The 72089-nt window shown below is 31.2% G+C and overlaps 3 protein-coding genes across 7 annotated transcripts; 1 reads left to right on the top strand and 2 right to left on the bottom strand.

Moving 5' to 3' along the window:
- Nucleotides 1–12694: 12694 nt before the first annotated feature.
- On the top strand, nt 12695–17033 carry LOC139852109 (ERBB-3 BINDING PROTEIN 1). Its single transcript, XM_071841333.1, has 10 exons — nt 12695–12825; nt 12921–13027; nt 13565–13649; nt 13752–13901; nt 13980–14133; nt 15366–15581; nt 15667–15803; nt 15920–16011; nt 16238–16417; nt 16882–17033. The coding sequence occupies exons 2-10, from the start codon at nt 12934–12936 to the stop codon at nt 16932–16934; spliced, it is 1161 nt and encodes a 386-aa protein (XP_071697434.1). The 5' UTR covers nt 12695–12825; nt 12921–12933; the 3' UTR covers nt 16935–17033.
- A 1584-nt stretch (nt 17034–18617) lies between these two features.
- On the bottom strand, nt 18618–29113 carry LOC139851742 (uncharacterized). 5 transcript variants are annotated; one of them, XM_071840901.1, is made up of 25 exons: nt 29003–29113; nt 28734–28896; nt 28166–28275; nt 27806–27878; nt 27635–27696; nt 26961–27102; nt 26661–26870; nt 26501–26567; nt 25995–26397; nt 25416–25563; nt 25180–25340; nt 24989–25088; nt 24649–24723; nt 24417–24551; nt 23996–24085; nt 23587–23763; nt 22182–22286; nt 21791–21949; nt 21555–21599; nt 20883–21101; nt 20039–20145; nt 19885–19941; nt 19574–19634; nt 19194–19480; nt 18618–18970 (listed from the first exon to the last, which is right to left on the bottom strand). In XM_071840901.1, the coding sequence occupies exons 2-24, from the start codon at nt 28872–28874 to the stop codon at nt 19316–19318; spliced, it is 3012 nt and encodes a 1003-aa protein (XP_071697002.1). In that variant the 5' UTR covers nt 28875–28896; nt 29003–29113; the 3' UTR covers nt 18618–18970; nt 19194–19315. The 5 variants fall into 5 exon arrangements, with proteins under 5 accessions (XP_071697002.1, XP_071697003.1, XP_071697004.1 ...); XM_071840902.1 differs by having other exon boundaries at nt 19194–19477; XM_071840903.1 differs by having other exon boundaries at nt 19574–19631.
- Nucleotides 29114–36393: 7280 nt separating this feature from the next.
- LOC139852819 (proteasome subunit alpha type-4) lies at nt 36394–45352 on the bottom strand. The gene is made up of 3 exons (XM_071842157.1): nt 45315–45352; nt 39260–39346; nt 36394–37272 (listed from the first exon to the last, which is right to left on the bottom strand). The coding sequence occupies exon 3, from the start codon at nt 37270–37272 to the stop codon at nt 36523–36525; it is 750 nt and encodes a 249-aa protein (XP_071698258.1). The 5' UTR covers nt 39260–39346; nt 45315–45352; the 3' UTR covers nt 36394–36522.
- Between the last annotated feature and the right edge of the window lie 26737 nt (nt 45353–72089).

The raw sequence follows: 72089 nt of genomic DNA, 5'->3' as shown, positions 1-72089 counted from the left end.
GACGTTCGAAAATCCGGAACCGGGACCAGAGTCAACTCTCAACGCTCGACGCAACGGACTAAAAATTACAAGTCAACTATGCACATAAATATAATATAATATATTTATATTTAAAACCGTCGGCAAGAAAGACTCCAAAAGGGACTAAGCTGTAATTTCAATCTCCGCGACTCGCGGAGTTTGAAGGCCAAAAATGCCGCGAGTCGCGGAGCCCCAAAAGTTGAAAATCCCTATAAAAGCAAACGAATTCTGATCGAAAAAGAACACCAAAAATCCATCCATCTCTCTATCTATATCGTAAAATATATATATATATATATTTATAATTTATATTTTAATTTTAATTATAATTCTAATAATAAGGGTATGTTAGCGAATGTTGTAAGGGTGTAAGTCGAAATTCTGTCCGTGTAACGCTACGCTATTTTTAATCATTGTAAGTTATGTTCAACCTTTTTATATTAATGTCTCGTAGCTAAGTTATTATTATGCTTATTTAAACTGAATTAATCATGATGTTGGGCTAATTACTAAAAATTGGGTAATTGGGCTTTGTACCATAACTAGGGTTTGGATAAAAGAACGACACTTGTGGAAATTAGACTATGGGCTATTAATGGGTTTTATATTAACTAAACAATACCTTGTTAATTTAATATACAAACTTATAATTTGACATATTTATATATAACCACATACGCTTAATCGGACACGATGGGCGGGATATTTATAAGTACGAATAATCGTTCATTTAACCGGACACGGGGATGGATTAATAGTCAATAGACTCATTAAAACAGGGGTGGATTACATTCAAGGGTAATTGGTGTAATTGTTAACAAAGAAGTAAAACCTTGGTTTACACGCAGTCGATAACCTGGTGTATTCATTAAACAAAGTATTAAAACCTTGTTACAATTCGAATCCCCAATTAGTTGGAATATTTGACTTCGGGAATAAGAATAATTTGACGAAGGCTTTCGCTCTTTATATTTATGACTGATGGACTATTATGGACAAATCCGTATGGACATATTAAATAATCCAGGACAAAGGACAATTAACCCATGGGCATAAAACTAAAATCAACACGTCAAACATCATGATTATGGAAGTTTAAATAAGCATAATTCTTTTATTTCATATTTAATTTCCTTTATTTTATATTTAATTGCACTTCTAATTATCGCATTTTTATTGTTATTGTATTTAATTGCACTTTTAATTATCGTACTTTTTAATTATCGCAAGTTTATTTTATCGCACTTTTATTATTCGCAATTTCATTATCATTATTTACTTTACGCTTTAATTTAAGTCTTGTATTTATTTTTATTATTTTACATTTGATTTTAACTGCGACTAAAGTTTTAAAATCGACAAACCGGTCATTAAACGGTAAAAACCCCCCTTTATAATAATAATATTACTTATATATATATTTGTATTTTTATAAAAGTAAACTAATATAGCGTTAAGCTTTGTTTAAAGATTTTCCTGTGGAACGAACCGGACTTACTAAAAACTACACTACTTTACGATTAGGTACACTGCCTATAAGTGTTGTAGCAAGGTTTAAGTATATCCATTCTATAAATAAATAAATATCTTGTGTAAAATTGTATCGTATTTAATAGTGTTTCCTGCTAAAATTAATAACTATTTTATACCACTCTGCTCAACCATAAATTATAAACGATTTACAACGGTTGATTACATCGCGAGGTACTTGACCTCTATATGATACATTTTACAAACATTGCATTCGTTTTTGAAAAGACAATCTTTCATTACATCGAAAGTTGACGGCATGCATACCATTTTATAATAAATCTAACTATAATTGACTTAATAATAATCTTGATGAACTCAACGACTTGAATGCAACATCTTTTGAAATATGTCATGAATGACTCCATGTAATATCTTTAAAATGAGCAAATGCACAGCGGAAGATTTCTTTCGTACCTGAGAATAAACATGCTTTAAAGTGTCAACCAAAAGGTTGGTGAGTTCATTAGTTTAACATAAATAATCATTTCATAATTTTAATAGACCACAAGATTTCATATTTTCATTTCTCATAAACATACGTCCCATGCATAGAGACAAAAATGCATTCATGGATTGAACACCTGGTAACCGACATTCACAATATGCATATAAGAATATCCCCATCATTTCGGGATCCTCCTTCAGACATGATATAAATTTCGAAGTACTAAAGCATCCGATACTTTGGATGGGGCTTGTTGGGCCCGATAAATCTATCTTTAGAGTTCGCGTCAATTAGGGTGTCTGTTCCCTAATTCTTAGATTACCAGACTTAATAAAAAGGGGCATATTCGATTTCGATCATTCAACCATATAATGTAATTTTGATTTCTTGTGTCTATTTCGTAAAACAGTTATAAAAGTTGCGCATGTATTCTCAGCCCAAAAATATAAAGGGTAAAAAGGCAAATGAAACTCACGCATATAAGTATTGTAAAACAGTTAATAAAGCATTTGCATGTATTCTCAGCCCAAAAACGTAAAGAGTAAAAAGGGCAAATGAAACTCACCTAATGTATTTTGTAGTAAAAATACATATGACTATACTGAAATATGCAGGGTCGGCCTCAGATTCACGAACCTATATCAATTATTTATATTAATACACATAATATCAATTAAACAAGTTTATATATTATTATTTTTGTAAAATTCTTACATAAATTTTTAGTATATACTTTGTTTGTATGCATTTTAATTTGTTTATCCAAACAGTAGTTCTATTATACTAAGTTATTATTAGTGAAAATAAATAATGATAATAACATTACTAATATACATATATTTATAATAACCCTATTAATGATAACAACAATGTTATTAATAATAGTATTTGTAAAAATATTAATTTTACTAGTTTATGGTAGTCGTGATATTACTGGTTTAATAATAATAATAATAATAATAATAATAATAATATTAATAATAGTAGTAGTAGTAGTATTAATAATAATAAATAATAATACTACCTTAAAAAGATACCAAATATGTCACAGCCAAGATTCGAACCCGCAACCTCTCGTTTAACAACTCCCTTCCCAACCATTGAACCGTTAATTTGTATCTATTTTAAACTGCCTGATTATTTCTTTATCATATGAAACGTTTTATCATTCTCATTATCATCAAATATCATATCATTCTCCATGATCATCATCATCGTACGTCCATTATCATTATCATTACTTAATCACTATCCTTGCAGTCCATACGCCTGATCTTGGCCCAATAGTACGGCCCAACTAATAAGACAAGTTCACGGCCCAATCACACAATGGAACATAGCCCAGCAGCAACCTTTTATTACTAAAAAGAAAATAAATGTCGTGGCTAAGTTTCGAACCTAGGACCTCTCACTCATCAACTCACCTCCTAATCGTTTGCTCTGCCTTGTTCTTTCTTAATTATATCAAACCTATCATTTATTTAACCTTTACTGTTTTTATCTTCTTCAAAAAAACAAGAGACCCAGAACTATTCACCATTTTTCCTTGCCATATCCTCTTCATCAAACAATCACCTTCGTGTTCATAATCATCGACATCATCATCAACTAATATTGTCATCTTCATTATTTCGGTACAGAAAAAGAAAAATATATATATATATATATATATATATATATATATATATATATATATATATATATATATATATATATATATATATATATATATATATATATATATATATATATATATGGGTTTGATGAATGTCGAGTAAAACAGTTTGCTGGATATCATTACTAACATTATCCTCGTTCATCATTCTTGTTACCATTCTTCTTCATTTCACAGTCTTCATCATTATTCCTCGTTAACAGAAGAAAAAAAAAATGAAGGTTCGATGGTGGTTTGAGGGTGGTATTGAGGTGACCGATGGTGGAGATAGTTATGGTGGTTCAAAGTGGTGAGCTGTAGGTGAACGTTCTTGGAGGTTGACAAAGGTGGTGAGCTGTAAGTAAAATATAAAAAGTTTTAAAATTTGACAAACAACTTCTAAATATATTATTAATAAGCCTAAAATTTATAAAACTCATTTTCGGATCACCGTTTATTTTAAAATCATATAAGTTCATTTTAGATTTGCTTAATATTAATCGGAACATCAAACGAGTATTACAATCATCTAATATTTATTTTTAATATACTTTATTTATATATAGAGATATATTTTAAATAATAATTATTATGATATCTTATTTTTATTTTATTAATTTTTAACAACATAGAATACTTCAAATTATTTTTCGAATTATTATTTATATACACATATACACATATCTATTTACAATTAAATGTTCGTGAATCGGTGAGCACAGTCAAAGGGTAATTGAATATATGAACACTGTTCCAACATTTTTAAGACTCAACATTACAGACTTTGCTTATCGTGTCGGAATCATATAAAGATTAAAATTTAAATTTGGTCAGAAATTCTCGGGTCATCACATAATGAGCGAAAGCATGTATCACATATCGTTCAAAGACCTAAGAAAAACATAGAAATCTGTCAACGAAAATGTTGGTGAAATCATAGGTTTAAGTAAGTAAGTAAGTACAAATGAACCACAAGATTTATAACATTGAAATAATATTAAACCATTCTAAAATTTGTTATCACGAGCACCCAATTATCAAGACTTAACTTTCCATCCATAGAACCCCATCACAATAGTGTTAGAACATACACTGTTTCTCAAAAATATATTTCATCCAATAACGGTAGCGAACCGTCCGAATGAGGGTTTGTCAAACCCATATGGCCATACAACATAAGTTCTCGCTTACACCCGGCAAGTGTAACTAATGATAATCGAATTGAGGATTTTGTTCTAACTCGTATGTAGAATGTTTGTTTTCGTACTTGTGTTCACTTTGTAAAATGAACGTTTGTGTTTTCTCATCCCAAATGTAAGTTTAAAAGAGTAAAGGTGGGACTATGATCTCACCTTAAGTGCACGAGTAATAAAGTACTTCACAAGTAAACGTGTGCAAGGACAATTGCTAGTCTTGACCTAAACAAGTAGGTTGTATCAATAACGGTAAACACGATGGGTGAAAGTTGTTCAATTAGTCCTATGGCTCGTTACGACTCGATTACATATAGCATGTGAATCACGTTGCCAAGTTTCATGCATGATTCAAATATAAAAGCATGTTAGGATGATTTCATAAGTATTCGGTTAAGTTTAAACAAAAGTCAACTTTGGTCAAGTCAAAGTCAACGAAAAAGTCAACACGTCCGGGTCGGGTCCCGATCTATTTTTCTGAGGTTTTTAATCATATATAAGCATGTTAGAACAAGTTATATGTTAATCGGAGGTGCGTAGCATAGTTAGAATTAAACGAAAAATGACCAAACGAAACAGTCCTTGGTAGTTCATCTGGACGGCGTCCAGATTGGCTGGACGTCGTCCAGATGTGAAGAGCTGGACGGCGTCCAGATGTTTGGACGGCGTCCCAACCAGTACCCAGGTCCTGTTTGCTGGAATTTCACAAGTGCACGAACCAAACTTCAAACAATCACAATTTATGATCCGCAAACAATCAAAACATGTATCTTATATCGTCGGAAAGGTATTTTGACGAGGAACACAACTAAACACATTTCATCAATCAAAACATCATTTGCAATATACAAACCAAGTTGAAAACTCGTTAAATGTTCACCATTAATGCTTTTAAGTTCATAAATGCACATTTATGATTCGGGAATTAAATGCATACATATTATACGCCGTTTCGTAGGTAATCATGCATACAATGCTAATATACCCTTACAACTAACCTTGCATAGCATTCAATGCGTTTAAATTCCCTTTTACTTCTATCAAACCCTAACCCAAAATCACAAAAATCAATAATCATGTTAATGAAGTGTTCTTAATCGACCTACACATCAAAATGAAGCTAGTGATGCTAGTAACACATTTAATACATGCACTTTTAACATTTAACAACATTTAAGCAACCAAATCACAAAATCAAACACACCAACTTTCAAGTTCATGCTAGTTACTTAAAATAACAAGATCGAGCATATAAATCACATATTCATGTTAGACTTGAGCCATAGACACTAATTAACACTTTTATAAGTCAAAATTACCAAGAACACAAAATCTAGTGTTTTTAGAAAGTTACCCAAATGCGATGAAATCAGTATGGAATCGAAGAGGAAGATGCAAGGATTCCAAATATGCAATTTGTTTTGTGAAACACTTGCTAGATCGAAAATGGATGATGAATCTTTGAATTGGTGTTTGAGAGAAAAAGTTGAAGTATTGAAAGAGAGAAAGAGTGAATGAATGGAGGAGGTGAGGTTGACCACTTTGACCTAGTCAAAACTTTGGTCATTTGGCAACATTGGTCCCTCAAGTTTAAAGGGGTGCGTGAATTACCTAAACGAGATAATTTAAAAACGCGTATTAATGGAAGGTGTTATAATTATATAACGGACTTTAGAATAAATAAACGGAAAGTAAACGAAAAAATACGAGATGTTACAATATGTATATGCATTTTAACTGAGTCGTTAAGTCATCGTTAGTTGTTACATGTAAGTGTTGTTTTGAAACCTTTAAGTTAACGATTTCGTTAAATGTAATTAATTCCATTATTATTATATCTAATGAGATGTTAAATTATTACATTATAATGATAACATGATGTACTAATATATCTTAATATGATATATAAATATTAAGACGTTATTACAATGATAATCGTTACGTATAGATATCGTTTTTAATTTCTTAAGTTAGTAGTCTTGTTTTATGTATAAGGTTCATTGTTAATATACATAATGAGATACTTATTTATCATAATCTCATGTTAACCATATATATGTCCATATATATATATATATATATATATATATATATATATATATATATATATATATATATATATATATATATATATATATATATATCATCCTATAGTTTTTACAAGTTTTTAACGTTCGTGAATCGCCGGTCAACATGGGTGGTCAATTGTCTATACGAAACTCATTTCAAATAATCAAGTCTTAACAAGTTTGATTGCTTAACATGTTGGAAACATTTAATCATGCAAATATAGTTTTCATTTAATATATATAATCATGGAAAAGTTCGGGTCACTACAATATTCATAAAAACTAATTTGTCATCGTATACTAGCACCAGGACAGTAGTACTATAATCTGTTTGATGGATAGGTTATTGCATTGAAAAAAATTTGGGGTGATTTTTCTATTGATGTGTGACTTGCAAGAAAAACTTGACAGGAGCATTCCTAAACATGACGGGCTTTTTTAGATTAACACAATGTCACATCACTATTTTTTCCTCATTTCCTTTCTATTACTAACTCATCAAATATCACTCCCAAACATCACATCATTCCTCAACCATTCAAAATTACTCTGTAATTAGTTAAACCACATTACAAATCTAAAAGCAAAATGATAATTGAGAATTGCTCTAACAAAAATTTGATAATTGTGTTTACTTCCTTCTTTAATAACAATCTAATCCGAAATGATTGCAAACCGACCTGCCGCATCTTAGGCAGATGTGCTGCATCTGGCACCGAATCTCTTCTTTCTCTTGTACATGTCATGCGTCGAATCAGAGGTATGCGGCGCATCCCAAATCTTTGTAAAAGTTCTTCAGATGGAACACAATGGAATGCGGTGCATCTAAGGAGATGTGCAACATCCAAGCTGAAATGTCCCGTTCTTATTGATTAAAAACGTTCCATATTAATTGATTTCGTTACGAGGTTTTGACCTCTATATGAGATGTTTTTCAAAGACTGCATTCATTTTTAAAACAAACCATAACCTTTATTTCATAGATAAAGGTTTTAAAAAGCTTTACGTAGATTATCAAATAATGATAATCTAAAATATCCTGTTTACACACGACCATTACATAATGGTTTACAATACAAATATGTTACAACAAAATAAGTTTCTTGAATGCAGTTTTTACACAATATCATACAAGCATGGACTCCAAATCTCGTCCTTATTTAAGTATGCGACAGCGGAAGCTCTTAATAATCACCTGAGAATAAACATGCTTAAAACGTCACCAAAAATGTTGGTGAGTTATAGGTTTAACCTATATATATCAAATCATAATAATAGACCGCAAGATTTCATATTTCAATACACATCCCATACATAGAGATAAAAATCATTCATATGGTGAACACCTGGTAACCGACATTAACAAGATGTATATATAAGAATATCCCCATCATTCCGGGACACCCTTCGGATATGATATAAATTTCGAAGTACTAAAGCATCCGGTACTTTGGATGGGGTTTGTTAGGCCCAATAGATCTATCTTTAGGATTCGCGTCAATTAGGGTGTCTGTTCCCTAATTCTTAGATTACCAGACTTAATAAAAAGGGGCATATTCGATTTCGATAATTCAACCATAGAATGTAGTTTCACGTACTTGTGTCTATTTTGTAAATCATTTATAAAACCTGCATGTATTCTCATCCCAAAAATATTAGATTTTAAAAGTGGGACTATAACTCACTTTCACAGATTTTTACTTCGTCGGGAAGTAAGACTTGGCCACTGGTTGATTCACGAACCTATAACAATATATACATATATATCAAAGTATGTTCAAAATATATTTACAACACTTTTAATATATTTTGATGTTTTAAGTTTATTAAGTCAGCTGTCCTCGTTAGTAACCTACAACTAGTTGTCCACAGTTAGATGTACAGAAATAAATCGATAAATATTATCTTGAATCAATCCACGACCCAGTGTATACGTATCTCAGTATTGATCACAACTCAAACTATATATATTTTGGAATCAACCTCAACCCTGTATAGCTAACTCTAACATTCACATATAGAGTGTCTATGGTTGTTCCGAAATATATATAGATGTGTCGACATGATAGGTCGAAACATTGTATACGTGTCTATGGTATCTCAAGATTACATAATATACAATACAAGTTGATTAAGTTATGGTTGGAATAGATTTGTTACCAATTTTCACGTAGCTAAAATGAGAAAAATTATCCAATCTTGTTTTACCCATAACTTCTTCATTTTAAATCCGTTTTGAGTGAATCAAATTGCTATGGTTTCATATTGAACTCTATTTTATGAATCTAAACAGAAAAAGTATAGTTTTATAGTCGGAAAAATAAGTTACAAGTCGTTTTTGTAAAGGTAGTCATTTCAGTCGAAAAAAACGACGTCTAGATGACCATTTTAGAAAACATACTTCCACTTTGAGTTTAATCATAATTTTTGGATATAGTTTCATGTTCATAATAAAAATCATTTTCTCAGAATAACAACTTTTAAATCAAAGTTTATCATAGTTTTTAATTAACTAACCCAAAACAGCCAGCGGTGTTACTACGACGGCGTAAATCCGATTTTACGGTGTTTTTCGTGTTTCCAGGTTTTAAATCATTAAGTTAGCATATCATATAGATATAGAACATGTGTTTAGTTAATTTTAAAATTCAAGTTAGAAGGATTAACTTTTGTTTGCGAACAAGTTTAGAATTAACTAAACTATGTTCTAGTGATTACAAGTTTAAACCTTCGAATAAGATAGCTTTATATGTATGAATTGAATGATGTTATGAACATCATTACTATCTTAAGTTCCTTGGATAAACCTACTGGAAAAGAGAAAAATGGATCTAGCTTCAACGGATCCTTGGATGGCTCGAAGTTCTTGAAGCAGAATCATGACACGAAAACAAGTTCAAGTAAGATCATCACTTGAAATAAGATTGTTATAGTTATAGAAATTGAACCAAAGTTTGAATATGATTATTACCTTGTATTAGAATGATAACCTACTGTAAGAAACAAAGATTTCTTGAGGTTAGATGATCACCTTAAAAGATTGGAAGTGAGCTAGCAAACTTGAAAGTATTCTTGATTTTATGTAACTAGAACTTGTAAAATATATGAAGAACACTTAGAACTTGAAGATAGAACTTGAGAGAGATCAATTAGATGAATAAAATTGAAGAATGAAAGTGGTTGTAGGTGTTTTTGGTCATTGGTGTATGGATTAGATATAAAGGATATGTAATTTTATTTTCATGTAAATAAGTCATGAATGATTACTCATATTTTTGTAATTTTATGAGATATTTCATGCTAGTTGCCAAATGATGGTTCCCACATGTGTTAGGTGACTCACATGGGCTGCTAAGAGCTGATCATTGGAGTGTATATACCAATAGTACGTACATCTAAAAGCTGTGTATTGTACGAGTACGAATACGGGTGCATACGAGTAGAATTGTTGATGAAACTGAACGAGGATGTAATTGTAAGCATTTTTGTTAAGTAGAAGTATTTTGATAAATGTCTTGAAGTCTTTCAAAAGTGTATGAATACATATAAAAACACTACATGTATATACATTTTAACTGAGTCGTTAAGTCATCGTTAGTCGTTACATGTAAATGTTGTTTTGAAACCTTTAGGTTAACGATCTTGTTGAATGTTGTTAACCCATTGTTTATTATAACAAATGAGACATTAAATTGTTATATTATCATGATATTATGATATATAATATATCTCAGTATGATGTATATACAGTTAAATGTCGTTACAACGATAATCGTTACATATATGTCTCGTTTCGAAATCATTAAGTTAGTAGTCTTATTTTTACATATGTATTTCATTGTTAATACACTTAATAATATATTTACTTATCATTTAACATAATTAACCAAGTGTATCAATATCTTAATATGATTCATATGTACCTAGTAAGACGTTGTTATAACGATAATCGTTATATATATCGTTTTCGAGTTTCTTAAATTAATAGTCTCATTTTTATGTATATAACACATTGTTAAAATACCTAATGAGATACATACTTATAATAAAAACATGTTAACTATATATATAACCATATATATGTCATCGTATAGTTTTTACAAGTTTTAACATTCGTGAATCACCGGTCAACTTGGGTGGTCAATTGTCTATATGAAACATATTTCAATTAATCAAGTCTTAACAAGTTTGATTGCTTAACATGTTGGAAACATTTAATCATGTAAATATCAATCTCAATTAATATATATAAACATGGAAAAGTTCGGGTCACTACACAAGCTTAGAAGGTGCATTTGGGACTATTTTAACACTTAGAAATCCGTAACACCTCCTGGAACGAAACTTTCAATGCACATATTATTCGTACGAACTCAACACCAATGTAACCGCAATAATCATAATAATGTAACAATGGAGAAACGTTGGTGTGCCATCCATAACTATTCCTTATCGTTTAGGAAAGCGGCACAACAATTACATGTGCTAACATCGATTATTCTTATGATATAGAATGGGATACACCAGTGAAAGAAGAATCGTGATTTAATCCCCACATGACTTAAGGTAATGAAATGGGACATCCACAGTAAATCCTCAGTTTTAGAATTGCGACACGATACAAGTATCAAGCTCTAACAATATTACTCCGGGTTAAAAGGAGCAAGATGAACAAGATACATTATTTTCAGGATAAAAATGCAAAATAATTAATTTTACCGGTTCAACGGGTAACCGATCATATTTTATTTACATTGACATACATTTTAATATTTTATAACCTACAATTTTATTTTTTAAGGTATATAGCCTACATCAAATAAAACTAAAACTAAATGACCTATTTGTAGCGTTAATAATTAATAAAATTTCACGTACTTTTCATCTCAATATTTTTTTTTTTTTCATTTCGATCTACAAACTTGAAAATAACTATTATTTCAAATCAGTATGTCTCATTCCATTTCTACTAAAGAATAAGAGAATGCAAATATAAATGTTCTAAAACTCTTTTCCATCAACTGATTAATGAAACAAACAATTATACCTTACCTCTTTTTATCAAAGAGTGATTAAAAAAGGTGAAATTGTTCAAAATACACTTTTTTTAAGGCTTCAAACAAAATATATATTTTTTTTAAAAATTGTCTTTTTACACCATTCGGTAGACGGAATTTATGTCTACCACCTTTATCTGTCGTCTACTACCATTTTTACAAAGTAGTAGACAGTAACAACAAGGTAGTAGACAGTGAGAACAAAGCAGTAGACAGCCAATTAAAAGGTAGCTGACCGTCTACTGCCTTGTTGTTATTGTCTACTACCTTGTTGTAGGTGTCGACACCAATAATACATATCAGTCGACACCTACAACAAGGTAGTAGACAGTAACAACAAGGCAGTAGACGGTCAGCTACCTTGTAATTGGCTGTCTACTGCTTTGTTCTCACTGTCTACTACCTTGTTGTTACTGTCTACTACTTTGTCAAAATGGTAGTAGACGACAGATAAAGGTGGTAGACAAAAATCCAGTCTACCGAATGGTGTAAAAAGACAATTTTTTTTTTAAAAAGTATATTTTGTTTGAAGTCTTAAAAAAGTGTATTTTAATCAATTTCCCTTAAAAAAAAAAAAAAAATGCAACAAAGGGACGAGAAAAAAACATACCATTAAGTATTCAAGTCACGGGCCCAATTTTCTTAACCGGGTCACAGTTAGCCCGACTTGCCATCTGACGTGTCATCGAAGAAGTAAACCCTAATAAACTCGGTAACCGAAACACTACTATTTCTCTATATAATACGCACCGCCGACACTCAAACCCTAACGTTTCACACATACTATTTCGACTCCCTTTTCATTCTCATAAAACCCTAATTTCACATCATTCAATCAGCAGCTTAATTTCATGTAACTCCTTTTATTCCAAATTATGAATTTCGTTAATTTTTGTGTTTGTTAATAATACTAATATGTTTACTGATTTTTTTTAAATTAAATTGTAGATATCCGAAGAAAATGTCAGACGATGAAAGAGGGGAAGAGAAGGAGCTGGATCTTTCATCACCAGAAGTTGTAACTAAATATAAATCTGCAGCTGAGATTGTTAACAGTTAATATTTTCTCTCTTTTTTTTTATATATTTATTTAATTATGTGTGATTTTGGGGTACATTTATTTAGGGTTTTTTGTTTTTTATTTATCAATAACTCTGTAACTTACAAATTTCAGATATTTGCGTGATTCATAATTGATCGTGTTACTGGATTGTCAAAAAAGTAATGCTTGCTATTGAGCTTGATATAATAAGGAATTGAAGTGACTTAGTTTTTGTAATTGACTTGGTTTTTTTAATTTTATTATTAGTACATTTTTTGAATTTTTATAAATGTATAAATTGATGATCTCGGACTTTTAGTTTATGTTAAGATTGATTGAATTTGCATCTGTAAGCCATAAAGATAGATTTAAACTAAATTCAGCTGTGCACAAGAGAATATGTGGATCAATGACTCTAGTGTTTGTTTTTCTGCTGCATGTTCATTACAATGATTTGCTTGAATTCTTTATTTTAAATTCTTTATTTGCTTTATGAGTATTAATTAAGGGAGTTTCACTCATAGTAGCTAATTAATTTAAAATTATACAGAGGCCTTGCAGCTGGTTTTGTCAGAATGCAAACCGGAAGCCAAGATTGTTGATATTTGTGAGAAGGGAGATTCTTACATCAGAGAGTAAGTTCATATTATTATGTAATGAATTTAATTGTGTATATGAACGATTTTATAGCCGTTGTTGTCAGGTGTGATATCTCGTTTTTTTTATATAAAATATAGGCAAACTGGGAGTATGTACAAGAATGTTAAAAAGAAGATTGAAAGGGGTGTTGCATTTCCCACATGTTTGTCTGTGAATAACACAGTATGTCATTACTCCCCGCTTGCAAGTGACACGACGGTGTTGAAAGAAGGCGACATTCTGAAAATGTAAGCGTAATATTAGTTATATAGGCTTCTATGATTTTTTTGTTTGATTACTAAGTAATGTTGTCTGTGTGGTTTCAGTGACATGGGGTGTCATATAGACGGTTTCATTGCTGTGGTGGGCCACACTCACGTTCTTCAGCAAGGGCCTGTAACGGGTCGGGCAGCTGATGTCATCACAGCTGCAAATACTGCTGCTGAAGTTGCTTTGAGACTTGTGAAGCCTGGAAAGAAGGTAATTCAGCTTAGCTGTTTTAACTTGCATGTACTTGTTATATATATTTGGATGCTTGATACCTTCTTTGCATTGTTTTTTTTTTGCCATGCATCCTAAATTAGCTTTTGTTGAATAATAAGTAGCTTATAGTTGCTAAAACATAGTGATTTTCATTATTATTATTATTTTTGATTTTATTTATTTCTTCTTTTTGGGTAGAGTTTTGCTGTTAATTGGTACCTTTGTCTCACCCAATAAACATTGTATTTTTTTCGAGGCAACTTTGCCGAGGTTATCACTTTAATGCTGGTTTCCTCTTTTTCCCTGTTGCCTACATCGAACTGCCTTGATCTTGGATTTTTATGTGCAACTATTGTATTGGTTGCTCATGCACCTTGTGAGCACATATCTGTTTTTTTAAATGTGTCTTATATCAGTTAAGTTTATGATGTATGATATTCTCATGAAGGTCATTGGTTTTTGTGATCTACATGTGGTTGAATGTGTATTTTAGAGTCTTAAGATGGGGCAACTTTGCCGAGGTGATCACAATTGATTTCCTCTTTTTCCCTGTTGCCTATATTGATTTTGGCTTGATCTTGGGTGTCATTACATTCACCAATTCAATTGGTTGGTTGTACCCATTTTGAGTCTATATTCCTAAAATATGTTTTCTTGTTTATATTGACTTTGGCTTGATCTCGTATTTCAGTCGGTGTTTCTCAAGAAAAACTCAAACCTCGTTTTAATTTGCGGATGCTTTTAAGAGTGAGTCAGAACATGATGTTTCTAAATGATGTTATATTTATTGGCTATGGAGTTGCTCCTATGATGCTTATTATAGTCATAGTTACACTGATAGAATTTCATGTTCACTTTTTTGTTGTTGGTTTTAATATATTTGCCAAGTTCTGTATATCTGACACATCAAATACTAGTGTCCTTGTTTATATTTCTTTTCTTTTTTTGTAATATATGTCTGCCGATTTCACCTCATTTGTTAATCTGGTCTTGAACCCTCAGTATTACATGCTCAAATACACATCAATTTTAGATGACCAATTTCTAAATGATGAATACTTATTGAAAGCTATGGGAGACTATTCCATATGTTGCTTTTGTCATAGTTACTCTGATGGATGTTTTTTGAACAATCTTTTGTGTTTGCATCTGATTTGTCATTCGGATTCAGGTTTTTTGTTGCTTCATTATTAGTTTTACTAATTTTTGATATCTTTTTGTTGATTCAGAACCAAGAGGTGACAGAAGCCATTCAAAAGGTTGCTGCTGCATACGATTGCAAAATCGTCGAAGGCGTTCTCAGCCATCAATTGAAACAATTCGTGATCGATGGTAATAAAGTTGTTTTGAGTGTCACAAATCCCGAAACCAGAGTCGAAGATGCCGAGTTTGAGGAGAATGAAGTGTATGCAATTGACATTGTTGCGAGCACTGGAGATGGCAAGGTGATTATTACTCATTTAATCTTTTTTTAAGTTCTCTTTTGTTTAGGCCCGAGGCTTATTGAATGTTTTCTTGATGGTTTTGTAGCCACGATTGTTAGATGAAAGACAGACCACAGTTTATAAAAGAGCTGTTGATCAGAGTTATCAGTTGAAAATGAAAGCATCTCGGTTTATTTACAGTGAAATATGTCAAAATTTTCCCATCATGCCATTCTCAGCTAGGTATTGTTTTTGTTTTTTTTATCTTTTTTTTGATGTTTTTCTATTAATGTATGTTTTTATTATGCATTTTGGTATATATACAATTCATTTAAAGTATAAACATGGGTTGGCGACAGGGCTTTGGAGGAGAAACGGGCACGGTTAGGATTGGTTGAATGTGTTAGCCATGATCTTCTGCAACCTTACCCTGTTCTTCATGAAAAGCCTGGTAACAGCAATTTTTTGTAATTTTAATTTAATGTTCTCATTTTAACAAAATTTGATTGTACTTGATAGTTGATACTAGTTGCTACGTTAAAAAAGAATGGCAACAGGCGTTTTGGGTCAATCTTGCTTGATGAATGCCAAATGACCTGTCACACCATCTCCATGTGACATGTTACCTACTGATATTAATGGTTGTGTGATCAATTTATCTGATTTTTGGTTGACAGGTGATTTTGTTGCGCATATAAAGTTCACTGTTCTTCTGATGCCTAATGGGTCTGACCGCATAACCTCACATGCACTTCAAGATTTGCAGCCAACTAAAACAGTTGATGACCCAGAAATCAAAGCATGGTTATCTTTGCCTGTAAAGACAAAAAAGAAAGGTGGAGGCAAGAAGAAGAAAGGTAAAAGTTTAATACTTTATTGGCACATGGTGCATAATGTCTTCTAATGTGTGACCCTTAAAAAACCCCGATGGGAAAACCTGATGCCCGATATATTTGGGCCAGGTTCGGGCCGGGTAAATGGCTCTAGGGCTGGGTATGGGGGTGGATTTTTTATTTAGCGGGTTTCGGTTCGGTGATGGTTTTAGCCATAAACCTGATAACCCGGCCCGTATACCCGGAAAAGACTTTAATACCCGTGGGAAACCTCGTTTACTCGATAGTTCGTAAGTAACTTGGGATCCGAATAACCGTGGAGAAACTGTTTACCTGCTAGTTAGTAATTAAATGGGGATCCAACGGGGTCCGGATTTGGTACAGTTTTTTAAGTGGGTCCGGGTTGGGGATTACCTAAATCTGGCACAAACCCAGCCCGATGCTATCCCTAGACTCGTGACATTGATCTTGTTGTTCAATATTATCAGGAAAGCGTCTTGAGAAAGGTGAAGGTGAGGGTGAACCAATGGAAGAAGTGTGAAATGGTGGGATCACAAGGATAAGGATGATGAGCAGACTGGAAATTTTAATATTTAGTTTGATAGATGTTAAAATCCAATTTTGTTGTCTACCCTTGTATTAGAGTAATGATTATATATGCTCAAGATTTGTTTTTAGAAGCATGTACACATGGTTAACTTTCTTCATATACGTTTGCCTTATAAAAAAAATGGGAAGTAGAAATGGAGTGTTCTATTTTGAAACTTCAATTAGCTGAATGCTGTTATCATGTCCTTCTAACTGCAGTTTTTAAAGTGTTGCTGTCAAAGTGTTAGTACTGGGTTAGAACTGTTTATAGCCGGTTTAGAACTGATATTTTTCAAAATTCAAGAACTGGCGAAACTGGTTCGGTCATAAAAACCAGTTTTGGTTGTACTTCTCTAAAACCCGGTACCATTAAACCACCTACCACCCAAACCATTAAACCACTCAAGGGATCACCCTAAACAATGGCGACAAGATAGAACCGCGACATAATAGAGCTCGTTCATGATCACCCTACTAGCTTATTTTCGTGTAGTGTTTGGCTAGCTTGTTTTAAGTTTTTTTTTATGATTATTAGAGGAGACTCGTTTATATGTAGTATTCGTTTAGTTAGTTGCTTTCTAGGTTCAAGCTCCCTGTTTTTCCCCGTTTGTATTCTTTTTGGAAAACATCCTCGTTTCTATGAGTATTATTATTTTTGTCTGGGAATAAAACCTGCAACACGAAACCAAAACCAGAGAACCCAAGAACACTGCCTTCGAGACTGGCTACCAGAAACTCAGGAATCAAACGCTCAATTATGAAACAAACAAGATAATAAAAATCAACCTAAGAACACTGCCTTCGAGACTGGCTACCAGAAACTGAGGAATCAAACGCTCACTTATGAAACAAACAAGATTAGAAGACAAGCACAAACAACCTACCACTAATCTTAACATCAACCAAGAGGGATAAAATGTATGAAAAGAGAAGCATGACAACAGGAACAATCTGGCCAGATCTGGTGATCCCATCTTCTGGAAAAAGGACAATCAGAGAAGAAAACCAGACGCCGACAAGAACAAACCTACCACTAACCTTAACACCAACCACAGAGTAGTGGTCACCACATACTGGTCGCCTGTGGAAGATTGGCGGAAGAAGAGAGGCAGCGGGAAATTTTGGCTATCGGGAAAAACGAAAAGCCAAGACCCAGATCAGAGAGCTTAACCACCTAAAGCCACTACACCATTACCGTACATGGCATACGGCTCACCACCGTATGCGCCACTTGCGTACGGCGACTGCAGAGAATAAAAACGAATGGAAAATGACCGAAAGTGCCGAAAACAAGGCGAGGGAATAGACACACGTAAACAAGGAAAAACAATGAGGAAGAAAACAATTCTGGCATTAAACCACTTGAAGAGCCGAGACAAAGAAGGATCTATGACGAGTTATTGCAAGTGGTATCCATTTATTTCAATGGTTTACACTGTGTAAAGTTGGTAATCCAACAAATGTCGAATTCAAAAAATAATTGTAAGGTTGGTCATGCCTTCGGATTAGTCCGGGTTTCCGTCAGGACAGTAGTCAAGGGCCGGTTATGCAACTACGAGAGATGAATGCGTGGATGGTTTGATCCCCTCTTGGTGATCCCAAACTGATGTAAAAAAAAAAAAATTAATAACATTTTATACTAATTTTATTCGATCATATGCCACTCGACAAAAGGAAACAAATCTTTTTACCTCACTTCCAAATTTCTCAGATATAAGTAAAGCCAGGGCTTTTACAAATTTGAATGATGAAGCCACAAGTGCAACCAAAATTAAGTGTTACGACTCATTTGCAGTAACATTTAACTAAAACCTAAAGTCAATATGTTGACCATCACATCTTGAAAAAACAGGTATGAAGGACCACAACTATTTACACTGCTTAAGTGCATCTTCAAGAACCACAACACATTGCAAATAAAAGGAATCAGCCCCAAAACTCAACCACAAGAATCTGTAAATTGCCTGTATCCCGAACACCATACACCACCTGTCAAAACAAACATTAAACTTCAGGAATATGCATTTCAAGAGACTATAAAAGATCCTTTTGAATGTATGTAACATCTATTCTATAATACTTGATATTATATTATATTATATTATTTAATATAACGGAATATAGTTTGTATAATCACCACCCGACCCGCTATCACATACGTAAAATCTGGACTTAAAGAAATGATACATTGAGATGCCACATGATATCTTACCTCATGTTTTTCCTTTGTAGAGAACAATGGGCATCTTTTGCCCCAAGTCTGATCTTACTTGGGAAAACGTAAAGAATGTAACCGTATATTTTTTTCATTAATATGAATTGAAAGAATTATTATTAAGTCATTTTAAGAGCCTGCTTTAGTTGGGCAAGTGCGGCAGGATGAATCCTATCCATGGCGGTATTGAAGGCCTCCCCATGTAGACTAGCACATGTTTGAAGGTTGTCCCTCACTGAGTACTCCAACGACATCTGATTTATAGGGTCTGAGATTTTCATCTGCTAACACACGAAATAAATAAATAAATAAATAAATAAAATGATACATTGTCAGAATATAGTATAGATGCTCAAAATAAATAGGTAAAATGATACCTGTCTCCTTTTGAATTCTTTACTTGGAAACTGAGGTCGGCTTGAGCTCATACTATCACTGCTGCAATTTAGTTACAACAATTTAACATTAGTTTATTATGATGTGAATATTATTTTCGTATTCATGTTTTCCTATTTGTTATCAGAGACGGATTATTTATATGAAAAATAGTGAAAATTAGGAAGACTGAAGATGGGGATGTTATACACAGCCGATACCAAATATATTATGATCAAACCCGTTATCCAACTTACCCAATTTGCCACGTCTAGATTCATAGTGGTGTATCTACTCAATTACAAAAACTAACCTGGACTCATCTTCAGTTGTGTCTTCACTGCCACCCAAAATTACACTTGTGCATACACTGCCACAGATAAAGATGAACAATAATTACGTCATTACAAATATCATTATCAAGTTTCTCAAATATTGATCCATGAAATTTATTGTCAGCTATGTACCCCAGTATTTGATCTAATTTATCAAGAACTTGTGGCAACCGTAATGTCAGAATTATAGATAGTGCAAACCCAAATGTCTTTTTCTGAATATAGTTTACATTGTCAACCTGCAACGAATAATGCACAAATGGATAAATTCAAAGCGTGATGGTGTAATTTCGTCAATTTTTGTAGATGCATAACTTCTACTTCACTCCTAATCTTAGTTCTAATTTAAGGAATCAAGATCATGTAGGACTTCAAAATATTAGACTATCACTAGGTTGAAGACGAGCCAATGTCCTTGTTTTTTTTTTATAAAACTTCTTATATATATACTTCTACTTGCACACCTTTAGGACCTAAATCATATGAATCTTCTAGCGATCAGGTCTTTTATTTAACCATAACATAGCCATAATTAACAAAGTTAAATTACCCCTTAAATATAAACACATATAGTAAACAAATCTAAATGTTACAAATCCAAAAAATTTTACACCTTCCAAACAAAACCGGTCCTTGCTGAAATTATTATTGATTAATAAAACTATGACAAGCAAGCAACGATATAATATATTCCTTGACCCCCTAGTTATAGTGATCAAGCTTGAATACCACAAATCCAAAGAACTTCACACATAATACATTTTAAAAAAACTCGTCCACATCAAAATCAAGATTATGATTGATTGACAAAAATTTAAGTCAAGCAACCTAACATATATTTTATTCCCTTCATCCTACAACAAATTATTATCAATTAGACAATGCAGACAGTGTAAAGAAGTGTTCAACTGACAGTCATCAGAGTGTGTATCGAGTACTTAAGTCTATATAATACTATAAGTCTATAAGTACTAACCTTGTCAAGCCATACATCAACCAGACAAAGAAGTATATTTTCTCCAACAGGGAAACCAGCATTTTGAAGGAGCAATAAAAGGGATGATTCCGATGCTAACTGAGCCAGAAAATTGGTATTTGTTACCAAAATCCTTGCCAGAGTGGCAGCTGCGGATGCCTTTACAGCTGTACTGGTGGGGACACTGTCGTCTCCAGTTAAGCAGATAACAATAATTTTCTAGCATATTGTTGAAAAAATAAACTTCCATCAACCTCAAGCCGTAATTTTTATAAAAAAAAAAAAAAAAAAATCTATTCAACTGAAAACACGTCCCAAGAGATGAATAAACGAGAGAATACACATAGGTTGTAAGTTCAAGCCTGCTTATGAACAGGTGGTAGATTCAGGTTATATTTATTTTCTAAAAGGGTACAAGGAAAGGGTCAAAAGTTGCCCAAAAGTATATTTGCGATACGTAAACAACTTAAATATTTATCCCAAATTATCTTTATGAGACACCATTATTATTATATATTTTTATGATCATATTGACACACTAATGTTTATTGAATTTTCTTAGAAGAACATATCTTTGTGATCATAATTGACACCAAGCCAGTTTTAATATTAAACAACGTACTCATCTCACCCATTTTACCACCTCTACTACTACTAGTGTACACAATATACCTGAAGGGTACTGCTTATTAACTGTGGCCCATCAGAAGGAGAACACTGCAACAGCAAAGCAGAAGAGATGTAACTATCAATATAATTTTAACATATGCAAACATTATCATAAGCTAAACCTAAAAGGAGCATTAAATTTTATATTTAAGATACGGAAATTAACTTGTCACAAGTAAAGTTGTAGGTAATATCTAATATTGTAACATATATACCCCAGATCTCTTGTATGAAGATACCTGAATGAGTAGATCAATGACAGGTAGTATTGAATGTAAGCCTCTATCATTAACGTTACCCACAACTGCATCGAAAAGCTTAGCAACAGTTGAAGCATGCAAACTCAGAAACTCACTTCCCCCTAAAATAATGTAGCCTTCGATGATAGACGCAGCAACCTTGAGTTACCAAATTTTGATGGTCAGCTTGCTAATTAACAAAATATATGCTATCTATTAACCAAGGAGGATGATGATGATGATGATGATGTCACATTTATGAAGTGTCATATTTTTAGAAGATTTAAAGAATGTTGTGTTACTACTATATCGTGCAATTGGTAATCTTTGATGATGTCAGCTTGCTAAATGATAAAATATAAGGGATATTAGAACAAGATCTCAATCAAACCTTCAAGTGATCAAAACTTCTTTCCAGTATATCCACCAGAGAAGGGAAGTATCCCAATAGTTGAGGGACCATTGATGGAGCGTTAGAAATTGTAACTTCCCATAGCTGCAACATTCATCAAATTGAAAGTAAATACGAAGCTGCTTATTTACTATAGGTGACAAGACAATCAAATTTGGTAATGGATCGACCCCTTATGTGTCAGGACGAGAGATCTGTTGCCCCGAACACTTGTTTCACTTTAGACTTTTATGATAATACATGTTGAGTAGTTATTATGATTAAAGAAACTATTATCACTATAGAGTTGTAATCATGTGAATCCAACAATTTGCTTGAAATCCAAGGGACCAATCAGAGCGCGACAATCACATGTGATTGACTCCTTTTTTTTCTTCAAAATTTTGTTTTTTCCAATTTTTTGTTTTTTTTTTTTTGTTTTTTTGCTTTTCAAAACATTAAAAAAAAAAAAAAAATTAGCCCGATTTAGAGTTTATGGTTTTGTGTTTAGTCCAACAACAACAACAACAAACCCCAATCCCGCATATGCGAGGTACGGGGGAGGTGAGATGTAGACAATCCTTCCCCTATCCTAGAAAAAAGACAAGTCATTTCTCCACCCGAAGTGAAACACTCCCAAGAGTAGAGAAAGTCATCACTCTCAATGTTCTATGGATAGAGAGATTGCTTCCAAAAGGACCTCCGGCCTATAAGTAGGAAAAATTTTAAAAAATAAAAATAAAAAAAATAAAAAATAAAAAAAAATAAAAAAATAAAAAAAATGAGACGCCATGAAAATGGTAGAATCAAATTTCCATGGGTTTTAAATCCTGCCTAGAATTCAATTTAGGCTCTAAGCGACAGTCAAGTCGCCAATAAATCGACGCTTGCTGTTGACTCGATTAATAGAGCCAAGGTTTTGTGTTTAGTCCCTAAACTCTAAACCGTTCGTGTTAAAAACTCAATCTAAACCCTAAATCTAAACCCTAAACATTAACCCCAATTTCTAAACCTTAATTGCTAAACCATTGGTTTAGGGTTTAGGGTTAAGGAAGTCGATCACATGTGAAACACATTTTGGAGTAGTTTTGACTACATGTGAGAACAAGTGATTGTCGCGCTCTGATTGGTCCCTTAAATTTCAAGCAAATTGTTGGATTCAAATGAATATTTCACTATCACTATAATAATATAAATCTTTCAAAAGAACTCGGGAGTTCGTACGCATTAAGAAAAAAAGGTTGTGGGTGACTGTCACCGTAAACCCATTAAAACCTGACCCTGTATTAGCTTAAGTTTTTTTATTAGACACATTTGAGACAGAACAAAAGCTAATGTGCCCAAAAAGGTAAATCGGTCAGATTAACAACTCCATTGTTGACACGTGAAGTAAACATTTACATACCTGCATGCTATCTTCAAGAAGTTCATCGGGGCTATTCACATCAAGTCCACTTACTAAAATTGGGAGCAACACAGTGTAACACAACGGAGACTTGTAACCAAGAGAAACTACAAAGTTTTTGAGTGCAGTTAAAAGCTGAATCTGTAGAAGACTTTCTCCAGAAGATTCCTCCCATGACTTCAGAAAGCAGTTATTTCAAGTTAGGTAAACCAAGTATTTGGTATTTGGTATTTTGTAATTGGTAATTGGTAATACATATTATATGCTCAACCAAAAAGGTACAAAAAACTGAACCCATAATCTTAAATATATAATCATCCATACATCAGTAGCCTTACCTATCTGGTTCGTTGTTCAGATAATAGTTCGATAGATGGAAAATGACCAATTTAGTAATTTGATTAAATACCTTTTGAAAAAACTGAACCAATTCATTGGCATATGGAATGATGTCACCGACATAGGCAATCAGCATAGAGATTGTGTTTAGAACTTGAACCTGGAAATCAAACCAACAATATACATCAATCAGTTCAAAGTAAGTGATCATAGAAGTAATCAGTTAAAATATATTAACAAGAGCAACCATATCCAGAAAGGATAACATCCATATCCAACAGTTGAAACAAATTATCTTATTTACAGAAACGGACTGCGAGGTATTAATAAGCATCATCAACATTAAATTCATAGTACATATTATTCTTATTGAGATGTCAAACTGTTGAAATGTCAACCCAACCAAAGCACGACCATGTATATTCAATTTGATGCTATGAACTGAAGTACAAAGATCAAATAAAAGATATGTAAAAATTGATTGTATCTACCTTAGAATCAAATTCCTGTACATCCTCGACCAATTTAAAAGACAATTGCCAACAAACAGGGAGAAGATCAGCAAATTCTTGCTGTGAAAAGGCTGCATCTTCAATATGAAAATACAATGCCCGAGATGCTGCCAACTGAATCGCAAAGCAACAGATTCAAGGATTTTAAAGAACAATTAGCATAGTTAAGAAATAATGTGAAATAAAGAAGTTTTAAAGGATTTCACTATACCCTGACACACAAGTCTCTGTCCTGCAACAACTTGATCAGAGCACAATAGACCTGTCGTTTGGTGTCATCTTTAATCTGCAAACACATCAAATACAGAACACAGCAAGTTTCAAATGTAACATACCTGTACTTGAGAGCACATGAACAAAGATATGCAAAAAACTGCTATGATGTCACGAAAGAGGTGACATCATAAACAAAATATAATATGAATGTCGATTTACTTCATCACATAAATCACAATATTTTGAGTCTAACAAGGTACATATGAAAATGATAGGATTTAAACAAAAACAAGAAACACAAAAAAGGTCTCAAACAAAAAGTACAGTTGATTTACCTCGGAAACCCATTGACCAAGAATAAGTGCAACTTTCCTATGTATGATGCGCATGTTGGGATGATCATTTGTGAGTTCTAATGATAAAGCATTATTAAACCTGAAAAAGAAAGTATGCATCTCAAACTAACTCAAGATGTAAAAGCAAAAATATAGAAAACAATACGTGTACAATTGTTAAAAAGGCATACCAATCCTTAAAAGTGAGATAATTTGATAGATCATAATAGACGTATGCTGCTGCACCATAAGAAGCATCCTTTAAAAGCAACCCTGAAGTAATATCAGTTACTGATGGAGGGCAACCATTCATTGCCTCCTGTAAGATTGAAACAACAACAGGACCAAGCAGCTGCAAGTAAAAATTACAAATTTACTACATCTTTCAAGAAAAGTTGAAAATAATCAAAATGTAAACTATACTTACTTGACTATGATTGTAAAACAAAACAGTGTATAATGCTTGAGCACACGGTCTCAGTTTCTCTGACCAAAGAACTGCATCCTGTTCATGGTGAAAAGACTCAGGGTTCTGATGCCACTCCTCCAAATCGCTTGCTGTTAAAATGAAGTACCTGATACGCAAACATACGAGTTTGCACCAGAATTTAAGAAAAATATACTAAATCACTAAAACACATTCAAAACTGTTTCTTTATTGTTATTGTTATATTGTTATAAAATCCATGAAAACTTATGCTAGAGTTCATTCTATACATAAGTAACAACTATCCAACCATCACATGTGTAGGTTGAGTAGCAGGTTCTAGGCAAATGGGTCACTTGTACCCAAAAACTTCCCATAACCTTCAACCTTGCCATGTCACAGTCACCATTGGAAATGGTCTAATAGCTAATTCTTTTTATTTGATTCATATGACCTTTTGAGATTATAATAACCCAATTTGACCCATTCATAAATAAAAGGGCATAAATTGCGACCTCTACATATAACTGCAGAAAACATAAGTAGATAAAACGACACTAAGGATTACTATCCACCTACCTCCTTATTAAAACATTACACAACAGTACAACCCTGTCATTAGGCAAAAGTGAGGTGAGTACGCCTGCAACAGCCCCAGAAATGTTTTTCTTTCTCTGCTCAAAAGTGACTACATTTTCATCTATCACACGTCCAGTCATGATTGGCTTGTATTCCTTGCATTCAAGAACAATTTTTGCCATTGACATACACTGAATTAGAAATTTATCAAATGACACTATCTCTGGTTCAGGATCAGTGATCTTGTTTAAACAGAAATCCATCACTAGTGGAAGAACACACTGATCACCAAATGAGTATGGATGTCTTGTCTGAATGGCCACTAATATCTTCATCACCTTAGTGCATGCCCTTCCTATAAATTCATGAAGTTTTGGATGGTGTTCCCCAAAAGATGAAAAATCTGCAAATCAACAAGCTTTTTTTATATTTGTTGAGCGGGATATAGTGAAAATAACTCGTTATCATTCACTTTACAGTAAACTTTTCAGAATGATGATGCTCACAGTATGGAAGGAGCGATTGGATTGCTTTCAACATCAAAGGGCAAACCGATTTGACTGGTCCAACCTCCTACAACATGATGATTAATATTTAACAAAGAAGTTTTTAGTAAGGTAACTAAATACATAATGCAGCTTAAAAAGATCTTCGTAACATGAGTACCTGTAAAGATTTTTCATCACTTGGATATCCTGAAACAATCAACTGACGTATGATCTTTGAGCACAGAAACCATCTTTCACATGTTAAATACAGTTCATCGTGAGAAGGGTTTAAGTTTGTATTTTGAGCAAGGGAAGCAAAGCCATTAAGTATAATCTGCATATCACTTTGCCATATATGCCAGCTGTAGTCAAAAAACTGGGATGATATCTGCTCAACCAGCAGATAAGCACGCAGTAAGAAATAAGTAAAGAGAATGAAATTGCAACCATTTTTGATATGTAATTATATTATATATACCTCAGCAAAGTTTCTTTGGTCTGAAGCAAGACGTTTGGTAGACAACTCCTTTAATGTTCGGAAGAGAATCATAAAGATCCTATGTGAAGTAAGAACGTCTGCTGACTGAATTCGTTGAGCTAAAACAGAAAAAAGTTCGGACCTGATTGGGTAACCAACTCAGTGAGCCCACCAATATATAAAACAAAGGTAGATACACAACAATTAACATAAAAGACAATACCCAAGAAACATGCAAACCAAAAGATGTTAGAGTATACAGAACACAGTGTTATCAAAGGTTCAGAGCACACAAGCGTGCAAAGGGGTATTGAGGCAGTGGGCCTGATGCACAAGGAACAACAAAAGACACACGCCTCATGAATGTAAGGCATATTATTTTGAAAAGCATTTCAATAGGGTTTAAAGTAGAATAATAGAGTTTATGGTTGTTCTTCTATTATACTTACCCATATAGGATCATTTTGTGCTTTTTAAGTGGCCCATATTTAATTAATATATACCCTAAAACATTACAAAAGTCTACATAGGATTTGGCCATTGTAAAAACCCCGGTTAAGAAGCACATCCGTTCATTCGCGCCTTTAATAGTTATACACCTATACAACAAATAAACAGGGACCTACAAAAGAGTCAATGCAACTAAGGAGTCCATGGTATTATGGGAAGCATACCATTCTTTAGGATAGTCGATACGGGCTATTTTAGAGATTATAACAGCCAATGTCAAAGCAATCTGCAGTTAAAAAGTATAAAATACATAACGTTTGAAAGTTAGACAATATACACGAGATGCCAAAATAAGTTGCAAACTGGTCATCTTGACAAAATAATGTGGTCCCCACCTGATAATTGTCTTCTCTCAAGTGAGACAGCAACTTTTGCCTTAAGTGTGACTTCTCCTCACTGGTAATACCCCTGCAGTTACTTCTTTTATATTAAGATTTACATGGCAAGTATTTTTCAAAAAGAAGATGATAAACGAGCTAGTTTCTGTTAACTGTTCTTATAATATTTGCGAATGAACAGGGAGTATCAATCCTATAAATGAAATATAATGATGATATAAGTTGATACCAAACTTTTTCTTAGACAATAAACTGTTGATAATAACTTGATGTGGTATGCTTTAATGCTCGTAAAACTTAGTTTAACATCATCAATTTCGAGCAAAAACCAATTAGAATAACATATGAACAACTTACGACGAGTCACGTTTGTTCCTCCAGTACCGATTGATACTGTTCTTGAAATACAATGATGCCATCAAACGAACAGCCACTTGAGGCGCCAAATCCTTTGAACTTATCACTTCCTGCACAATAAAGCATATCAACACACATGACAACCTATTATCCACATACTAAATCACCTTTAGTAATCATGAGGGTGGCCCATTGTGCTTCCATATGTACTATGGTTCTAACATGTAAATGTCTCTTAAATTCTACATACTGAAACAACTCCTAGCAAATAATTCATGCATACGTCAATCACTAGTTATTATAACATATGTATAACATCGTATTTTCAATCATACATGGCAACACTTCGTAACAAATATTCGGTAGGAAGGTATGAAAAAGCCCTAAAATTAAATATTTGACAAATTTCATGTTAAAAACTTCAAATACATTTAAACTTTAATATTTAACATGTACAACTACTCATTCAACGAAAAATCTGTAATGCTAAATACACGAACACAATGTAAACGATTATTTACATTTAAAACCCTAGAAATGAAAATAACAAAGTGTAGCAGAATCATACCATGAGACACGAACAAAAGCCTGGCAAGTTTTCAGACTGAGCAAGTGTAGATTCAGCTGGTTTCCGTACAGATTCATCGCCACTAAGTGAATTTGAGAGCAGCGTATACATCGCAGGTAGGTCAGAACCTGACAGTGCCATCGCGCCTGATTCTACAAATTAACTGATTAAACAAATATATAATGAATCAACTAGATGTAATACAGATACAAATACGTATATATATTTTAACAGTAATGGAATTATCTTACGAATGATTGGTTACTTACGTTTAGGGTTTATGATGCAATCTGAAGAAGAATACAGAATCGATTTGGAGATTGGGAGAAATGGAGAGTCAAATGGTTTTGGTTGATTGATGACAAGGGCCGAAAGTGGAAGTAAAATTGGGGGTTATGTTATGTATGTCTTTCTACTGTCACATTCTTCTTTATTCGAAAACCATTTCTACAGGTTTTTAATAATAATTTATTGTTAAATTATAAATTAATAAATTTATAAGATAAAACAAATATAAATTAGTGACATTCATTTGCTCCTTTTATCTTAAGAAAAGATTTTGTTACCCGTGAATTCACGGGTGTTGTGAAGAAATCTATGTTATAATATTAGTGTCATTGACCCGTTAATTAAAATTTATTACTCCGTAAAAAAGATTACAAACATAAATATTGAATCATAGACAATAACTTTGAAAGATAAAACCAATATAACCAAAAGTAAGTGTATAGGTATTTGATGGAACACATAGTACTCAGCATCTTCCATGAAGTTAATGTTGGAACACCGTGTGTACTTTTAAATCCGATTAACGCAGCGGATAGTTGAAATAATAATCAATTATTATTTTATAAACTATTTACAAAATTAAATATTAATATGTTTAAATTTAATAAAACATGCACATGATTAACGATCCCAAAGATCCAGTTATACCATAATAATTGTCATGAATATTAAATCATAAGATGGGTTAACGATATACCTTTCTTGAAGATCCTGATGAACGGAGAGAAACCTACGATCAAAAGTATGACCGTCTCTTTGGATAGTCCACACTACACTTCAAACAACGTCAATTGATGTTAGTCCAAACACAAGTAATAATTAATCAACCTTTGATTAATATTATGAACTCAAAATAATACTCCGTATGAAACAATGTTATTTCTTTTCTTACTTTCTCTCTTTTCTCTTTTCAATTCTCTCGTTAGTTTTTATGAAGGCAAAAGATCATATATATAATATGAAGTAAAGTAAAACGTATCAATCAATCTGAATCACAGATATATTTTCCTTTATAAGACAAACAACTTTTTAAAAAAAAGATATTGAAATAGAAATAAGATACGGAGTATAAATTCATTAAACGATAAAGTCGTATTTCTCAAATACTTTAGGGGTATGTTATGTAACTTATAATTAATAATTTCTATCATGTCGCTTTCATGTGAATAGTAAATTAATTAATTTCGTTTCATTTACCATTTATATGAATAGTAAATGAATTAATTTCGATTTACTATTTTGTTACTTGAGTAATATATATACATCATATCATATATATTTTATTTGACGTCTCGGTGTATATGTGTGTGATCCCGAAGGCTCAAATGAAGTTGACCATATAATTATATGTTGTACCTTGCACATTAATCCTACAGTTAATCCCACAACAACATCCTCCTTCCTTAGCATCATACTTTTAGTAATTACAATCGTTGGAACCATATTAATCCAACAAAGTTAAACATACTAAATTACAACTTAAATACTAAATTACGACTTAAGCTACGATATGAAATTGTGAATATAGCTATGGATTTCCATGCTTAACTGATGTACGCTTGATACCATAGATAATTACATTAAGCATACACAGATAAGCACACCAACACACGTAAATAAATACATAACAAATGATATATGATATTTCTTACTTGTGAAGTACTTTTGAAAAATGTTCAAAAAGAATGATCCATGATCATCATGATACCTAATCAGCCTGTTAAACACATACATTTGGTATGTACTCACCATCATACAATACCAGATAAATGGCAAACATAGTTAATAGGAGGTATCATCTTAAGTAGCCACTACCTTACCAAGTTTAAAATTTTCATGGTCATTAATTCGAGTCTAAAATTGTTATATTTCCAAATAAAATCCGTAAGCAACCTAATGATAGGATATCAATACGTTTAAAAACACACTTCCAGTAACACGGGTTAACGTAATCATGAATATAGTCAAGTGGGTATAGTTTACTTGGAGACTAAGACACCAATAAATTTAGACCATGATATAGCATCCTTATACACACATCATCGTAACAACCAACAAATTGTAATCTTCGTCTACTTATAAAACATGTGATTCGTTTATTACAACTTTGAACCACAAAGAAGCACACATATATATCGTCTTATACCAACTGTATATAGAAGGATACACAATTCGCCTAACAACAATGCATTCATTTAAATAAAATCATAGTATGTAGCAGTTATCATCTCTAGTTTCATTTACGTGCTTAATCAAGCACAAGGAGGTCATAAAAACATGTGTGTTAGTCTCTCACTCACTATTTCACAAACAAAATTTTGTAAGATAAAGAAATCAACAAAAGAACCCATAAATTGTAGTGTTAGGAACTATTTTCCTTCAAATACTGAATGTTTCAGGCATCATTAACACCATTAATTAACTTGAAATACTAACCTTTAAGATGAAATCAGAGGTGAAATGAATCAACCTTAATAATGGCTTAATAAAAACGAAGCCATGAAGATTTTAAAACTCCAAATGGATATGAAAAGGATGAAATTAATAATCATATGAAGTATTATTTTAAAGAGTATCGAGTGCTACTGCCTTCAGCCTTTTCAAATTTATGAGTCACCACAATCTCATTCATTCAGACATTTCATCGAACGCTTAGCATACATATATAACTTAGTTAGTACTAAGTATCACAAAAAAATTCATAACAAATTATATCAAACATAGAAAGTGTTTAGATCATCATCTTTATTGTTTGAAATACCATTTTTCTTCAACTTTCAAACATAAAAGGGCTCCTATTAATGATGTAACAACCCGGAATTTTCCAACGTTTATTATTAATATTTATTATTAATACTTGTGCTTTAATAAATGTATTTTTGTACATTTACTTGTTACCGTATTTAACTTTCCATGGCCCGACTAGTCTTTGTGACACGCGTACTTTTCACGAATAATATTTTTGAATATTATTTACATTCATGACTATTTATTATTAATCATTTTTAATTAACTAAGGTTAGTAGTTAATTACTTGGGCTTTAATTATTTAAATTGCATACTTATTTGGACTTGGACCTTTATTATTGGAAATGGACTTGGAAGCCCACCCTACACTCTTAATGGACTTGTAAGCCCATGTTTTAAGCTAGTATTACATTAAGGTTAACTAGTATTAATTAAACTAATTAGGAGACCAAGTTGTCTCAAGCATGCAAGAGTCTTTTAATCTTATTACCCATTCAAGCTTTCACCACCTTTTCCACACTTGAAAGACAAGCTTTGACTTCCCCTTCTTGGCTACAAGAACCGTCCACCAACACTCCATGGGAGGGAATTCATTTTCAACTTTTTTTTTTACTTACTTACTAGCTTACAACCTCATTTCACACACTTCATTCTTACAACTTCATTTTCTCTCTTTTCTCTCAACTTTCTCTCTAAAATTTGTAAGTAACAAGCTTTAAGTCTCTTTCTTTTTCCTTCACAAAACCGATTATAATCATCATCATTTGTTACTTGTTTGTTGTTAAAAGATCAAGTTATCTAGCTTGTATCTTCATAGATCTTGGTTACTTTCATCTCTTGTTTGAAGAAGAACCAAGAACAAGGATCTAAACTTTTTAGTTTATAATTCTATACTTAAGTGTTTTCAAGATCTAGAGTTCATAAACTTGATGATCTTCTTTATGTTTATGTTTTGTAGACTTGAATTCTTAAAATCTAAACTTTGGTTTGAATCTTCTCAAGTATGAAGCAAATATGAACATAATACTTGTAGCTTTAATTTATTCTTTTATTTCATTTATCTAAAGTTGTAGTGTTGTTAATTTGGTCAAGTATTACTAGTTAATCTTGATCTCATATTTCTTGAAACTACTTTGTAAGTTCAAAAACATGTAAGCAAAACTTTTAATCATAACTTTGTACACCTATGATAGATCTAGACTTTTGGGTCTAGGATCTCCAAGATCTAACTAAGAACTATGTTCTACAAACTTAAGATCTTGTTTATATAAGTTTACTTTCAAGTTTATAGCTTATTATTACTTTTATAACTCATGTATGTGTTGGATCTAAGATCTTGATGCAACTTTGGTTCATCAAACTTCATACAACTCGTAGGGGAGTTGTGCTACATGTCTTAGACTTACACTAGTGTCATGATGGTCAAACTTTGTTAATATCACTTTTAGAGTTCATGTATGTGTTGGATCTAAGACCTTAATGTAACTTTGGTTCATCAAACTTCATACAACTCTTAATTGAGTTGTGCTACATATCTTAGACTTGCACTTGTGTTATGATGGTCAAAACTTGGTAAAGATGATGCAAACACATCAACGAGTTGTACACTTGAAGCTATAAGCATCAAGGATGAGAACCGTGATGAGCATCGAGCACCAAGAACCCACTGGAACACTTAACCTACTGTTTTTCGGGTCTGATCAGAATACCTGGGCTACTGTAAAGTTGATATTCAGTTATTTCGGTTTGAGTAGATGATTTTCCATTTAGACCTCGTCTTAATTCGAGTTACGGTTTAGGATCTATGGCCTCCCGAAAGTCACTACACCCTATTAACGTTGTGCTGAAATTTCTGACCTACTCGCACTTAAACCGTCACCACGGTCAAACGAATACGAGTTTAGTTCTATAAATTGGTCAGTACCTAGGGGACTCATATACGGAGCCATGACCACTGGTCTCGCCTCATTTCAGTTTTTATAGAGGCCGTGGCAACTAGACGAATTCAACCTTTGTTTTAAACCCTATTCTTGAATGAAAACTTACTTTACCCTTTTGACTTAATGATGATTGGTGATAATACTTAAGACCTAATTTACATACATTTAAACCTTTGGGAATGAATTACTGACTTAGTACCTTTTGACTTAGGTTGAGGACTTTCGGACCAACCACTTTGCTTACTTTACCGCGTGCCGACTTTTACTACTTTATCACTGTGAGTTATAGCATCCCTTTTTACTTTAACTATTTTGAGAACTGAGAATACATGCGCATTTTACGTTTTACATACTAGGCACGAGTACTTAAACTTTATATATGTGTGGGTTATACAACGGCATAAACTTTCCCCTTAGCTCGGTAACGTTTAGTCATTGGTCTTTGAACCGGTGAACGCTAATCTTAGATATGGATCCATAGGGTTTGACATCCCCACTCGGGCTAGTAGCGCTAGCATTTAACGGGTGTTTAATACTTCGTAAACATACGCACTCGCCAAGTGTACTTTTAGGGGGTGATAAAATGTTAAGTTAGTTACCAAGTGCCCACGGTTGAACATATACTTTTCATACTGTTTTGAAACGCTGTTGAAGCACTGAAATCTCGTGGCCTACCTTACATTACTGTTATACTTAAACTATAGCTCACCAACATTCGTGTTGACGTTTTTAAGCATGTTTTTCTCAGGTGCTTAAGGTTGCTTGCTTCCGCTGTTGTACTAGTCTTGCTGATTAGCCACCCGCTGCCTTATTAGAGATGTCACCGCATGAAAACATTTTATCTTGCATTCAAACTTTATTACTTTTGAGCTATGATTTGTAACGACCTAAGGGTCACGTACTATTATTACTTGCTTCCGTTCATAGAAGCATACTTTTGGTTGTAAAACATTTGACGTTGGTTATGACGTCACCTTTTATCATGAATGCAAACTTGTTTTGAAACAGCATATAGTATTTGACCTTGTAATGATCCTGTTGTTGATGATTCGTACGCGATGGTTTTGTAAGGGGCATCACAAATGAGATCAATCCCAAAACTAACCCGATTTCCAACTAAAACTAAGAATAATTAGCATATGAGTAACGTTTCATAGTTAAGATCAAATAATGTCAAAACATCGGCTCAAAGTTTAACAAAAAAATTCCAACATATTACTTAATCAATCACGAAATAGAAATACCTTTGGTAGCATGATGGATGTAAATAATATTCTAGTAATAATACTCACATGTGTTCAATATGTTCCAAATAGCTAAGCACAAAAGGTTAACGACATTATAAAGTTAGAATAGGGCACTAAACAAATTTACAATTGAATAAGATTAAGCGGGATGGAACGAATATGCAGCATAAAACATAAATAAGAACAAAGTATATGAAAATTAGGTCAAAGGAATAAAAGATTACCTGAAAGAAATTTAAAATGACGAATGATGAAGCTGAAAGAAGCAGAAGATTAATGACGATTGATGAAGCTAAAAGAAGCAGAAGATTGATGACGAAGATGGAGAAAGAAGAAGGGAAGAAGTTAAAATAAGCGTACATTTTATCTTAATTTTTAAATATTATTACATCATCAAATGCTTGGTACAATTTCTAAAAGCACATGTTACAACTCATAAAAGCACATAATGACATCAGCCTTAACTCGATTTTATTAGATAGAATAGATATATTAGTTTTTATAGAATAGAATTAGATTTAACGTTTTACACTACTCGCGTAATTCCGGGTTATGACACATTAGTTACGGAGTATTATTTCTCGCCTTGATACAGAAGAATTGTTTTGTCGTGAGTAGCATTTCTCGATCATGAAGGATAAATTATTGGTCGTGATTTTCATTACACAACATGTAGTCTAATAACCATACATGAACCCCGATTATATCTTTCAAAACGTCTATACACTAATGATACAACCTTATCTCCAAAGAGCTTTAGTAGTAGTTATGACTAAATATGATACTTGAGTTAAGTGTCAAGTTGACGGTTTTCTCTTGTGACTAAAAAAATATTTATCGCGACGTACATTTCTTTGTCATGATCGGTAGTCGAGACTTACATTTCCTAGTCATGACCGATAACGTCGCGACTTGCATTTTCGAGTCATGATCGAAAAATTGTTGGTTGGAACTTGCAATTTCGAGCCATGATCACGTCATGACCGGGATTGTAACACACAATGCATGAAACAGTAGTTTGCGTCTTATGTTTTGCGAACATTGAGTATTTTTTTCAAGTTTGAGCAAATTTGTTAAAAAGATAAGACATTTTGATTTTTTTTTTTTCTTCCTTTTTTAATACATACAAATCTCGTATCATTTTAAAGAAACATGGATTGATATTGAAATAATGCAAGTTTTGTAACCTTTTATTGTAACAAATTATTACCTACCAAAAATTAAGATCCTGCACTAAATGTTTATTTGGCAAATAATCATGACAGTAGCCATTTCTATATACACAACATTATATGTTTTGACTTGTTACTCAAAAAGATATGCAAGCCAGATGATACTGGCGAATAAAGTACGTTACCAGCATTTGGTTAGCTAAAGGAGACTTGAAATGATATTAGTAAACTACCCATTGCAGATTTAAGGTTTTTAAACGTATGAAATCAAGAACTTATCATTAAGTTTTTTAATGTAACAGAATCAAGATCCAACAATACAACTTAAAAACATAATCCAATACAAGTCTATCACCAACAAACGAAAATCGAATTAAACCACACACCGAACCACTTAAGTTTCTGCAGCAGGCTGAGTGACACCATATTTGACCAACATCTTGCTTAAAGCATCAGGTGTGCAAACCTGGTACTTCACCTTCCCAGTTGACGACAAGAAAACTTCAGCCAATTCAAGTTTATCAGACGTAAGACTAGTACTATCCATTGTCTTGCTAAGAACCTTAAGTGCCAACTGGACAGCCTCTTCTCTGCTGATGTCATCCTTGTAATCCTGTTTCAGCATCGATTGTGCAGCTTGATTGTTTGCACCAATAGCAGCTGCTTTCCACCCACCGTAATTTCCACTCGGGTCACTCATGTAAAGCTGAAAGCCGTAATTTTTATCCCACCCAGCAAATAAAAACGAGACCCCGAAAGGGCGGAGCCCACCAAATTGGGTGTAACCTTGTTTGGTATCACAAAGGGATTGAACTAGTTGCTCGACCGGCATTGGTTCTTGGTAAGAGAAAGTGTAGCGTTGTGCTTGGACACGGGCTGTGTTAATGAGGATGTTGGCGTCTGACATAATACCGGCTACGGCACAGGCGACATGATCGTCGATTTTGTACATTTTTTCGGTTGATGTTGAGGTTTGGAGAAGTTTTGAAGTAACTTTTTTTTCGCCAACTAAGACTACTCCGTCTTTGGAGAGGATTCCGATGGCAGAGCCCGCGTTTCCAATGGCTTCCATTGCGTATTCGACTTGATAGAGACGGCCTTCCGGGGAGAAGATTGTTGTTCGGCTGTCATACCTTCTCGACATCTGTTATAGAGATTGTAAACAAAATGATGTCCCAAATAATGCGTCAGAACTGAAAGCTTATTGAGCAACTAATAAACATAAACAATAAAGCACAAAGACAAACTCATCCACATGCAAATGATGAGCTCAGTTGACAACCGGTCGAAATGGCCTAAAGTGGTACTTAGAATGCATCATACCTTCGAAAACATATTTTTCCAAACTAGATTTATGTTTAAACGAGAAGCAAAAACTTAAACCTATTTGACACACCAATTATTTATAGGATAACTTAAATCTTTAGAGATAAAATATTTCTGGGTCAAACCAACAAGATCCTACTCATTTCGACACTTACCAAAAAGTTACAAATTTTGACCTGCACCAAACCCACATCTAGTTATCAGTAACGGACCAGTTCAAATGTAAATAATGCCCGAATGTCCTAACAAAAGCAGTTTATGAGCTACCCGTGGAACCCAGCATGAATTTCAAGTTTAACGAGAATTATATAAAATAATGGATCAGATTTAGCAGACATTCATAAGTCAAGCTATGAGATATAGAAACAAAGATTCAAAGTATACCAGGATCCCAAACGTCTAAGAGGATAATGAAAAATCATCGGTCATTATAACTAATGATGCCTTAAAACATACAGTAGTAAGGGTATAATGCCTTCATTTAGTGGTAGGTTAACTTCAGTACAGTATCCATGGGTGAACCTACATCCTAGGTTCTACTTGTTTTATATAAAAACATCCTTTTTGTATATTATACTGAACAAAATTCCGTATATGAATCTTATATATTGCCCATCATTTGATTGTATCTAAAATTCACCATCTTGCATAGTTGCATAGCTGTTTCAACTTTAGAGTTTTATAGTTGATAAGACGATGGAGATAATATCATATCTATCATCTCCGAAAAATAACTAGCAGATTACTAAACTATTTCAACACTGGTAGAAATTACTCTTATGGTGCGTTTGTCTACCTCTTAATTGAATGGTTAAGGCGTTCAGAATGCTGAACCATTAGCATTCGGCGCGTTTGTTTCTGACCTCTGAATGATAGATGGTGCTGAATGGTTCAACATTCCATTCAGAGCTGGAATTATTCTTAACCATTAAGCACCTAAATTTAATATAATATTCTCTTAAAAGTATATCAAGAACACTTATTAAACAACTATATTGTACTTTTAATTCATGTCAAAGTTTAATAAGGTGATTTTACATCATTCACATTATTCATTCAAAATGATTATCATCAACTTCATTCAGAACCTCTAAATCATTCAGATTATGAACCATCCAGCGCTAAATCATTTATACAGCCAAGTCCCCTAGTGGTTTTCCATCCATTGAACAAAACTTCATTTTCATTCATTTCCAAATCAAATACTACGCACCTTAATAACATTGCTATCTCTAAAGTCTAAACCCTCCCGAAACCTAAAGCCAGTTATTATACTATGAACAACATAGGCCCAAAACACATATCCACCAACAGCCTTCAATATCAAATTAATCTCCAAATTAAATTCTTTATATAAGATTTCAATTCAGAAGTTAATTCGTACAACATAAGCAACGACAAAATTTCATATAACAATCATATATGCTTAGGTAAAAGTCCTGTAACTTCTAATGACATCATACCAAAATTTCATTTTAATATTTAAATCAATTTTACAGAAAGCACGAAAAACATAATAACCTAACATAAACAACGTGTCATTATTATAATAAAATATCTATAATCAACCGAACGGATACAAACCTAGGGTTTTTATTCCCGAAATCAGTCAAATTAACCTAAACAGAAAGCGAAGTGAAACATAAACAAAAATATTAACCTAACAAATTAATCATGATTTTAGCTTATATATACAATCCGAATTAAATCCAATAAAACAGATTCATAAAAAACTAAACTGACCAGATACTACGTATACATATATGCATATATTGATACAGAAAAATAATAGATTAACAACGGACCTTGTGGATCTGCAAAGTTGAAGTGAGCTGAAAAATGAAATAATTTGGTTCAAGTGATTTGGTAAATTGGTTATTGTATTTCGTCCCTGTTATAATAATAATAATAATAATAATAATAATAATAATAATAATATAGATATGGATAGTCAATTTTGGTGTATACATATAGTCAATTTTGGTACACAAAGTATGTATTTTTATATTGAGATTTTAGGCTATAAATACTCATGAATGCAAGCATTAAACTTGCACCATTTCTCACACTTACAAAGTGTTTCTCTCTTTCTCTCCATTATCATCTTTGTTCTTACACTTCATTATTAGTATTCTAAATCAAGAATCAAATCACTAAAGGTAGTTATAAGCCTACTGAATTATAACATCAAGAATCAAACCACTAAAGGTAGTTATAAGCCTACTGAATTATAACATCAAGAATCAAACCACTAAAGGTAGTTATAAGCCTACTGAATTATAACACGTTATCAGCACGATAATCTTAATACTAAATATGGTTGGCTCTGCCACCAAAATGATATATGGTCGGTTATACCACCAAAATGATATATGGTCGGTTATACCACCAAAATGATATATGGTCGGTTATACCACCAGAATGATATAGGTCGGTTATACCACCTGAAAAAATATATGGTCGACACTGTCGCCAAATTTTCATTTATGTTTACTAATATTTATATTTTTGTTATATAACATTTATTTATGATTGCTTACACATGGTCGACACTGTCACCTACTTATCATTTATGTTATATTAAATTTATGTTTAATGTTTATATACTTATGAATATAAATTGACTCTAATTTATCATGATGTTTGTTTTAATTTTTGATAATAGAAAATGTCGAATCTGGAAAAGCTTAAATTTACTCCTTTAGAATCAACTGGAAACAACTACATGCCATGGGTTATAAAAGTAAAAATGCATCTTAAATCAATGGGCATTCTTAAAACCATAAATGAAAACAACACTTGTTCTGAAAAAGAACAAGCTACGGCATGTTGCTTTATTCATCAACATATTGATGAATGCTTACAAAATAATTATGTGACTGTAGAAGATCCCCATGTTTTATGGGAAGGTCTCAAAAGCAGATTCAATAATCAAAGAGAAATTTTACTTCCAGCTGCAATGGAACAATGGAGAACATTAAGGTTCCAAGACTTTAAGAAAGTAAATGAATACAGCTCAGCTCTGTATAATACATGTTCACAACTTAAATTCTGTGGACATGAAATTAGTGATGCAGACATGATGGAGAAAACTTTCTCCACAATGAATGCTGCAAACATCACAGTGCAAAGAAATTTGAGAATGCTAAAGTTCAAAACATATCCTGAACTTAATTCATATCTCTTAGTTGCAGAGCAAAATGATGAGCTATTAATGAAAAATCAGCAATCCCGTCCTACTGGTACACTTGCAATCCCTGAAGCAAATACTGCAAATAATTATAAACAGGGACAAGGACGCGGGCAAGGTCGTGGTTATAATAACCATCACCATCATCATGCCAAAAGCCATAACTATGGTAGAAACCATCCTTATGGTAATGGTAATGGTAATGGGCGTGGACGTGGTCGTGGTCGTGGCCGTGGTGGTCAAAGAAATAGTAATCTACGAAAATATAAATATCAACCACAAAACAAGCCCATTAAACAAGATGTTGAAGAAAATTCTTCTAAAAATTCTGAAGAATCTTGCTACAGATGTGGTAGAATGGGCCACTGGGCTAATACTTGCCGAACATCTAAACATCTTGTTAAGATGTATCAGGATTCGCTGAAAGGTAAAGAAAAGGAAGTAAATTTTGTGGATAATATTGATCCAACAGTCACTGAGAAACCATCTGATTTATATGAAGATTTCTTGAATGTTTAAGTTGTGTGTCTTTTGAAAAATAAACGATTTAATATCGTCTGTCTTTGTCATTATGTTTGCTAAATGTTTCAGTACTATCTATTTGCGTTTAAAATATTGTGTAATATTAATGTACTCACTATTTATTTCTTATATATGAAGTTCAATATGAATTTTGCTGGAATACAACATCAATCAAGTGGTGGAGATCTCTGTATAGCAGACAGTGGAACTACACACACTATACTTAAATCCGAGAAATATTTTATTGATCTAAAACCAACGGAAGGAACTATACATACAATATCAGGACCTGCTAACTTGATAAAAGGGATAGGAAAGGCAAATTTCATACTACCAAATGGTACAAAATTTTTTAATAAATGATGCCTTATTTTCTCCCAAGTCAAGCAGAAATTTATTGAGTTTCTCCGACATATACCTTAACGGGTATGATTATCAGTCAGTGACAACAGAAAATGAGAAATATTTAAGTATCACTGACAAGAGTCATGTGGTTGAAAAACTGCCAAGACTTAGTTCTGGATTACATTATACACATATAAATGTACCAGAAATACATATGGTAGTTAACGAAAAATATATTGATCCTGGTGTATTCAGTTTATGGCATAACAGATTAGGCCATCCAGGATCAACAATGATGAAAAGGATTATTGAATGTACTCATGGACATCCACTAAAGGATAGAAAAATCCATCATGATACAATGGTTCCATGTACATCTTGCTCTCTTGGAAAATTGATAACTAGACCCTCACCACTTAAGGTTGAGAAAGAATCACCAATGTTTCTTGAAAGAATTCAAGGTGATATATGTGGACCAATTCATCCACCATGTGGACCATTTAGATATTTCATGGTTCTAATAGACGCATCTAGCAGATGGTCTCATGTTTGTCTGTTATCAAGCCGTAATGTGGCATTTGCAAAATTTCTTGCCCAAATTATTAAATTGAGAGCTCATTTTCCTGATTACACCATTAAAAAGGTGAGACTTGATAATGCTGGTGAATTTACATCTCAAGCATTTAATGACTATTGCATGTCTATAGGAATTGTTGTTGAACATTCTGTTGCTCATGTGCATACACAAAATGGTTTAGCCGAGTCATTGATTAAACGTTTACAGTTAATCGCTAGACCATTGATAATGAGAACAAAACTCCCTGTATCTATATGGGGTCATGCAATTTTACATGCTGCTGCATTGATTCGCATCAGACCAAGTGCAAGTCATAAATATTCCCCCCTACAACTTGCTTTTGGTCAAGAGCCAAATATTTCCCATCTTAGAACATTTGGTTGTGCAGTGTATGTTCCAATTGCGACACCACAACGTACAAAAATGGGTCCTCAAAGGAGGTTGGGAATATATGTTGGATATGAAACATCTTCAATATTAAGGTATATTGAACCTATGACAGGTGACGTTTTTACAGCACGTTTTGCTGATTGTCATTTTAATGAAACATTGTTCCCTAGATTAGGGGGAGAAATGAAAAATAAAGAAAATGATGTTTCATGGTGTGAACCTCAATTAAAGTATCTTGATCCTCGCACAAAAGAATGCGAGACAGAAGTTCAAAAGATAATGCATATACAAGAACTTGCAAATCAATTGCCTGATGCATTTACAGATACAAAAACGGTGACAAAATCATATATACCAGCAGTAAATACTCCAGCTCGAATTGAAATTCCAAAAGCTGGCAATAACGTCACTCATGAATCTTTGCCACGTCAGAAACGTGGAAGACCAATCGGTTCAAAGGATAAAAATCCTCGAAAAAGAAAATCAGCTGATAATGAAGTAAAAGAAAGTGTTCAAGAAGAACCACAAATCAGTACTCCTACTGCAGAGGAGATTGATGATGTCAATACAGAAATTGCAATCAATTATGCATATTCAAAAATATTATGGAACCGAAATGAAATGAAAAATCTTGATGAGAAATTTTCATTTAATGTTGCATATGACATCATGAATAATGATGATGATCCAGAACCAACATCTATGGTTGAATGTCAAAATAGACATGATTGGGCTCAATGGAAAGAAGCAATACGAGCTGAATTAGAATCACTCAATAAAAGAAAAGTTTTCGGATCCATCATTCTCACTCCTAAAGATGTGAAACCTGTAGGATACAGATGGATTTTTGTCCGAAAAAGAAATGAGAAAAATGAAGTTACAAGGTATAAAGCTAGACTTGTAGCTCAAGGTTTTTCTCAAAGACCGGGAATTGATTATGAAGAAACTTATTCTCCTGTTATGGATGCAATTACTTTTAGGTACTTAATCAGTCTGGCAGTTTCTAAAAATTTAGAAATGCATCTCATGGATGTTGTGACTGCTTATCTATATGGATCACTTGATAGTGATATATATATGAAGATACCTGAAGGATTTAAGGTATCAGAAGCATCAAATGCAAAACCCAAAGAAATGTATTCGATTAAATTACAAAGATCTTTATATGGGTTAAAACAATCGGGACGTATGTGGTATAACCGATTAATCGATTACTTGATAAGCAAAGGGTATACAAATAATCTTACTTGCCCTTGTGTTTTCATTAAGAAAACAACATCCGGATATGTGATCATAGCTGTTTATGTTGATGATCTTAACATCATAGGTACAAATAAAGAGATCCATGAAGCCATTCAACTTCTAAAGAAAGAATTTGAAATGAAAGATCTCGGAAAAACCAAGTATTGCCTTGGTTTACAAATTGAGCATATGCCTAATGGTTTACTTGTACATCAAACAACATATACTGAAAAGATTTTGAAACGTTTCAATATGGACAAGGCAAAACCATTAAGTACTCCTATGGTTGTTAGATCACTCAATGTTGAAGCTGATCCATTTCGTCCATGTGAAGATCAAGAAGACATTCTTGGACCAGAAGTACCATATCTTAGTGCAATTGGAGCTCTTATGTATCTTACAAATTGTACAAGACCTGACATTTCTTTTGCAGTTAATTTGTTGGCAAGGTTCAGCTCTGCTCCTACCAAAAGACACTGGAATGGGATCAAACACATATTTCGATACCTTCGAGGAACTACTGATTTAGGATTATTTTATTCTAACGAATCAAAACAAGATTTGGTTGGTTATGCAGATGCAGGTTATTTATCTGATCCACATAAAGCTAAATCTCAAACTGGATATGTATTCCTAAATGGAGGTACTGCAATATCATGGCGTTCTCAAAAACAAACACTTGTTACTACATCGTCAAATCATGCCGAAGTGATTGCATTACATGAAGCTACTCGAGAATGTTTTTGGTTGAGATCAATGACACAACTCATTACTGATTCTTGTGGACTAGAACGCGATAAAAGTCCAACAACTATCTATGAAGATAATGCAGCTTGCATAGCACAGATGAAAGAAGGGTATATCAAAAGTGACCGAACAAAACACATACCACCTAGATTCTTCTCATACACTCAAAATCTCATTAAGGACAACCAGATTGAAATGAGATATGTGCAATCTAGCAAAAACTCTGCTGATCTTTTCACGAAAGCACTTCCAACTGCTATTTTCAGAACACACGTTCATAACATTGGCATGAGACATGTTCAAAAGATGTAACAGCTGAAGCGATGTCTACTTGAGGGGGAGTCAACTCCATGCTGCACTCTTTTTCCCTTAGCTAAAGTTTTTTCCCACTGGGTTTTCTTTAGCAAGGTTTTTAACGAGGCAGTAATTTATAGTTGATCTTCAACAAAATAAAATTGCTATCCAAGGGGGAGTGTTATAATAATAATAATAATATAGATATGGATAGTCAATTTTGGTGTATACATATAGTCAATTTTGGTACACAAAGTATGTATTTTTATATTGAGATTTTAGGCTATAAATACTCATGAATGCAAGCATTAAACTTGCACCATTTCTCACACTTACAAAGTGTTTCTCTCTTTCTCTCCATTATCATCTTTGTTCTTACACTTCATTATTAGTATTCTAAATCAAGAATCAAATCACTAAAGGTAGTTATAAGCCTACTGAATTATAACATCAAGAATCAAACCACTAAAGGTAGTTATAAGCCTACTGAATTATAACATCAAGAATCAAACCACTAAAGGTAGTTATAAGCCTACTGAATTATAACAGTCCCGAGTTTTATTGTGCCTCAAGTTTTCTTTTTTCTTTTTCTGAAATTTTCGTTTTAAAGTTTGATGGAATTGCATAAACTACCCTCGAGTTACAAAAAAGTGTTGCGGCAAAAAAAAAAAAAAAAAAAAAAAGTTACATAAAAGTGTTGTGGGAATGTGGCTTCAAGAGCTGACCGTCAAAGAGCAATTGGGCCCTTCACTAGATGGCCTCCCATATGCCTCATAAAAAACAAAGCCCATATTATAATCACTTTACTCAAAATTAAAGGGATATTAACAAACAAAAAAAAAAAAAAAAAAAAAAAAAAACTATTTTTGAAATGAAAGTGATCCTCACACATCACTTTTTGATCCATATACATCTAATTACCTATTTTACCCTTAATTATACTAACAATAATAATATAAACTCCCTAGATTAATATAGGAGCATAACTGTAAATTTATGAAACAAAAGTGTACATAGATCAAAAAAATAGTGTGTTAGGATCGCCTCCCTTTTTAAAAACTTGTGATAAAATGAACAAAAAATAGAATAAAAAAAAAAACTGCAAATCCCAAATTATTTTTTTCACTTTGCGAATGGTGTTTGTGATTTGTGAATGGTATATACATTTGCAAACGACTAAATGAACAAGGAATTTTGCGAATGATCAGTTTATATAATAGCTACTACATACACATGTTTGCTACAAACGCCTTTTTATCGGCAAAAATCACGTAACTAGCTAAAAAATATACAATCTGAAAGGTTAATTCATCCATAAAATATCTAAAATTAATGTTTAACATACAATCATTTTGTTGGAGAAGAAGGTGGTGATGGTGATTCCGGCTAAACATCAAAATGTGCTATGAAGAATGTATCCGCCATTTTGTGCCTATAAGAACTGATAATAAGATTTCTATCTCCGTTCATTCGGTATCTAAGTCACAAGCCAACCGCTTCGTATGGTAAACTCCACAATCACCATGTGATCCAGTCTGTTGAGGCACATCTAGAGCATTAATATGAAACAATCCCATATTGTCCATCTACGTAAAATGCCCCCTGTTGTTAATTCTTAATTTTCTTGCCACTAATAAATTGCCCGCAAAAAATAAACAGGTAGTCTCCTAACCTTTCAACCGCTCGTCTACGTTGAATATATTTACCGATGCTCAAGAAGCTATCGTGGATGGTGACTGCAAAAGTGTCGATGTGTAGCTAAAGTAGTACTCATTGCCTCAGTGGTCACAACCTACCAAGTTAACAGGGAAAAAGTTATGTACTATAATTTTAGGGTGATGATATGTACACAACCTCATATTGTTATGTACACAACCTATATGCTTTACAGTATTGTACAGTACAACACTGTAAAGTGTATTGATTGTGTATATAACAATATGAAGTTGTGTACATATCACTTCCCATAATTTTAAGATTAAAACCCATATTTCAACACATGTATATGAAAACATAGTTTTTTTTATTAAGGGAACATTAATCAATATGTTTTCTTTCAAACATGTTTTGAAAACTAACCAAAAAATTGACACATTGCCCTTGTAATCCCAATTTTCGAATGGTACGTACCAGACACGCAATTCTTTACATGTGAATCACAAACCGCAATAAGGAGTCGATGTTCGAATGCTAAACATTCGAAATTGCATTGTTTTGGGGATGTTGGTTAGGATTGATGCACGCATTGATCGAGGAAAAATTGCCCAGTTGCGTGGAAAGGACATTACAAGTGAGGGGATCACGAATGCCCAACAATCATGTTTGAGTCGGTTGGCTCGTATGATTTGAGAATTTGGCACACTCTGTTTGGTCCAACGTGTAGTGACCCAAACTTTTCCATGATTATATATTAAATGAAAACTATATTTGCATGATTAAATGTTTCCAACATGTTAAGCAATCAAACTTGTTAAGACTTGATTTATTGAAATGAGTTTCATGTAGACAATTGACCACCCAAGTTGACCGGCGATTCACGAATGTTAAAACTTGTAAAAACAACATGATATATATATATATATATATATATATATATATATATATATATATACACATATATATATATTTAACATGATATTATGATGAGTAAGTATCTCACCAAGTACATTAACAATGAGTTATATACATAAAATGAAAGTAGTGAATTAAGAAACGCGAAACGATATATATAACGGCTATCGTTACAACAACGTCTTACTAAATACATATGTATCATGTTAAGATATTAATACACTATGTTTAACATCATGAAATGATAATTACATATATCATTAAGCGTATTAACAATGAACTACACGAGTAAGATGAGACTACTAACTTAAGAATTTTGAAACAATACATATATGTAACGATTGTCGTTGTAATAGTATTTTACACATATTTATATGATATTAAGATATATTAATACACCATGTTAACATGCTAACATAACAATTTAACATCTCATTTAAGTGTAATAACAATGGATCAATTACATTTAACAAGATCGTTAACTTAAAGATTCCGAAACAACACTTACATATAACGACTAACGATGACTTAACGACTCAGTTAAATGTATATACATGTAGTGTATTAAGATGTATTAATACACTTTTGGAAGACTTAATGACATATATCAAAGTACTTCTACTTAACAAAAATGCTTACAATTATATCCTCATTCATTTTCATCAACAATTCTACTCGTATGCACCCGTATTAGTACTCGTACAATACACAGCTTCTAAGATGTATATACTATTGGTATATACACTCAATCATCAGCTCCTTAGCAGCCCATGTGAGTTATTAAACATGTGAGAACCATCATTTGGCAACTAGCATGAAATATCTCACAAAATTACAAAAAAATATTATAAACATTCATGAATTATTTACATGAAAACAAACTTACACATCCTTTATATCTAATCCATATACCAACGACCAAAAACACCTAAAACACTTTCATTCTTCAATTTTCTTCATCTAATTGATCTATCTCAAGTTCTATCTTCAAGTTCTAAGTGTTCTTCATAAATTCTATAAGTTCTAGTTTCATAAAATCAAGAATACTATCAAGTTTGCAAGATTACTTCCAAGCTTTCTAATCCAATCCAAGTAATCATCTAAGCTCAAGAAATCTTTCTTATTTATAGTAAGATATCTTTCTAATACAAGGTAATACTCATATTTAAACTTTGATTCAATTTCTATAACTATAACTATCTTATTTCGAGTGGAAATCTTACTTGAACTTGTTTTCTTGTCATGATTCTACTTCAAGAACTTTCAAGCCATCCAAGAATTCTTTGAAGCTAGATCAATTTTTGTCACTTCCAGTAGGTTTACCTACTAAACTCAAGGTAGTAATGATGTTCATAACATCATTCGATTCATATATATAAAACTATCTTATTCGAAGATTTGAACATGTAATCACTAGAACATAGTTTAGTTAATTCTAAACTTGTTCGCAAACAAAGTTAATCCTTCTAACTTGACTTTTAAAATCAACTAAACACATATTCTATATCTATATGATATGCTAACTTAATGATTTAAAACCTGGAAACACGAAGAACACCGTAAAACCGGACATACGCCGTCGTAGTGAAATCGGGGGCTGTTTTGGGTTAAAAACATAAAAAGTATCTTAATCTTTGAATTGGAAGTTTGTTTTCTGGAAAAATGATATTACATATGAACATGATACTATATCTAAAAATCATGGTTAAACACAAAGTGGAAGTATGTTTTTCAAAATGGTCATCAAGATGTCGTTTTTTCGACGGAAATGACTACCTCTTTAAAAAATAACTTGTAACCTGTATTTCCGACTATAAACTTATACTTTTTCTATTTAGTTTCATAAATTTTAGTTCATTATGAAACCATATCAACTTGAATCACTCAAAACGGATTTGAAACGAAGAAATGACGGATAAAACAAAATTGGATAAACTTGCTAGTTTTAGCTACGAAAAGTTTGTAACAAATCTAGACTAAACATATCCTAACTAATTTATATTGTATTATAAATATTATGTAATCTTGGGATACCATAGACACGTATACAATGTTTTGAATGTGACAAACCGGACATTTTCGACCAAATTTAAACTTAATCTTTATATGTTTCCGACACGATAAGCAAAGTCTGTAATGTTGAAAATTTTGAAACTATATTCATGTAAGCAATTACCATTTGACCCTGCTCGATGATTCACGAACATTTATGTGCATATAGATATGTATATATAATATATTTATATAGTTATATTAATTAAAAACGTTAACAAAGTATTAGACGTATGATACTTTATATGAACGTATTTGTTACAATATATGTTTAATATATTTATCTACGGAATTAAAAGATAATATCAAATGATTGAATTATCAGATACGTTGTAATATGATTACGGGTCTATGTTATGAGGTCCACTGTGATTTAAGAAATCTATTCTTTTTGACAACATTCGAAAAATGGTAAAGTGATTCATAAGTAAGAACAAATGTGTCAATTAACGGGACTAGACAAGGGTTAGTGGAGTTTCCTGTTCAATTTCCTATATAGGTGTTAACTAGTTAACTTTTATATTATTTAGGGTGAAAGTGAAATTTGGGAATATAGATAACTTAGGAAATAGATATCGAAAAGTTAAGTAAATCGACATTTTACATTAAGATGGTTTCATACGCTTATATTAATCATTGGACTTTATCCCAGGTTTCACTAACAAACGGTAATTTAAAAACTTGAAACCTATTATGAGTATATTTAATTCTACTTTTCTAAAACATTTTATGATATAACGATTTCCATTATTTTAACCTTTTAACAAAATGATTCTTAAAAATATTTAGTTTTGGAAAACAAAATTATCAAATTTAATTGATTTAGTTTCAAACGTACAAAAACGTTTTCAGCTTAAAAAGAACTTTATTACTAAAACGTATATAACTTTTATAAATATCTAGAACCACTTTTGACAACTTATTACTTAACCAGTATGATAAATATAACGATATTTATATTTTATTTTATTAAATATATATAACGATTTAAATTAATATTATATATATTTATACGCGTATTATACGTACATAGTTTTATACTTTTTAACTTTACCTTTACTTTACTTTTACTTTACTTTAACTTTAATAATTCACTTTAATAATTCATACTTTAATAATTCACTTTAATAATTCACTTTAATAATTCACTTTAATAATTCATACTTTAATAATTCACTTTAATAATTCATACTTTAATAATTCACTTTAATAATTCAAAAATCTATTATATATAGAATTCAATAGGTTTCATTATTTCATAGAAACTTGAAAATATATTTCTCTAAACTCTCTCAATCGATTTACATATATATATATTTACTCCACATTATTATTAGTATTATACATAAAATATTACGACGAGGTCATGAGCGGGTTATTTCAAAACGGGTTTTTCGAGCGGGATGGAATTAAGGAAATTATGGGTTATAGCTATGGAGGTGATGGGTATTATTCGGGGGTATACTCGTGAGGGCAATCTAGTGTTTATCATCTCCGTTGCGTCTACGTACCTTTCCTGCAATATTGAATCACAATATTGATACGTGAGCACTTATAACTTAACTTTTATATATTATTAGTGTATCCCTGACTAGTGCTCGAGTATATAGGATCATGAATGCTTGTATGTTTATTATTGTCGTTAGATAGGTTATGTTGAATTCTGAATTAGATACATATGCTACTGAGATAAGGTATATGATATGCATGTCGTTGGAAAGCTAGCGAAAAATTAAGAACTTTTCCTTTAGAACTCGTGTGATTTCGATGAACGGATTAAAAGATATAGTCAACTGAATTATTATTAATTTTAGTATATTTATTGTTAAAATGATTATTATTACAATCGTCGTTATAATTATTATCTAATTATTATTATTATTATTATTATTATCAATATCATTATCGTTATAAGTATTATTATTAAGAATTGTCATGTTTATTAGTATTACTACCGTTATTATCATTAAAATTATTATTTAACATTATCATTAATATTATTACTATTATCATTATTATTATTATTATTATCATTATTATAAATGCGATATAAAAGAGGATTAAAAACTTTTAAACAAATCGATTAGGAAATAATGAGTATGAGTATCATGATGAAATTAAAATATGGTAAGATACTGATTTAGATAAAAATATCATTTTCAATATTTTTATCATTACTATTACTATTAAAAGTATTATTAATATTAAAACTATCATTTTTACCAAACCTATTATTGTTAATAGAAATATAATTGTTATTATAAAATATCATTTATCATCATTTTAGTATTATTATTAATAAAAATTATCATTTTTAATAGAATTATTATTTTTATATAATATTATTATTATTACAGTTAATATTAAAAAGTATCGTTATTATTAAGATTATCATGATTAGAATTATCATTTTATCATACTTAATATCTTCTTTAGTAAATATAAATATTGTTATTATTATTATTATTAGTAGAATAATAATAATTATTGTTATTACGATATAATAAAACTTTTACTCATTATTGTTATTATCAATAACAAATAAATATGTGATACAGAGATATTTTTACCACACGTAATATAATTTACATTAATATTACATACCACTATATTTTTATGATATTAAGTGAACTTTATAAATTATATTACTTAAGATATATACAAGTATATTTTTAGCATATATAAATTTTAACATAAATTTCAATATAAATTTTTATTTATTAATAAATGACTTGTATTATTTTTACTTTAATAAAATCTGATAAATATATTTAAATATATAAAATGACTATTTAAGTTATATAATAAACATGAATAAAATTTTGTAAATCATCTTGAGTCAAATAGACTTTTGTTGACTTTTGCATATCGATCTCGAGCATTAGGATTGCGATACACTATGACCTGACCTAAATTATTAAACAGTTATTGACCAACATATAAATATATATATATACTTAATATAGGTTCGTGAATCCGAGGCCAACCTTGCACTTGTTCAATGACGTCATATGTATTTTTACTACGAAATACAGTATTGTGAGTTTCATTTGCTCCCTTTTTAAATGATTTTGCAATATATATTGTTGGGACTGAGAATACATGCGCTGCTTATAACTGTTTTATGAAATAGACACAAGTAATTGAAACTACATTCTATGGTTGAATTGTTATACCGGATATCGCCCTTGTTGAACTTGGTAGCCTAAGAATTGGTGTTTATTATAATTGCCACCAATTGACGCGAATCTTAAAGATAGATCTATGGGCTTTGACACGCCCCAGTAAGAGAATTTGATGTGATGACCCGAGAATTTCCGATCAAATTTAAACTTGAATCTTATTTGATTTCGATACGATAAGCAAAGTCTGTAATATTGATGTTTCAAAAACTTTGAAATTTGTTCATATAATCATTTACCATTTGACTATGCCGACGATTCACGAACCAATAATTGTAAATAGTTATGTGTGTGTATATATATATATATATATATATATATATATATATATATATATATAATACAAGTACGAATATAGTTGTTATATAAATATTGTTATTCCAATAATGATATCAATATTAGTGTTATTACTATTATTTAAATATAATTTAATGGTATGAATTTGATATATATGGATTGATATAGTATTACCAATATCAATATTAATATTTATAATATTAAGTATTATTAGCATTATTGTTATTAACAATATTATTGTTATACATGTTATAATAACTGTTATCAAAAGCATTAGTAATAATGTTATTTATTTGTTATTAAAACCATTAGTAATATTATTGGTATTATTATTTAATTATTATTATTATTATTAATATCATTGTCATTATTTGTATTATTATTATTATTATGTCGAAATTTTTATTATAATTATTATTATTATTAGTATTTTATATTATTAATAATAACATTATAGTTTATGAATTATAATCATATATATAAACATATTCATATAAATATTAATAAAGATATATAAAATACAGAATTTATATACATAATTTTATATACAGATATAGATAGAGATAGGTATATGTATATACAGAAATATATAATGTACATACGTTGTATATAAGCAAATATATAGGAAATCAGTATTAATTCTAGTAAGGTTATTAATATAATTATAATTATTAATTAATATTATTATTTATATAATTTCTTGCAAACAGAAAGCAGAATTTTAATCAGATACATATTACCATCGTGCTGTTGATGATTTTGTATTTATCTCTAAACTGGTACCAGCTGTAAACGACTCTTCATGTACAACCAAAAATTTGTTATCTATCAAATTCTCCTTTTAATTTTTTTTAATATATTTCTGTACCAACAGAATAAATTGTGTCGACTGAAATCCGATATATAACTCGACTAATTCATGTGAGATTAATTTCATTCAACTTTCTATCGCCAACTGATACCAGTTATTCGAATAAATCAAAACAGAAACTTTATTTATTTATTTATTTATTTTTTCTTTCGACACCTCTGTTATAACACTTTTTAACCAAAACACGATCGTGAATCGAATTTCAAAATCCATAAATGCTGTTATGATAGGAATCCTTTGAGCAAACTATCTGTAAAATTTCAACTCTTAATCCCTCAAATTGAAGTCGAATTTTGAAGGTTAAAGTTATATTTCAAAAGTCAATTGACGTGTTCATAATAAAAATCTGAGTTCGTTTTAATGAATTTGGATCAATTGAGGATTCCCACGATTTATATGGATGAATTACTACATATTTCAAGTAGTAATTTTAATCTGAAAACAATTAGAAATCAAAATTTAAGTTTGGGTTCAAAGTGTTCATCGTGTTTCCTACAGTGGCTGTTACAGCTTTGATTTAATTAAATTCTGTTTCTGTGTTGATAAACCAACTCACTTCCATATGGATTGATTACATGTTGTTATAAAAACATAATTAAGTCTTAAACTCATTATGATTGTTTCCTGCTTTGGTCGAAGGGTTGTAGAAGAAGGAATAGATATCCATACGGGTTAAATAGTTTAGGTGGTGTTATAATTCAGAAAAAGCGAGACAAATCAGTGGGTTAGGGATTGTGTTGGTGAACGGGAGGTCTCGGGTTCGATTCCGGTTGGAGCATTCTTTTTATAAAAATTTCATAAAGAGGGTATATTCCTTAAACTTTAATATTATTATTATTAATATATTATTATTATTATTATTATTATTATTATTATTATTATTATTATTATTATTGTTAATACTAATTATTATTATTATGATTGTTATTATTATGATATGTATTATTATTATTATTATTATTAACATTTATTATTATGATTATGATTATGATTATGATTACGATTATAATTATTATTATTATTATTATTATTATTAAGTATTAAGTATTAGTATCTTTATTATAATTATTATTATTGTAAGTAATATTATTATTAATAACATTAGTATTAACGTTATTAGCATTGTTGTTGTTAAAAATTATTATTGTAACAACTATATAGTATTATCGTCGGTTTTACTACTAGTATCATTATAAGTGTTATTATTATTATTATTATTATTATTATTATTATTATTATTATTATTATTATTATTATTATTACTAATATTAAGATTATCATTATTATAATTATCATTAGTGTTATAACTATAATTATTATTATTACAAATATAAGTATTAAGATAAAAAAAATTATCATTTATTATTATTATAATGATAATAATTATTATTATTAGAGTTATTATGAAAATAATAAAATTTATTATTATTTTTATTAATATTAGTATTAGTATCATTTCTACTAGTATTATTAACATATTTGAAATTTTAATATCATTACTATCATTATTAGTAATATTAAGTATTACCAAAAATTAATATTTTTACATGACAAATATCATTTAAGCATTATAATAATTACGAGTTTCACAAGTAAATAATATATATATATATATATATATATATATATATATATATATATACATAATCTAATTATACTAATATTTCTATATACAAAATGAATACATTTAATAATGAAATATATTTCTATATATATATTTCTATATATATATATATATATATATATATATATATATATATATATATATATATATATATATAAGTTATTAATATAAACATGCGCAACTTTTATAACTGTTTTACGAAATAGACACAAGTAATTGAAACTACATTATATGGTTGAATGATCGAAGTCGAATATGCCCCTTTTTAGTCTGGTAATCTAAGAATTGGGGAACAGACACCCTAATTGACGCGAATTCTAAAGATAGATCTATTGGGCCCAACAAGCCCCATCCAAAGTACCGGATGCTTTAGTACTTCGAAATTTATATCATGTCCGAAGGAGGATCCCGGAATGATGGGGATATTCTTATATGCATATTGTGAATGTCGGTTACCAGGTGTTTAATCCATATGAATGATATTTTGTCTCTATACATGGGACGTATGTTAATGAGAAAGGGATATATGAAATCTTGTGGTCTATTAAAATTATGAAATGATTATTTATGTTAAACTAATGAACTCACCAACCTTTTGGTTGACACTTTAAAGCATGTTTATTCTCAGGTACGAAAGAAATCTTCCGCTGTGCATTTGCTCATCTTAGAGATATTACTTGGAGTCATTCATGACATATTTCAAAAGACGTTGCATTCGAGTCGTTGAGTTCATCAAGATTATTATTATTAAGTCAGTTATAGTAAGATATATTACGAAATGGTATGCATGTTGTTAACTTTCGATGTAATAAAAGATTGTCTTTTCAAAAACGAATACAATGTTTGTAAAATGTATCATATAGAGGTCAAGTACCTCGTGATGTAATCAACTGTTGTGAATCATTTATAATCGATATGGACTTCGTCCGGATGGATTAGGACGGGTTTCTACAGTTGGTATCGGAGCGGTGGTCTTAGCGAACCAGGTCTGCATTAGTGTGTCTAACTGATAAGTCGTTAGGATGCATTAGTGAGTCTGGACTTCGGCCGTGTCTGCATGTCAAAATTTTTGCTTATCATTAGTGTCGAAAGTTATTTGCTTATCATTCTTAAAGTCTAGACACATCTTACTGCCTCTATTGCCTAGATAGTGTATAGACAAAACTCATATCTTAGCATATCTGCTAATTCATATCTTAGCATATCTGTTATTGTTACCTTTGCCTGACAGCTTCCGTAGATTCCTCCGTAACTTATGGGATTTTAGTATTATATATGCATATGTAAACTATGTATTACGGGGTACTAATTTACATCCTATAATCTATTTTCTTACCGAAAATCCTTCATCTGATCGTATGAGATGAATCCCTCAACCAGTTCGAGTCCCTCAGATTCCGATAGCTATTCCGATAGTTATTCCGACAGGTATTCCGACATGGATATTCATCTAAGCTCCGAAAGCAGCGTCACCAGAATGAAAACAACCAATCAGCCATCCCCAATTCATCTGATGGGTTCGTAGTCTATTAAATCAATGGAGACACGAAGAAGGCGATCCTTTCCATCAACTGAATTCACCTCTTGGCGAAGAAATTGAAGCACTTACCGGCGAGCCTGTTTGTAATACCATCTTCTCTCTCATTTCCAGAGTAGCTCGACACGATTATATTCTACCCACGATTCCAAACCTTATTCATCCGCTCATTCCGACAAACAATCATCCCGGAATAATGGAAGAAATCAACGAGCTTCGCGCTCGAGTAATCAATGTGGAGAATATGGTGCAAAACCTACCAGCTTCAACAACATCACCAGTACCAATAGTACCATCAATAAACAGCAACAATACCACCAACAACAACATCCGCGTCACCAGCTTCGATATCTCATTTTATACCTCAAGCATAATCATCGTTCTACGAATCGTTCTATATAAACTATCTTCGTCCTTCATGGTAATTATGTAATCTCTAATGTTTTAGAGATTATGTACTCTAGTTCTAGATGTAAATCTAATGAGTTTAATATCACATTGACTCATTTAAATTCATGATTACGTCTGAAGAAAATATATATGTATATATGTTTTCATAAAGATTGAAAATAAAATTCTTTTGTACAAACTGTTAATGGTGAAAATATTTTAACGGGTAGGTAATACCCGAGGAATATTTAGATTTCATATTAATCAGTTACACTGTACATTCTTCGAATCTGATTCAACGTTCATTTACTATCCTACTTACATCCACAGATATAAGAATCCGTTCACCACAGAATAACCATTATCATTCAATTTTATATTTGGATTTTGACCTATCAGAATCCAACAAGTGGCATAAAGAAGAAAACATTAAACAAAATAAAATTTGTTAGAAATAAACAAATTAACCATGAGAAAATTTTGTTAAGAATCCATGCTAACTGTTCCTAGCTAACTGTTCCTAGCTAACTGATTACATTTTATTTATCGCAGTTTATTTATCGCAATTTAATTATCGCAATTTTATTTATCGTCATTTAATTTCTGTTATTTACTTTACGCATTTTATTTATTGTCATTTAATTTCTGTTATTTATATTACACACTTTAAATGTCGGAACACGTATACAAAGTTTTGACATATCATATCGACTCATCTATATATATTATTTGGAATAACCATAGACACTCTATATGCAGTAATGATCGAGTTCTCTATACAGGGTTGAGATTGATTCTATAATAATATATATAGTTTGAGTTTTGATCGAGTCTGAGACATGTACACGGGTCACGATACGTATTAATTAATTCGAATATTATATATTAAACTATATATGAATTATTGGGCTATTACTGTGGACTATCGACCGTGGACTAATAACATTAGACAATTAAAATGAATTAAAATATTGATTATAACATATGAAACTAAACAATTCTTCAAGTTTGCCACTTGATTTCATCTTAAACCTCATTTGTATCTTGACGATTACAATTTGCGTTCAAACCTTTTGTGATTCTTGAAAACACCTCAATAAAGAAGATGAACCAACCGCACTTCATATACGAGAAGAAAGATTTATGCATATAGTTATGCACCTTAAAAACTCTCGAAAACTGAGTAAACGTTTAACACATAGCTGTGCTAATTCCTTTAGCGTTATTATTACCGGAAATAACTTTGCAATCTCTTTCAAAATTAGTCAATTTGGTCACAGCTCCAGCAAGTCAACTTCGACTTTCATTCGGATCAACCTTATCATAACCTTGATATATAAGTTTACTTTTTATCATCGTTACCGGAGAACCGTTTATATTCCATCACATTAGCAGTAAACTTACCAGCAACTTCATTACTCATTGGATTACATCTCCCCGACAAATCACTATATTTATCCATTGAAGTCTTATCATATACTCATCCACATCTTGTAACGAGAACTGCCATACCAATTACCGGGAATCAGCAATCAGTACTTTGAAAACTCACAGCATATCTACATCAACAGTTATATATATAACATTTATCTCTTAGAATTATGATCTTTCATTTTGAAATTCTGAAAAGCACTCAGTCTACAAATCAATACTCTGAATGTTGAAAAAGCTGAATGAAGCAGCCGAAACTGTAGACAGCCGTAAACGACCTTAATCATCGAAAGTTGATGATAAAGAATAGTATGTTGGAAAAGCTCAGAAAAGTTGGAACTGAAAAACGGATTGAGCTAACCACGAAGTAGACTAAGGACAAATACAAGGACCATACCCTATATTCAAAGAATCCAGGTAATTCTGGATCCGTTGAAATCTTTAGAGAATATCTTGCTCCGAAGTCATGTTAAAATCTTGCGGGAAATTTTTCTTCATCAACCATCGAACTTAGAAATTCCAAAATATCATCATAAATATCTTCGATATTTCTGAAGATATTTTCATAAATATTCTCGTCTGAAATTATTTATCTCTTCGTGTTATCTATATTACATCATAAAGGAAACTACTTTAGTTTTTAAAATTCGAGTTTGAATTGTGAATGATTTTGAGGTAGTGTTGGAAATTGATGCATGAGTTAGTATAATATAATGACACTTGATCAACGTGATTATATTACAGTAAGTCATGCTGACTTTCTAATGGGACATGATGATTCACAGATCATAACGTCATCATGTGCCATGTTACATGACCCTTTCATTCTGCTTAACTTCTGAACATATCAATAAAGTATATTCTTAATAGTTCTATTTTCAATGATTCTAATAACTTGACAAATCAAATCGTACGATTTCGTTCTTTCTTGGTTAGAACATTAAGTTCATTCGAAACTCCGTACTTACGAATTCTGGACCGTTGCTCGCTTTACTAGAGGTCGAGAGGAAAATAAAAAGGCAAAGAGATCCAAAATATGAGAGAAAATATAAAGCCCTAATAACAACACGGAGGTTACAAACCATGGATATTAATACGAATAGCAATATAAAGACACGGTATAATTAAGAATAGTATCACCCCCAAAGTAATAGTAGAAGTAAACAGATTCTTCTGGTGGAAGATTGAAAAGAAGGATGACAGAAATAATAATTAGAAAAATATCAAGGATTAGAACTGGATTAAGCATTTTTAAAATCTTTTGGATGTATGAACTAAGAAAGAAAGTATAGGAATGGTGAGAATAATGGAACGGAAGAGCTTAATTTATAATGAAAATATCAGACAGAGTAATCGAGGCAGATCACCGTATTTATTTATAGAGATCTTCATTTCCTTTTTCGCCGAAGGATTAAATCTTTTAAATTTCGAAGATTTTCTTTAAATTCCTTGAATTCCAGAATTCAACCATGACTAGTCAAAAGTTATGATGAAACATGTCTTTCTCATTTCACTATTTGGTGATAGCTTCACTCGTACTCTTCGAGCAATCGAATTATCTTATCCATATTACTCAACGGTAATAAAATTCTATTTATCAGCTCAAATTCGTCATGAAAATATTTTTTAATGTTAGCTATGACAACCTCACTCAAATTTCGGGACGAAATTTCTTTAACGGGTAGGTGCTGTGATGACCCGAGAATTTCCGACCAAATTTAAACTTGAATCTTATTTGATTTCGATACGATAAGCAAAGTCTGTAATATTGATGTTTCAAAAACTTTGAAATTTGTTCATATAATCATTTACCCTTTAACTATGCCGACGATTCACGAACCAATAATTGTAAATAGTTATGTGTGTGTACATATATATATATATATATATATATATATATATATATATATATATATATATATATATATATATAATACAAGTACGAATATAGTTGTTATATAAATATTGTTATTCCAATAATGATATCAATATTAGTGTTATTACTATTATTTAAATATAATTTAATGGTATGAATTTGATATATATGGATTGATATAGTATTACCATTATCAATATTAATATTAATAATATTAAGTATTATTAGCATTATTGTTATTAACAATATTATTGTTATACATGTTATAATAACTGTTATCAAAAGCATTAGTAATAATGTTATTTATTTGTTATTAAAACCATTAGTAATATTATTGGTATTATTATTTAATTATTATTATTATTAATATCATTGTCATTATTTGTATTATTATTATTATTATTATTATTATTATTATGTCGAAATTTTTATTATAATTATTATTAGTATTAGTATTTTATATTATTAATAACAACATTATAGTTTATGAATTATAATCATATATATAAACAGATTCATATAAATATTAATAAAGATATATAAAATACAGAATTTATATACATAATTTTATATACAGATATAGATAGAGATAGGTATATGTATATACAGAAATATATAATGTACATACGTTGTATATAAGCAAATATATAGGAAATCAGTATTAATTCTAGTAAGGTTATTAATATAATTATAATTGTTAATTAATATTATTATTTATATAATTTCTTGCAAACAAAAAGCAGAATTTTAATCAGATACATATTACCATCGTGCTGTTGATGATTTTGTATTTATCTCTAAACTGGTACCCGCTGTAAACGACTCTTCATGTACAACCAAAAATTTGTTATCTATCAAATTCTCCTTTTAATTTTTTTTAATATATTTCTGTACCAACAGAATAAATTGTGTCGACTGAAATCCAATAAAAAACTCGACTAATTCATGTGAGATTAATTTCATTCAACTTTCTATCGCCAACTGATACCAGTTATTTGAATAAATCAAAACAAAAACTTTATTTATTTATTTATTTTTTTTTCTTTCAACACCTCTGTTATAACACTTTTTAACCAAAACACGATCGTGAATCGAATTTCAAAATCCATAAATGCTGTTATGATAGGAATCCTTTGAGCAAGCTATCTGTAAAATTTCAACTCTTAATCCCTCAAATTGAAGTCGAATTTTGAATGTCAAAGTTATATTTCAAAAGTCAATTGACGTGTTCATAATAAAAATCTGGGTTCATTTTAATGAATTTGGATCAATTGAGGATTCCGACGGTTTATATGGATGAATTACTACATATTTTAAGTAGTAATTTTAATCTGAAAACAATTAGAAATCAAAATTTAAGTTTGGGTTCAAAGTGTTCATCGTGTTTCCTACAGTGGCTGTTACAGCTTTGATTTAATTAAATTCTGTTTCTGTGTTGATAAACCAACTCACTTCCATATGGATTGATTACATGTTGTTATAAAAACATAATTAAGTCTTAAACTCATTATGATTGTTTCCTGCTTTGGTCGACGGGTTGTAGAAGAAGGAATAGATATCCATACGGGTTAAATAGTTTAGGTGGTGTTATAATTTAGAAAAAGAGAGACAGATCAGTGGGTTAGGGATTGTGTTGGTGAACGGGAGGTCTCGGGTTCGATTCCGGTTGGAGCATTCTTTTTATAAAAATTTCATAAAGAGGGTATATTCCTTAAACTTTAATATTATTATTATTATTAATATATTATTATTATTATTATTATTATTATTATTATTATTATTATTATTATTATTATTATTATTGTTAATACTAATTATTATTATTATGATTGTTAATATTATGATATGTATTATTATTATTATTAACATTTATTATTATGATTATGATTACGATTATAATTATTATTATTATTATTAAGTATTAAGTATTAGTATCTTTATTATCATTATTATTATTATTGTAAGTAATATTATTATTAATTACATTAGTATTAACGTTATTAGCATTGTTGTTGTTAAAAATTATTATTGTAACAACTATATTAGTATTATCCTCGGTTTTACTACTAGTATCATTATAAGTGTTATTATTATTATTATTATTATTATTATTATTATTATTATTATTATTATTATTATTATTATTATTATTATTATTATTATTATTAATATTACTAATATTAAGATTATCATTATTATAATTATCATTAGTGTTATAACTATAATTATTATTATTACAAATATAAGTATTAAGATAAAAAAAATTATCATTTATTATTATTATAATGATAATAATTATTATTATTAGAGTTATTATGAAAATAATAAAATTTATTATTATTTTTATTAATATTAGTATTAGTATCATTTCTACTAGTATTATTAACATATTTGAAATTTTAATATCATTACTATCATTATTAGTAATATTAAGTATTACCAAAAATTAATATTTTTACATGACAAATATCATTTAAGCATTATAATAATTACGAGTTTCACAAGCAAATAATATATATTTTAAAGATAATACTTGGAGTCACTCATGGCATATTTTAAAAGACGTTGCATTCAAGTCGTTGAGTTCAATAAGGATTTTTATTAAGTAAATGACAGATTAGGTCATTTATAGTTTGGATATTATGAAATGGTATGCATGCCAGTCAACTTTCGATGTGATGAAAGTTTGTCTTTTAAAAACAAATGCAATGTTTGTAAAATGTATCATATAGAGGTCAAATACCTTGCAATGTAATCAACTATTGTAATTCATTTATAATCAATATGAACGGGTTGTTAAAGTTGGTATCAGTGCGGTGGTCTTAGCGAACCAGGTCTGCATTAGTGTGTCTAACTGATAGTCGTTAGGATGCATTAGTGAGTCTGGACTTCGACCTTAGTTGCATGTCAAAAGTTTTGCTTATCATTTCTTGTCGGAAATTACCTGCTTATCACTCTTAGTCGATACACATCTTACTGCATTGATTGCATGAATAGTGTATTGACAAAAATTCATATCTTAGCGTATCTGCTAATATCTTAGCGTATCTGTTACTGTAAACTTTGCCTGACATATTCCGTAAATCCCTTCGTAATCTACGAAATCTTTTGTTATATATATATATAGAGATTCTATGTAATTAGAATACCATCCGATAGCCAGAAATCATTTCATATCGAAAAATCCTTTATTCAATCATACGAAATGGAACTCTCCACTAGTTCAAGTCCCTCGAATTCCGAAATGAAATCCCACTCAAACTCTGAAAGCAGTGTGACTGGAATGGATCAACCAATTAGCCATCATCTATTTTGGATGAATTAGGGATGGGTTCGTAGCCTTCTCAACCATTGGAGATAAGAAGAAGGTGATCTCTTCCATCCACCACATTGCCTTCTTGGCGATGAACCTGAAGCACTTACCGACGAACCTGTTCGAGACACCATTTTCTCTCTCATTTCCAGAGTGTCTCATCACGATTACATACTATCTCAGATTCTAGATCTTATTCACCCGCTCATTCGAACCACCGACCATCCCGGTGTAATGGAAGAAGTCAATGAGCTTCGCGCTCGAGTAGTGGCGTTGGAGAATATAGTGCAAAGGTTACGAGCACCAGCAGCATCGCCGGTATCAACAGTACCACCATCAACAATGCCAACAGAACCATTACCACCACCAACAACATCCACATCCCGTGCTTCAACTTCAAAAACTGTTCAACGAGCATCAACGTCATACTCACCATAGATATCAAGGAGTGTCAACAACAATAATTGATGAAGTATTGATTCATAACTTCATTGGAGAAATATTCAGCGACGATTATGTAATCTCTAAAGTCTTAGAGATTATCTATTCTAGCCCTAACCATAAATTAAATGAATAAACCAAAAATGATAGAAGGAAGAATAGAAACCCTGACAAGAATGATGTGTGATTTACCAGCAGAATCAACAGTACCGTTAGCATTACCAGCACAGTCAGTGCCGTCAGCATCGTCAGAATCAGCAGCACCTATAACATCACAAACTCCGCCAGTTCAAGAATCACTGTGGACATTACTACAAATCAACAACAACTATAGTGTATCAACAAATTATGAAATATTAACTCAATTTCTCTGAAGAATTTATATGTATATCTTATATATATAAATTTTGAAACCATAATATATATTTTCGTATTAAGCTATTATGTATGAATTAGAAAGGGGTAGATACTACTCGAGTAAATTTATATTATTAATATGCTATGATGTACATCCTTCGTTAACAACTTAACCATCGTTAACTACAATCTCTGTCTCAACTCAATGAATCCTAATTCATGATAAACCAAGTGTATTATTTAATTACATGTTTGATTTTACACTTTTGATATACTCGAAAACTTACTAGAAAACATCAATTGTATTTTACGAAGTTAGCAAGAGTTCTATGAGCATCAACATGATTCACTAAGGAAATATCTATAAGAATAAATAATGAAGTATTAATCACAGTAGTGAAATACTCTGTGAAGATTATGTAATCTCTAATGTTAGAGATTATTCACTTCTAACTCCAGTCTAAGATCAAATGAACTTAACTCATCAAATCTGTATTACATCTGAAGAAAATATACATATATTTTCATAAAGATTGTAATAAAAATTCTCTGATACAAAACATTATTTGTGAATTTGTTTTTAACGGGTAGGTAATACCCGAGAGATATATAAAATTCACAATTAATATGTTATATCCTTAGATTCTGATTCAACAAATTATCAACTATACTCACTACTTTCATAACAATATACATTCTTTCATAGAAATCAAAACAACCATTCTAATCCAAATTTGATTACATATTCTGATTTTTGACAAATCAAAATCCAAGTCAAGAGTTAATAGAAGGCATCACTCTTAGAATTCCTACATCTTTTGAAGTTATACTTTGACTTCAAAACTGTACTAGAACATCATATGTATATCAACGATTACAATCTGTGTTCAAACCCTCCGAAATTCCTGAAGACACTTCATATATGAACAATCGAGATGATGATCCAACCACATGTTACCCATAATTATGTACCTGAAAATATCTCAAAACCAATGTCATAGTTTAACATGTATCCGTGTCAGACCCTTTGGCATTTATTAGTAAAAATAACTTTTCAATACTTTTCCAAAGTAGTCAATTTTATCACAGCTCCATCAAGTCAACCTCGATTTTTCAGTTGAAACAGTCTTATTATAACCTCGATATATACGTTGCCCTTTCGCCATCGTTACCAGTGAGCCGTTTATATTTCATCACATTAGCAACAAACTTACCAACAACTTCACTGATCTTTGACTTTCTGAAAAATCATTATATTTATCGAAACCCCATCATTTACTCATTCGCATCTTGTAACAAGAATTGTCACGCCAATTACTGGGATTCAGCAAATCAGTATTTTGAAACTCGCAGCATATCTACGCCAACACTTATATGTGTACATATAACGTCTAGCTCCTAGACTTACATACTTCGAATGTGAAGTTTCTGAAAAACACCCTAAACTGCGAACTAGTTCTCGAAATTTTGAAAAATGCTAATGAAGCAGCAAAAACTGTAAAAGACCTTAACAGTAAAAGAGAAGGTTTGGAACTGGAAAACGGATTGAGCAAAGTATGAAGGAGGCTGTGGACAAATCACAAAGACTAAACCTGCCTTCAAAGAATCCAAATGATTCAGTATCTACTGAAGTCATTAACGAATACCTTGCTCCTGACTCTAAACCCTTGCGGACAATATTCTTCATCATCCTCTTATCTTAAATATTCTAAGATATCATCGTACCTTCCATTATAAATATCCTCCATATTTCTGAAGATATTTTCATAACCATTCTTATCTGAAATCCTTTATTTCCTCGCGTTATCTGTATCACATCATAAAGGAAACTGTTTTAGTTTCTAAATTTTGAAACCTTCGAGTTTAAAATAAGAATATTTTTGAAGTAGTGTTGGGAACTGAAGCATGAGTTAGTGTAATATAATGACACTTGATCAACGTGATTATATTATAGTTGTGATGACCCGGGAATTTCCGACTAAATTTAAACTTAATCTTTATATGTTTTCGATACGATAAGTAAAGTCTGTAATGTTGAGTCTTATAATCTTGAAACTGTTTACATGAATTTATTTAACCTTTGACTTCGAACATTTCTGACGATTCACGAACCATTAATTGTAAATAGATACATATATATTTAAATATATAAATATATATATAATACTTTGAAAGATAATTTGAAATAATATATGATTAATTGTAAGAATTTAGTTGTAAAATAATAAACGATATAATTAAGTTTGCTATGAATCTACATATACATATAGTTATATATAAAGTATATTACTTAAACGATTGTAATGCTAGTTTATGGGTTCAATCATGATAAAACATGTTTAAATGCAAGTTTATAAGAATTTAAAAATAAACGGCGATTCGAAAAATAGATTATATAAGTTATAGCCTTACTAAAAATATATCTAGAATCTATTTCTCAAGTTCAACCTAAGTACGATATATTCATAATAAAATAATTCTAAAATCGTTCCTAGATAAAAACCATCAATTTGTAGATACAATACAACTTTTAATATCTACTAGACGTGCTATCTAATTCAATTGATTATATATTACATGTTGATTATTGTTCCTGAATATCAATACACCACATTCACATCACATTTGTTTCACTAGTAACCAAAAACCACCATTATCTTTTTTTATTGCTTTTGACTTCTACATTCTATTGAGGCCCACTTCAACACCCACTAGTTGTATCATTGCAAATTCACCCGTGATTTAATTTTAGTGTATTAGTTGATCACTGTTTTTGTTTGGAGTCTCTTGTCATCACTAAACCCACTTACTTCTATCATTCTCATTCTAATTTAAATGTAAGACTATAGCCATCTGTCCAAATATATAATTGGGCAATTGTTTAACAAATACTCGTACAAAATATACGCTTCTTCAATTGTTTCTCCTCCATCCATTCTTTCTAACCTGTCTCTCCATACCTGTAAATCAATCAGAGTTTTTACATGCAATGGATAATGACACACCTTGGATCTCTCTTCCACTCTTCGAAGCTTACAAGGAGCAATGACTGATGATTCGCAAGTAAGGCATAATTCATAGGCTTTAAAGTATCCTCATTTACAAATACAGCTCGTTCTACCTGTGAATCATGAACTAAATAATTTCATAATTTTCAATTAAGCCATAGCAAGTTATAACAAATAGCTAAACAAATTCAATTTAGACCTTTGAATTCCACTGTTATGATAGCTGAACTATCTATGGCTGCTATGGTCTCTGTCTTGCACCACCAATACCCAAATCATTATCAAAAATCACCATTATCATTTGAAAAGCTTACCATTTTGAAAAAAACCTACACAAACCACTTTCATTAACCCATGTTTATCAAATTACAACTCCTTCTTGTTTCTGTCAACCTTAACCCAAAAACTTGTTGTTAATTACCGTGTCTTGTTGGAACCAAACCATCACCACAACTCTACTCAATCACCGGTTGCAGCTACAAAACCATTACCATAATCGTAAACCACCACCCACCTTGTGTCCATCATCGACAACCACCACTAGCCCTAATCACTTCTTTTTCGATTACCATCATTAAACTCACCAAGAATATCACTAATTTCTATTCTTGTTCAATCAAATAAGTATGCAGAAAGTAAATAAAGGGATTAGAGAAATTAATAGAATATTAAATAAATGATTACCTATCGGATAAATTGATGAATCGATTTCATGATTTGATCGATGGTTACGATATTTGATACAATCCCTGACCAACTCTTCTTCCTGATTCGAACAGACACCAAATCTAAACATCATTTGTTATGAACTACTTCTCCTCTGATTCGAAATTTATTGCAATTACCTTCTTCCATTTCAGATTGATTGAACGACTGTTGAATCGAATACTTAGATCGACTTATTAATTGATGAACCAGAAACCTAGATTGATTGATAGAGCAACTTGCTGCTGCATTATCTGTTAGACCGAACGACATCAGCACACACACCTCCATCGTTTTAGGTTAATTGATACAACTTGGGCCACTTAAACTAAAGGGATTGTAACTTGGGCCATTAAACTTTGGACTACAACAATTGAATGGGAATTTTAGACATGGCATATTGGACTAGCCCACTATCATGGTATATCTATTATTAGTAATTAGTAATATTATTATTAGTATTAGTATTATTATTATTATTATACTTATTAATAAAAATATTAGTATTAGTATTATTTGAAAAATCATTATTTTTATTATTATTAGTAGTATTATTATCATTATAATCAAAAACAACTTTTTATTTCTATTATTGATATTATGATTATCAAATAAACATTTTGTATATAAAAAATATACTTTTAAAAAATATTACATATAAGTATGTATTAATCATATTAACATTTTTATATACAATTCATAAATAACAAATTAGGTATTTTTAATATAATACTAACCAAATATATAATAATAATATAACGATATAAATATTAGTCATTATAAATTGTATATACACAAATTAAATATATATAAAATATAAAATAAGTTATAATATATGAGATTGTTCAATTACGATTATATGTATTATTATACATATAAATGATATAGGTTCGTGAATCCGAGGCGAACCCCACTTTTGTTCAATGTCGTCATATGTATTTTTACTACAAAATACATTAGGTGAGTTTCATTTGCTCCCTTTTTACTCATTATATTTTTGGGCTGAGAATACATGCAAATGCTTTATTAACTGTTTTACAATATTTATATGTGTGAGTTTCATTTGCCTTTTTACCCTTTATATTTTTGGGCTGAGAATACATGCAAATGTTTATTAACTATTTTACAATATTTATATGCGTGAGTTCATATGCTCCCTTTTACTCTTTATGTTTTTGGACTGAGAATACATGCAAATGCTTTATTAACTGTTTTACAATATTTATATGTGTGAGTTTCATTACTCCCTTTTTATATTTATTTTTTTTGGGACTGAGAATACATGCGCTGCTTTTATAACTGTTTTACGAAATAGACATAAGTATTGAAACTACATTCTATGGTTGAATCATTATACCGGATATCACCCTTTAAAAAGCTTGGTAGCCTAAGAATTTGGGAACAGACCCCCAAATTGACGCGAATCCTAAAGATAGATCTATCGGGCCCAACAAGCCCCATCCAAAGTACCGGATGCTTTAGTACTTCGAAATTTATATCATGTTCGAAGGAGGATCCCGGAATGATGGGGATATTCTTATATGCATATTGTTAATGTCGGTTACCAGGTGTTCAATCCATATGAATGATTTTTGTCTCTATGCATGGGACATATGTTTATGAGAAATGAAAATCTTGTGGTCTATTAAAATGATGGAAATGATTATTTATGTTAAACTAATGAACTCACCAACCTTTTGGTTGACACTTGAAAGCATGTTTATTCTCAGGTACGAAAGAAATCTTCCGCTGTGCATTTGCTCATCTTAGAGATATTACTTGGAGTCATTCATGACATATTTCAAAAGACGTTGCATTCGAGTCGTTGAGTTCATCAAGATTATTATTAAGTCAATTATAGTTAGATATATTATGAAATGGTATGCATGCCGTCAACTTTCAATGTAATGAAAGATTGACTTTTCAAAAACGAATGCAATGTTTGTAAAATGTATCATATAGAGGTCAAGTACCTCGCGATGTAATCAACTGTTGTGAATCGTTTATAATCGATATGGACTTCGTCCGGATGGATTAGGACGGGTCTCTACAACAGTAAGTCATGCTGAGTTTTTAGATGGAACATGATGATTCACAGATCATAACGTCATCATGTGCATGTTACACGACTCTTGTATTCTACTCAACCTCTGAACATATCAAGAAAATATTATTCTTGATGATTCAGTCTTTTCCGAGGTATTCTAGTAATTTGACAAATCAAGATCGTGCCATTACGATTCCCTTCTTAGAACATTAACTATGTTCATTCCAAAATTCATATCTGCGAATTCTGGACCATTACAAGCGGTGCTTAATCACAAGAAGAGGAAACGAAAGAATGAAGCTCTGAAATAGAAATGGGAGTTTAAATCGCAGCAAATAGAAGAGAGCATTAACTGTGTATGACAATGATTATAGAAGACAGAAGCAGGGACTTTGAAATATAAAGGAGGATATAAAGCCCAATGACAACCCAAAAAAAATTATAAACCATATATATCTATGCATATAGCAATATAAAGACACGGGAGAACTAAAAACACTATAAAACCAAGGGTATAGTAAAAATAAATAGATTCTTTCGGCGGCAGATGAAAAAGAAGAACGACAGATATGAAAGTGAGGAGTATATCGAGAATCAGCACTGGATGGAGCATATTGACAAATACTTTAAAATATGAGTTGAGGGAGAAAGAATAGAAGGTGTGAATTGTAAGGAAACGAAGGAGGTGGATTTATAGTGAAATATCCGACAGAGAAATCGAGATGGATTATCGCATTAAATCGAAGCGGATCATAATTTCCTTAATCGCCGAAGAATCAAATCTTATATAGATTACAAAGATTTTCTTTAATCCAGAGATCAATTGTGATCACGTCAAAAGATAAGGTAAATCTCTATTTTCTCATTTCACTCTTTTGTGATGACTTCACTCGTACTCTTAAAAAAAAAAAACGAATTGTCTTATCCATATTACTCACTGATGATAAAACTCTAATTTCTAGCTTATATGCTTCATGAAAACATATTTATTGTCAGCCATGACCATCCCAATCAAATTTTGGGACGAAATTTCTTTAACGGGTAGGTACTGTGACAACTCGAAAATTTCTGACCAAATTTAAACTTAATCTTTATATGTTTCCGACACGATAAGCAAAGTCTGTAATGTTAAAAATTTTGAAACTATATTCATGTAAGCAATTACCCTTTGACCGTGCTCGAAGATTCACGAACATTTATGTGCATATAGATATGTATATATAATATATATATATATAGTTATATTAATTGAAAACGTTAACAAAGTATTAGACGTATGATACTTTGTATGAACATATTTGTTTCAATATATGTTTAATATATTTATCGACGGAATTAAAAGATAATATCAAATGATTGAATTATCAGATACGTTGTAATATGATTACGGGTCTATGTTATGAGGTCCACTGTGATTTAAGAAGTCTATTCTTTTTGACAACATTCGGAAAATGGTAGAGTGATTCATAAGTAAGAACAAATGTGTCAATTAACGGAACTAGACAAGGGTTAGTGGAGTTTCCTGTTCAATTTCCTATATAGGTGTTAACTAGTTAACTTTCATATTATTTAGTGTGAAAGTGAAATTTGGGAATATAGATAACTTAGGAAATAGATATCGAAAAG

This window comes from Rutidosis leptorrhynchoides, chromosome 6, assembly GCF_046630445.1.
Source record: "Rutidosis leptorrhynchoides isolate AG116_Rl617_1_P2 chromosome 6, CSIRO_AGI_Rlap_v1, whole genome shotgun sequence".
Taxonomy (NCBI): domain Eukaryota; kingdom Viridiplantae; phylum Streptophyta; class Magnoliopsida; order Asterales; family Asteraceae; genus Rutidosis; species Rutidosis leptorrhynchoides.
This window is presented reverse-complemented; position numbering and strand designations above follow the sequence as displayed.

Excerpts from the sequence above, each read along its gene's own strand:
- LOC139852109 (XM_071841333.1), top strand. The coding sequence starts at position 12,934 with ATGTCAGACGATGAAAGAGGGGAAGAGAAGGAGCTGGATCTTTCATCA. Across the intron at positions 13,028-13,564 it reads TGCAGCTGAGATTGTTAACA|AGGCCTTGCAGCTGGTTTTG; the intron begins GTTAATATTTTC and ends AAAATTATACAG. Across the intron at positions 14,134-15,365 it reads TTGTGAAGCCTGGAAAGAAG|AACCAAGAGGTGACAGAAGC; the intron begins GTAATTCAGCTT and ends TTGTTGATTCAG.
- LOC139851742 (XM_071840901.1), bottom strand. The coding sequence starts at position 28,874 with ATGGCACTGTCAGGTTCTGACCTACCTGCGATGTATACGCTGCTCTCA. Across the intron at positions 25,089-25,179 it reads TATCTCACTTTTAAGGATTG|GTTTAATAATGCTTTATCAT; the intron begins GTATGCCTTTTT and ends TTTCTTTTTCAG. Across the intron at positions 23,764-23,995 it reads TGGTTCAGTTTTTTCAAAAG|TCATGGGAGGAATCTTCTGG; the intron begins GTATTTAATCAA and ends TGCTTTCTGAAG.
- LOC139852819 (XM_071842157.1), bottom strand. The coding sequence starts at position 37,272 with ATGTCGAGAAGGTATGACAGCCGAACAACAATCTTCTCCCCGGAAGGC.